We start from the raw sequence: 72,089 nt of genomic DNA, 5'->3' as shown, positions 1-72,089 counted from the left end.
ACCTTTGACATTATATTCCTAGCCGGCGTGAAGAAGAAAGAGGGCGTGCTATGTTGCCCGAAAGTTCGTGATAAAGTTAACCTAAGATTCGAATTTGTAAAGAAGCTCGGGTTCAAATGAATGACAGTCTTAAGTGTTATAGACAGTTCCCTTCGTGAAAATATTTGCTAAAAATTGTTTCAATGTAATTTATTTGCTCATGTTGTACATGGCGAACCCACTCTTAATAGATAGAATCCCAAACTTTGAAGCCGACAAACTGAATACGTAAATAACGTCAGCGTTACGCAAGGTCGAGATTCTAGTAACTTGATTGTTGTGGGACCCCTACCCAGATTAACCAGCACAAAGAGCTTTACTAGTGAAGATTCATTTTGGTTCACGGTCAGCTTACAGTCTTCATTCCTTTTACTGATATGGCTTCCCCGTGTCAACAGGCCGCTGCCATGGGCGAGTATCAACCGAGACTACACTGGGGACTGGACCCAGTACATTGTAGTTCTGTTAAGTTTTACATCAAAGACGTTCTAGAAATGTCTGAATATCCCACGTGTCCTGGAGCATATGCTTATTTAAACCACCCAGTCATAAAAGTGGATATCATGGGATATGTAGTGGAAGTTGATGAAAAAACACGTTTCATTTCGTACAGTATTGACGATGGTACAGGCGCCATCAGATGTGTGTGCTGGAAACCCAAACAAACGTCATCAGCCGACATGCGATTTGACGAAACATTCAAAGTTTACTGTGCGTCAAATGATGTAAGTTTTAACAATTCTATTTCTACTTTAGAATGTCTAAACGAATTAGCAAATTCTGTTAGTGAGAGCAAGAGTGAACATGTTTTAAAGTTGGGCGACTTTGTTCATATTCGAGGAAAAGTCAAGGAATACAAGAAAGTGCGAGATATTAGTGTGTCTTACTCTAAGAAGATCGATGACCCAACTGGCAGTATCGAGATGGCAAGAATGCTTGAACTACCAACTCTGTATGAAAATGTTTACGACAAGCCGTTTTTGCTGCCACGCGAACTGGCAGAAGAAATAGAGTCACTGAAAGAAGAAAGACAAACCGGTCTTAAAACTGAAGAGAGAATTGTCCGGGAATTGCAAGAGAAAGTGATAAACTTTCTGAAAATAAATAACATTAATAGTTTTGAAATAACTGACTTACAGACGGTATCTGATTTAATTGATATAGCCCAACAGCCTTGTAAGGAATACACCCAAATCACAGAAACGTCTATGAGAAAAAAAGCCACTGCAACACAAATACACACAATCTTCAAAAAAGTGGTTCATGTTTTGGAAGAGTTGGGTATTGCATACAAAGAGTCCTATAAATATAAAGTTGTTCAAGATGGAGATCATTTAGAGAAGACTATTGTGAATATTATTCAACAAGATTCTCAAAAACCCAAATATAAAGAGAAAGGATGCCATTATATGCATGTGGTGGATTGTTTACACCAATATCAACAATACAAGAAAGTAACCATGACAACTGTACTCCAAATTCTAGATAAGTTGGAGAGTCAGAGTGACGTAATCAGTACCTCACACAGACACTATATTGCATTCTCTAACAGTTCTTAAGTTTGTTACATTTAACACTACAGTCCACCGACTTAGAATAAAATACGTTAGTTAAAATAAAATTAGTTTTAGTCACAGTGGCTGCCAGAAATAGTTTTTTTTCTTAGCTAAGACACATGATGCCATATTAACTAACACTCATTGCGACCACATGCGTTAAAATGTTGTGTAAATATACAAAACATTTGACCCACATATATACAAGTATTTACATGTTGCTACACACTGTATGCAATCAATATGGGTAGATTAGATGTTTTTAAAAGATAAATCTTCTCAGAATTATTAGTTTGTAATTACATACAGTAATTTGTCATAGCCAATTTGTTATTGGCAACTAGCAACTAGAGTTAGTGAAACCCAGAATGATGTTCATTATACCATCTTTTTTAACTTATTTAGTAATGACCGTTAGAAACCATCTGATGTATCAGAGAATTTTGTTAGATCAGGACCCTGAACATCTAGGTAAACTATTAAAAGTTGATTGGACTAATGATTAGAATAATTAACTGCAAACCAAGCGAGAGACTGAAATTTTTAAAAAATGTTTGAAAATTGTGACATTTGTAGCAGTGAACAACCGGTAGTCACCTATTCTGCATCTTGAATTTTCAAGGTGAATGTTCTGGCGAAGCACTCCACTATTGGTTGTAGAGAGAGGAATGTCCGAACGGAACAACACCGTGCAGGCGAATGATGCCTATTCTGATGTATGGCATTTTTACTTAAACTTGGCTTGCAGGTGTAATGTTTATTAAACAAGTTTTTTTGCCTACTGAACCAGTAGTACTGATCATTGTTGAACTTCAGATGAAAGTAAGTAGACTTAATCAGTGCGCTTACTTTTTTTTATTTTCTATAATCATTCCTAAATACGAGTAGCACAAAATGATTAGATTGACCCAATCCCAGAATTCAAGTTTTGAAAACTATTGCATGTCCACCTGGCAAGCACAAGTGCAATGTGCACACTCAAAATATAAAACACTTTCAAAAACTTGTATTTGAAAAAAGAACATTTATTTATATGTACCATTATTAAAACTAAATGAAAAGTGGCTCTATAATCTAGAACCTGTGAAAACACCTCAAATATTTGTAAATTTGAGAGGGTACCTGCCTGCCTGGGAAATATGAGAGCAATTCAGCTGTATAAAGGTTGAATAAAAAGTGAAATTGCTGATGACAAACTATCTAAGTATTAACCTAAATAACTGCACTGTCAAATTTATCAGCATAAATGTATTGTCTTGTACAGTGTTCTGGCGATCATGTGCGAGTTATCAAACATTAGTATTTTATTGCAAATAGAGTGGAACCAAGCATAGATTGTTGTTCAGTGTATGACTCAGATGTCTGCAAACATGTGCATATAATACAAAATGGTAAGCTGAGTTGTGATTCCCCAAAACATTTTTTCTCACTGAACAAATCACTTGTAAACAGATGTTTACAGTAATATACCGTATACATGTTTAACACTGTCTGTTAATATACATGTTCAATCAATCACATAACATGATGTTTTAGTATCATTTTTTTTAATCAACTTTTTAAACTCTGAATTTTTCAGTGATCCCACGAAAATTTAGTTTCTGCACAAAGCCACTGCAAACAGATTTCAACACCATGGCAGTTATAAGTATGTCTGTCGCTACATGTATTCTAAATTGTTTTCACTTTTTTGTCTAAATCGAACAAATCCTGAATCATAATACATAAAGGTTGAGTGACAACATTGGTGTACAGACCTAATGAAATGAACACTGAGATATATAAACCTGCATATTAGTAATTCCTTGATTTAGCTTTGTTTTTGTAATCACATTGATACAACAGACTAATTTATTTTTCAACCAAAAACGTTCTGTATAGTTCTTCATCTTCTTTCAGTTGAAACTGTGGAACAAAGTTAACTTGCACAATCTCATTAAAACCTTCATCCAGGGTTGGTTCTTTGAATTTATTTCGATAACTGTATAAAACCATGTCATTGATTACATGGTCTTTACCAACACCAGAGAGTTCTCGAAACTGAAAAATATGAAAAGGCACTTTAATCTCTAAATATTTACGGTAAATACAGTATATACGTAAGGCAAAGACAAAAAAACACATGTTTTTGGTTTTTATACACATCAGTTAAAATGTGTGCATCTTACCTTTTTTAGTTTTCTCAGAATTTTAGAAAGAACAAGAAAAATTTTGCTGCAAAAGCAATCAAAGAAAGCTTAGAAAGAACTCCCGTGTTGGAGTATTGGAGACACATTAAAAATTAATTCAAAATTACTTGAACTTGAGATATTGATGGAAATGCAGAAAACTAATTATGCAAATAAGGTAACTAATATGAACACATTTAAGCGTAAAACTAATAAGGTCTGCGCAATGTAAAAGTAATAAGATCTGCGTAATGTAATATCTATGTACCAAGTTTCATTGAAATGTGATTAGAACCAAAAAATTATTAATTATTGTGCTAATTAAGAGAATTAATATGAACAGATTTTAACCCAAAATTAATCAGGCTGTCTATTGTCCTAGAGCATTTATGTACCAAGTTTTATTCAAATGTGATGATCAATACTTGAGATATCAGTATTAATTAATTTATTAATTATGTTAATTAGGTGATTAAGAAGCATAAATATTTACCAAAACTAATATGGTGTATAGTCCTACACATGTAGGTTCATTGAAATGTGATGAGCACTCTTTAAAAGTTTCATTAAAATTCAATGAGTGGTTCTTAGGACAAATTAACTAATTAAGCAAATTTAGTAGTTAATATGCACAATAATTTATCCTAAAATTAATCAAGTCTCTGCATAGTCCTAGAAGATCTATGTCGCAAGTCTCATTGAAATGTGATGATTAGTACTTGAGATATCAGGTGAAGGGCTGAAAATTAACTAATTATGCTAATAAGGTGATTAATATGCACAAATATTTCTCCAAAAACTAATTAGGTCTCTGCACAGTCCTCAAGTAACTATGTACCATGTTTTATTGAAATGTGTTCATTACTACTTGAAATATCAATAGCTGAAAATTAATTAATTATGCAAATTAGGTAATTAATATGTACTGATATTACCCTAAAAACTATCTGTGCAGTCTCATATGACATCTATGTACCAAGTTTTATTGAAATGTTATGATTAGTACTTGAGATATCAGTGGAAAAGCCGAAAATGGATTAATCATTATGCAAATTAGGTAATTAATATAAACAGATTTTTACCCAAAACTAATGAAATCTGCGCATTAGATCAGAGCATCCATGTGCCAAGTTTCATCAAAATCCAATGAGTGGTTCTTCAAATATCAGTGGAACAGTCATGGAACAGCTTAAAATCAGTTAATTATCATGCAAATTAGGTATTTAATATTCATAGATTTTTACCAAAAACAAATCAAATCTGCGCATTAGTTCAGAGCATCCATGTGCCAAGTTTCATCAAAATCCAATGAGTGGTTCTTCATATATCAGTGGAAAAGTCATGGAACAGCTAAAAATCAGCTAATTATCATGCAAATTAGGTAATTAATATTCATAGATTTTTACCAAAACCTAATCAACTCTGCGCATTATCCCAGAGCATCTATGTACCAAGTTTCACCAAAATTTGATTAGTGGTTCTTGAGATAACGGTGGAACAAAAAAAGTGACATACATACATACATACATACAGACATACGGACATACAGACATACAGACATACAGACAGGGTAACTGCAAAGACTCCCTTTTGTGCTTCGCACACGGGAGTCAAAAAGTGTATTATTTATTTATTTATTTATTTATTAATAGCTCTTACCTGTGTAATAAATGAATAAATAATACTCTGTGCTTGCAACGTACGAGATTTTAGTATGAATAAAATAAATGATTTAATTATAAATATATAGAATTGCAAGGATTCAATCAATAAGATATAAATATCGCAAAAACACATCTAAAATTTAAGAACTTCACTGCACATGTGTAATGACCTCACCCGGAAGGTTTTGCGAACTGAAGATTAACCCGGGCTTCAAAAAAGCAATTGCTAGTTGGAAATGGCGTACAAATTACGATATTTAATGTGGGAAATGCCTTGTACGCTTACAAAAAATAAGATCAAGATAAGATGTTTTGCCTGCTCTAGAGCGGCTGTAAATACAAAACACCTGCATTGAACACTGACCTTCTCATTATGTTTTGCATGCTCTAGAGTGACTGTGAATACAAAACACCTGCATTGAACACTGACCTTCTCATTATGTTTTGCCTGCTCTAGAGTGACTGTGAATACAAAACACTTGCATTGAACACTGACCTCATTATGTTTTGCCTGCTCTAGAGTGACTGTGAATACAAAAACACTTGCATTGAACACTCACCTTCTCATTATGTTTTGCCTGCTCTAGAGTGACTGTGAATACAAAACACCTGCATTGAACACTGACCTTCTCATTATGTTTTGCCTGCTCTAGAGTGACTGTGAATACAAAACACCTGCATTGAACACTGACCTTCTCATTATGTTTTGCCTGCTCTAGTGTGACTGTGAATACAAAACACCTGCATTGAACACTGACCTTCTCATTATGTTTTGCCTATTCTAGAGTGACTGTGAATACAAAACACCTGCATTGAACACTGACCTTCTCATTATGTTTCGCCTGCTCTAGAGTGACTGTGAATACAAAAAACTTGCATTGAACACTGACCTTCTCATTATGTTTTGCATGCTCTAGAGCGGCTGTGAATACAAAACACCTGCATTGAACACTGACCTTCTCATTATGTTTTGCCTGCTCTAGAGTGACTGTGAATACAAAACACTTGCATTGAACACTGACCTCATTATGTTTTGCCTGCTCTAGAGTGACTGTGAATACAAAACACTTGCATTGAACACTGACCTTGTCATTATGTTTTGCCTGCTCTAGAGTGACTGTGAATACAAAACACCTGCATTGAACACTGACCTTCTCATTATGTTTTGCCTGCTCTAGAGTGACTGTGAATACAAAACACCTGCATTGAACACTGACCTTCTCATTATGTTTTGCCTGCTCTAGTGTGACTGTGAATACAAAACACCTGCATTGAACACTGACCTTCTCATTATGTTTTGCCTGTTCTAGAGTGACTGTGAATACAAAACACCTGCATTGAACACTGACCTTCTCATTATGTTTTGCCTGCTCTAGAGTGACTGTGAATACAAAACACCTGCTTTGAACACTGACCTTCTCATTATGTTTTGCATGCTCTAGAGTGACTGTGAATACAAAACACCTGCATTGAACACTGACCTTCTCATTATGTTTTGCCTGCTCTAGAGTGACTGTGAATACAAAACACTTGCATTGAACACTGACTTTCTCATTATGTTTTGCCTGTTCTAGAGTGACTGTGAATACAAAACACCTGCATTGAACACTGACCTTCTCATTATGTTTCGCCTGCTCTAGAGTGACTGTGAATACAAAAAACTTGCATTGAACACTGACCTTCTCATTATGTTTTGCCTGCTCTAGAGTGACTGTGAATACAAAACACTTGCATTGAACACTGACCTCATTATGTTTTGCCTGCTCTAGAGTGACTGTGAATACAAAACACTTGCATTGAACACTGACCTTCTCATTATGTTTTGCCTGCTCTAGAGTGACTGTGAATACAAAACACCTGCATTGAACACTGACCTTCTCATTATGTTTTGCCTGCTCTAGAGTGACTGTGAATACAAAACACCTGCATTGAACACTGACCTTCTCATTATGTTTTGCCTGCTCTAGTGTGACTGTGAATACAAAACACCTGCATTGAACACTGACCTTCTCATTATGTTTTGCCTGTTCTAGAGTGACTGTGAATACAAAACACCTGCATTGAACACTGACCTTCTCATTATGTTTTGCCTGCTCTAGAGTGACTGTGAATACAAAACACCTGCTTTGAACACTGACCTTCTCATTATGTTTTGCATGCTCTAGAGTGACTGTGAATACAAAACACCTGCATTGAACACTGACCTCATTATGTTTTGCCTGCTCTAGAGTGACTGTGAATACAAAACACTTGCATTGAACACTGACTTTCTCATTATGTTTTGCCTGTTCTAGAGTGACTGTGAATACAAAACACTTGCATTGAACACTGACCTTCTCATTATGTTTTGCCTGCTCTAGAGTGACTGTGAATACAAAACACCTGCATTGAACACTGACCTTCTCATTATGTTTTGCCTGCTCTAGAGTGACTGTGAATACAAAACACCTGCATTGAACACTGACCTTCTCATTATGTTTTGCCTGCTCTAGTGTGACTGTGAATACAAAACACCTGCATTGAACACTGACCTTCTCATTATGTTTTGCCTGTTCTAGAGTGACTGTGAATACAAAACACCTGCATTGAACACTGACCTTCTCATTATGTTTTGCCTGCTCTAGAGTGACTGTGAATACAAAAAACTTGCATTGAACACTGACCTTCTCATTATGTTTTGCCTGCTCTAGAGCGGCTGTGAATACAAAACACCTGCATTGAACACTGACCTTCTCATTATGTTTTGCCTGCTCTAGAGTGACTGTGAATACAAAACACTTGCATTGAACACTGACCTTCTCATTATGTTTTGCCTGCTCTAGAGTGACTGTGAATACAAAACACTTGCATTGAACACTGACCTTCTCATTATGTTTTGCCTGCTCTAGAGTGACTGTGAATACAAAACACCTGCATTGAACACTGACCTTCTCATTATGTTTTGCCTGCTCTAGAGTGACTGTGAATACAAAACACTTGCATTGAACACTGACCTTCTCATTATGTTTTGCCTGCTCTAGAGTGACTGAATACAAAACACCTGCATTGAACACTGACCTTCTCATTATGTTTTGCCTGCTCTAGAGTGACTGTGAATACAAAACACTTGCATTAAACACTGACCTTCTCATTATGTTTTGCCTGCTCTAGAGTGACTGTGAATACAAAACACTTGCATTGAACACTGACCTTCTCATTATGTTTTGCCTGCTCTAGAGTGGCTGTGAATACAAAACACTTGCATTGAACACTGACCTTCTCATTATGTTTTGCCTGCTCTAGAGTGACTGTGAATACAAAACACCTGCATTGAACACTGACCTTCTCATTATGTTTTGCCTGCTCTAGAGTGACTGTGAATACAAAACACTTGCATTGAACACTAACCTTCTCATTATGTTTTGCCTGCTCTAGAGTGACTGTGAATACAAAACACCTGCATTGAACACTGACCTTCTCATTATGTTTTGCCTGCTCTAGAGTGACTGTGAATACAAAACACTTGCATTGAACACTGACCTTCTCATTATGTTTTGCCTGCTCTAGAGTGACTGTGAATACAAAACACTTGCATTGAACACTGACCTTCTCATTATGTTTTGCCTGCTCTAGAGTGACTGTGAATACAAAACACTTGCATTGAACACTGACCTTCTCATTATGTTTTGCCTGCTCTAGAGTGGCTGTGAATACAAAACACTTGCATTGAACACTGACCTTCTCATTATGTTTTGTCTGCTCTAGAGTGACTGTGAATACAAAACACTTGCATTGAACACTGACCTTCTCATTATGTTTCGCCTGCTCTAGAGTGGCTGTGAATACAAAACACTTGCATTGAACACTGACCTTCTCATTATGTTTTGCCTGCTCTAGAGTGACTGTGAATACAAAACACTTGCATTGAACACTGACCTTCTCATTATGTTTTGCCTGCTCTAGAGTGACTGTGAATACAAAACACCTGCTTTGAACACTGACCTTCTCATTATGTTTTGCCTGCTCTAGAGTGGCTGTGAATACAAAACACCTGCATTGAACACCTGCTTTCTCTGCACAAACTGTATATCTGAAAAATAAAGCACAATGAAACAACTATTCTACAAACACTTTGTGAACAAGTGAACTATAGATGGCGCTATAGAGTGGTCATTGTCTCAATGTTTTCGAACTCTTCCTATCTGGTTCAAAGGCATCAGATGCAAAAATGCCCGTTGCAAATTTCACAAACAATATTTTAAAATTAAAGCAGGTAAAACATGTTTTATTATATCATTTCATTATTTATTTTTTGTAACTGTAAATGAGTGAAATCATTGTACATGTCTACCTTTTTCTGGACTCAATATCTGGACTTGTATTATCTATTACAACACTCTTTCCTTGTTTTAGTGCACTTTCACAGGCTGCCACACATTTCTGCCATGAACCAATAGTATCCTTGATAAACAAAACATACACTGAATAATGATGTTGTTTTACATACTGAAAGGGCAAACATTGCATTGAACTAAATTCAGTACTACCGGGGGGTTTATACAGTACTAACACACACACTGAACACCTTACTTTGTGCACATACTGCACACATTACCCTACGCACACACTGAACACCTTACTCTATGCACACACTGAACACCTTACTCTATGCACACACTGAACACCTTACTCTCTGCACACACTGAACACCTTACTCTATGCATACTAGTACACTGGACACCTTACTCTATGCACACACTGAACACCTTACTCTATGCATACACTGGACACCTTACTCTATGCATACACTGGACACCTTACTCTATGCATACACTGAACACCTTACTCCCTGCACACCAAACTCTCTACACACACTGAACACCTTACTCTCTGTACACACTGAACATCTTATTCTCTGCAAACACTGAACATCTCACTCTCTCCAAACACTGAACACCTTACTCTCTCTGCAAACACAGAACACCTTACTCTCTGCAAACACTGAACACCTTACTTTCTGTACACACTGAACACCTTACTCTCTGCATACACTGGACACCTTACTCTATGCATACACTGAACACCTTACTCCCTGCACACACTGAACACCTTACTCTATGCACACACTGAACACCTTACTCTATGCATACACTGAACACCTTACTCTATGCATACACTGAACACCTTACTCTATGCACACACTGAACACCTTACTCCCTGCACACACTGAACACCAATTACTCTATGCATACACTGAACACCTTACTCTATGTACACACTGAACACCTTACTCCCTACACACCAAACTCTCTGCACACGCTGAACATCTTACTCTCTGCAAACACTGAACATCTTACTCTCTGCAAACACTGAACACCTTACTCTATGCACACACTGAACACCTTACTCTATGCATACACTGGACACCTTACTCTATGCATACACTGAACACCAATTACTCTATGCATACACTGAACACCTTACTATATGTACAAACTGAACACCCTACTCTCTGCAAACACTGAACACCTTACTCTCTGTACACACTGAACATCTTACTCTCTGCACACACTGAACACATTACTCTATGCACACATTGGACACCTTACTCTATGCACACACTGAACACCTTACTCTATGCACACCAAACTATCTGCACACACTGAACATCTTACTCTCTGCAAACACTAAACATCTTACTCTCTGCAAACACTGAACACCTTACTCTATGCACACACTGAACACCTTACTCTATGCACACACTGAACACCTTGTGCTTTGCACACACTGGACATCTTACTCCCTGCACACTGAACACCAATTACTCTCTGCAAACACTGAACACCTTACTCTCTGCAAACACTGAACACCTTACTCTCTGCAAACACTGAACACCTTACTCTCTGTACACACTGAACACCTTACTCTCTGCACACACTGAACATCTTACTCTCTGCACACACTGAACATCTTACTCTCTGCACACACTGAACACATTACTCTATGCACACACTGAACACCTTGTTCTTTGCACACACTGGACATCTTACTCCCTGCACACTGAACACCTTGTTCTTTGCACACACTGGACATCTTAATCCCTGCACACTGAACACCTTACTCTATGCACACATTGGACACCTTACTCCATGCACACACTGAACACCTTACTCTATGCACACACTGAACACCTTACTCTCTGCAAACACTGAACACCTTACTCTCTGCAAACACTGAACACCTTACTCTCTGTACACACTGAACACCTTACTCTCTGCACACACTGAACATCTTACTCTCTGCACACACTGAACATCTTACTCTCTGCACACACTGAACACATTACTCTATGCACACACTGAACACCTTGTTCTTTGCACACACTGGACATCTTACTCCCTGCACACTGAACACCTTGTTCTTTGCACACACTGGACATCTTACTCCCTGCACACTGAACACCTTACTCTATGCACACACTGAACACCTTACTCTATGCACACACTGAACACCTTACTCTATGCACACACTGAACACCTTACTCTATGCACACACTGGACACCTTACTCTATGCACACACTGAACACCTTACTCTATGCATACACTGAACACCAATTACTCTATGCATACACTGAACACCTTACTCCCTGCACACACTGAATACCTTACTCTATGCACACACTGAACACCTTACTCTATGCATACACTGAACACCTTACTCTATGCATACACTGAACACCAATTACTCTATGCATACACTGAACACCTTACTCTATGTACACACTGAACACCTTACTCCCTGCACACCAAACTCTCTGCACACACTGAACATCTTAATCTCTGCAAACACTAAACATCTTACTCTCTGCAAACACTGAACACCTTACTCTATGCACACACTGAACACCTTACTCTATGCACACACTTAACACCTTACTCTATGCACACACTGAACACCTTACTCTATGCACACACTGAACACCTTACTCTATGCATACACTGGACACCTTACTCGATGCATACACTGAACACCAATTACTCTATGCATACACTGAACACCTTACTATATGTACACACTGAACACCCTACTCTCTGCAAACACTGAACACCTTACTCTCTGCAAACACTGAACACCTTACTCTCTGCAAACACTGAACACCTTACTCTATGCACACACTGAACACCTTACTCTATGCACACACTGAACACCTTACTCTCTGCACACACTGGACACCTTACTCTATGCACACACTGAACACCTTACTCTATGCACACACTGAACACCTTACTCTATGCACACACTGAACACCTTACTCTATGCACACACTGAACACCTTACTCTATGCACACACTGAACACCTTGTTCTTTGCACACACTGGACATCTTACTCCCTGCACACTGAACACCAATTACTCTATGCATACACCGAACACCTTACTATATGTACACACTGAACACCCTACTCTCTGCAAACACTGAACACCTTACTCTCTGCAAACACTGAACACCTTACTCTCTGCAAACACTGAACATCTTACTCTCTGTACACACTGAACATCTTACTCTCTGCACACACTGAACACATTACTCTATGCACACACTGAACACCTTGTTCTTTGCACACACTGGACATCTTACTCCCTGCACACTGAACACCTTACTCTATGCACACACTGAACACCTTACTCTATGCACACACTGAACACCTTGTTCTTTGCACACACTGAACACCTTGTTCTTTGCACACACTGGACATCTTACTCCCTGCACACTGAACACCTTACTCTATGCACACACTGAACACCTTACTCTCTGCACACACTGAACACCTTACTCTCTGCACACACTGAACACCTTACTCTCTGCACACACTGAACACCTTACTCTATGCACACACTGAACACCTTACTCTATGCACACACTGAACACCTTACTCTATGCACACACTGAACACCTTACTCTATGCACACACTGAACACCTTACTCTATGCACACACTGAACACCTTACTCTATGCACACACTGAACACCTTACTCTATGCACACACTGAACACCTTACTCTATGCATACACTGAACATCTTACTCTATGCACACACTAAACACCTTACTCTATGCACACACTGAACACCTTACTCTATGCACACACTGAACACATTACTCTATGCACACACTGAACACCTTACTCTATGCACACACTGAACACCTTACTCTATGCACACACTGAACACCTTACTCTATGCACACACTGAACACCTTACTCTATGCACACACTGAACACCTTACTCTATGCACATACTGAACACCTTACTCTATGCACACACTGAACACACTGAGAGGCATAAGAGCAGGAAAATTAGTTCCTAGGCATATATGCCCATATTCAGCCTGTTTGTAATATACTTGCACTTGAACTTACTCTGTTTATATGAACATAATCTTTTGGTATAAGATGCAATTTAGTGAACGTTGACTTCCCACCTGTACAAGAAAATGTAGATTAGAGTAAACAAGTATAAGACAAAGATATTAAACTGTATGGTGATATGTGTGTTCTATGTCAATGTTTCGACCAATAGCATCATAGCATTCAAATGAGGCATGGAAAGATTTGACTGTGGAAATAGAATTGAGCCAGTTTACAAAGTCACAAGTAGGCAACACATAATACACCTTCACCAATATGTAAGAACACTCTTCGGCAAATACAAACAAATTCTTTCACTTCTCTGCATTAATATTTCTAGAAATGTATGTTTGTCTTGCAATTTTATCAATAATCTCACAATTCATGTGACTTCAAATCTTACAAGTCAATAAACCACTAGTTATGGAATAACTACTAAACATAATAAATGATGCACACTATGGAGGATCTGTTTATACCTCCATGTGCACACTAACTACTACAATAGATTTATTACAAACATTCCAGATTACAGTTATATTTACTTGTTATTTAAATCAATAAGCACCACAATTAAGGCTGACATAAAAACAAAAGACTACACACACACATCATCCTGGGCAATCAACTTAGGGGATTAAAATCAAGTTAAACATTTTAACCACATGTCTGTACATTAAATACAGCCACTAAATTGTATTCTTTTCATTACCAGATGTATACAAATCATGACAGCAGCATTTTATAAGTATATAGAATACTGACTTACATGCAGGGTACCCCACCAACACTATAACCTGTAATTAAAAAAAATTATATCAACAAATAATTTCATAATAGTCAAAGATAAATATGAACTGTAAGCCTCCCTAATTTTCATAAGTCAGGAAAAATGATGAATAATCACTGAATAGTTCACTAGAATCTTTACATGTAACATTTCATTCCCACTTTACAGATCTGTGAGGTACCATTCACTAACCAACATTTTGTGTCTGCAATTCAACATTAGATCAAGCATAGAATTCTGTGTTACCAATGATTTCATAAGTAGATGAATGTTGATACCTCTTGTGTTGTCGATGAAACATTTGCATCAAGTGGGATTAACAATGGTGTAGTCTTGTCAACCTTGCGCTGAAACAATGTATAGAATACGTTAATATGCTGGCCATACCCATGGAAATAAAACTTTTATTTAAATTAACTAGTAGCTTCGCGGTGAGTGGATTTCGTAGCAGTAGCTTTAGAGAGGAGTAGGGCTTTGTCGCAGTAACTGGTCTTTTCATCGTTTTTGAGAATTAAAGTTTGATGTGTCTTTAACAACTGGTGCTATTCTTGGAATACCATCCTTAGAAGCTGCTAATTTGCCCCTATGACTTGTGCAGTTGCTCTGGCAGGAGTTCCTATATGCTCTAATAATGCCCCCTAGTTTCTAACTTCGACCAAGAAACATTTAATCATTTACAGTATGGAATTTGCATCATGTATTCTTGCTGTACTGCTTAGTGACATACTGTAATTAATGATCTTATTGGTGTTGCAGAAGAATAGTTGAATATTGTTTATTGAAATTAATAATCCTCAGAACAATTTTTCCAATATAGATAAGAAATTACGAAACGTACGAAACAAATGTATATCTCATTCTCAGCAATAAAATAAAGAACTGTATAGATATTTTAATTATTACTAATGTATCGCAATACAACTAATCAAAGTTTAAAAAAATTGCAATATAAAATATTCCATCAGTGACACAATTTTATAAACTGGTTTGGCAATTCCCACCACCAATTAGATATCATTTGTGTATTTTAATAGATACAGGTACACCAACAAAAATGAAATATTAATTTCACAGGGTCACATGACTTTGTACTTTACAGGGTCACATGACTTTGTACTTTTCAGGATCACGTGACTTTGTACTTACTGGGTCACGTGACTTTGTACTTACTGGGTCACGCGACTCTGTACTTACTGGTTCATGCGACTCTGTACTTACTGGTTCACCTGAATTTGTACTTCACAGCGTACTTAACATGGTCACATGACTACTTTTCATGGTCACATGACTTTGTACTTTTCAGGGTCACATGACTTTGTACTTTTCAGGGTCACATGACTTTGTACTTCACAGGGTCACAACTTTGTACTTACTGGGTCACATGACTTTGTACTTACTGGTTCACATGACTTTGTACTTTACAGGGTTACATGACTTTGTACTTACTGGTTCACATGACTTTGTACTTTACAGGGTTACATGACTTTGTACTTTACAGGGTTACATGACTTTGTACTTTACAGGGTCACATGACTTTGTACTTTACAGGGTCACATGACTTTGTACTTTACAGGGTTACATGACTTTGTACTTACTGGATCACATGACTTTGTACTTCACAGGGTCACGACTTTGTACTTCACAGGGTTACATGACTTTATACTTTACAGGGTCACATGACTTTGTACTTTACAGGGTCACATGATTTTGTACTTTACAGGGTTACATGACTTTGTACTTGCTGGGTCACATGACTTTGTACTTACTGGATCACATGACTTTGTACTTCACAGGGTCACATGACTTTGTACTTTACAGGGTCACATGACTTTATACTTTTCAGGGCCACATGACTGTACTTTTCAGGATCACATGACTTTGTACTTTTCAGGGCCACATGACTTTGTACTTTTTAGGGCCACATGACTTTGTACTTTTCAGGGTCACATGACTTTGTACTTCACATGGTCACATGACTTTGTACTTACTGATTGAGTTACATGACGTTGTACTTACCAATCGAGTCACATGACATTGTACTTACAAATCGAGTCACATGACGTTGTACTTACCAATCGAGTCACATGACATTGTACTTACAAATCGTGTTACATGACATTGTACTTACCAATCGAGTCACATGATGTACTTACCAATCGAGTCACATGACGTTGTACTTACCGATCGAGTCACATGATGTTGTACTTACCGATCGAGTCACATAACGTTGTACTTACCGATCGAGTTACATGACATACTTACCAATCGAGTCACATGACTTTGTACTTCATAGGGTCACATGACGTTGTACTTACCGGGTCAAATTTAGGAAGATCAAACTGTGCTGTTTTGTAACTAAGAAAAAATTCTTCTGGTGTCTTAAACTGTAAACCAGCATTCAAAGCAAACTGTGAAACCAGAACAGAACAGAACAGATTATTTCTAAGTAACTCAAGTATTACTTACTGCACAACTGCAGAACTAAAACATTTTGTGCTATCCAGTCGTGCTACTCAGACAGTACACCGTCGCATCGATCTCTGCTGTGTGTCAGCCAATACTTCCACTGTACTGTCTTCGTACATACTTTGCAGTATCCTTGTAATAACCTCATATTCTATGTAAAGTAGCATGCAAGCAAGAACTCCAGTACATCTAAAATACAAATAACTCACCAATCTATCACTACAACTGAAATCTTTCTTCTTTCCAGGAGCCCAATTTACTGGTCTTCCAGCTGCATCTATTTTGTAAAATCATAAAAACCTAATAAAATATTCTTTTCAATGCACATTGACGCTATTTGTATGTATTATTCATTTGATTGTTTAACAGTTACAATGATAGATTCACAACTATTTAGGTTTTAATTAAACAAGTTTAAGAAGAATCAAAGATTATACTTTTTCATTATCATATATCAATGCCATTAGGATACCGAAAATGAAAAAAAAATCTTGTTTAATAATGGTCACTTTTTTGAGAAAATATGCGTCACGAAAAATCTCTCTAGCGCAAATTGCAAGTTAATGGTACAACTAAGGTATCTCACCTCCAATGTAAATGCTATTTTTTGTATCAATTGAGATACCATCATTTGCATAATCTTTCAGGTAACTCCACATTCCCAAAGCAGGTTTTCTGAACATTCCTTTACCTGTGGCAACGAAGACCTAATAAAAACAAGCGTACAGTACGAATATAATCACTGCCACTAGAGGGCAGCCTATACAAAAAAACATGCTTTAAATAAATAGAAGCAGACACTGTTTTCATGAAGCAAATTAACATGGATCAACAGTTAAAGAAAAGAAACATGATATGACATTTTATTTTTTATTTTATTGAAAGACCAATAATTAGACTTCATTAGGAAAGATATAATTCAAGTTTTTTGTAGAGATCAGCTAATTGCGACATTTGAATATCTGAGTGATATGTACAACCAAGGACAATATAGTGTGTTAGATGCATGTACACTGCAAGTTATGAGATGTAAGCAATACAGTCATTGTGTTTTGATATTTACCACCATCAGTGGTAGCACTTTTTTAACTTCAGATGCTTCATAGAAAATATTTCTTGAGACACTAATGATATTGACACAAAACAAGCAATTATGTGCATGAATTCCTATAGTCAGTACAATATCATTTTGTCCTCCATTGTACAATGATATAGGAACAGCAAATATGGGAGTTTTATCTCTATTCATCAGGATATTTTTAAGGATTGCCAGGGGCGGGAAGTAGACTGCCGTTATATGAAAGTTATAAAAGTCACCTATGTATGATACATCAGACCTACCATAGTTTTAATAAATCGTACATTACCTGTATTGGTATTCCTAGTTTCGCCAAGATATTTATTACTTTAGATTTAAATGAGTCCACACTGAGTCGACCTCTCTCGATACCAAGCTAAGTGAACAGACACATTGTTACATGTTATATAGATCATCATCCATGTGTGCACCATAGAACAGATACACAACATTCATAACTACACATCAGGCAGTTCAAGTCAAAAGTGCAATTTCAAATTTTGTGTACTGAATTTACATGCGTTATATACAGCGTGTGGGACCCATGATACAACTGTGACTCTTTATATATCTTGTATAATGTACACTCTAGATCAAAGTTTGTATTTTTCATAGTAGATGAAATTTTTATCTATGTCAAAAAACATACATTTCAGGAGAAGCACATACATATTTTTTTAACCATTAACCATTAACCAGACAGTATCTCTGACAGTCAAACGAACTTGTTAATTAGTGTTGTAGTTAAGAGGATTACATCTTTTCGGTTATATATTTTGTTAAACTATTGTGTGGAAAATACACCAGTGTTTAGCTTTCTGTGAAGCTTAAAGCGCGGTGGTCGTAGCGCAGCGCGTGTTCGAATTTCATGTAAATAAACAATGTATTTTACACGCGTTGTACACGTCTCTATGAGTCCCATATCGAACAGAACGCGGCACGACAAAAGGTCTGGTTACTGTAACACCATTTTTTTTGCTAGTATTTAATTTCACTATTTGGATGTTTTGAGTAATTTACTAGGTTGTAACGGGAAAACAATGAGTTCCATTGTTATTTCACATGTTCATATTGATTTAAATTATCGGATTTCATCAATCAGTGAAAATAGTGAAATTAAAAATCATTGAATAATAATGCACTTATCGTAACTGCTGAAAACTTAGTTCTGTTTTTAGAAGCATTTTTACAATCCCTTTATATGCCTTGAATTTTAAGATAATTTCCCAATAACTAGATACATACACAAATCTCTTACCAGACCAGAAACCCCCAACGTTATCACGAACATAGTATGCATACTTCCACAGTGTGACATAATACAGGACTGATCAAAAATGCATGTCACATGGATTGATGACATATACTGCAAACATCTTTCATTGTACATGCTACCTGAAAAATTTATATATGATACGACAACTACGGACTGTGGTAAAAATGTTTCTTCTGGCCACAGTCCCTCCACAAAGAGGCAAGTTCTGGCAAGTTAATTTTTGTATTTACAAAACTATTATTAAATCGCAGGGAATTGGAGCAAATATCAGGAATGAGCAGAATCGTTGTACATACCATAAAATAAAACACCTTGACATCAACAAAATTAGCATACAATGTGTGTACACTGGTCTATTTCAGAAATAGTTCATCTGTCAACACTCCGCTGTTTCACTTTTTTTTGGAATGTGAAAATATGCACGTGATAAATATATAATTCCACAATATTTTCCCAAAATTTAATGTCAGCAGATATGAGTGACCATTGCCGGAGTTTTGTATCCATCCAAGCCGCAGGTAGTTACAAGTTTATTTGAAGATTATATATTTTTGAATTTTTAGTTTTGGTCTCTATAAGTACATCGTCTTACAATCCCAGATTATATTATGAGGTTATTACAAGCATACTGCAAATTATGCATGAAGACAGAACAGCTGGAGTATCGACCGACGCGCAGCAGCGAAGGCATACTGTCTGAGTATAATAACCTTATTATTATACATCTTTTCCTTCCAAGGATACATCATGGGAATGCCGAAATCAAAAACGGATTTAGCAAACTTCTTTGTTTGGTGTCCAGTCAAACCCTGGTGGCAGCCATGTTATTTTTTATTACGGACATTCCATATTTGGAATTCGCATTTCCTTATATGGTAGGATGAAAATACCCCGTAAAATACCGCAAAATTATGACACGCTGTAACTTATGGCATTACGGTGACAGATAATACTAGTTATTATGAAACACAAGAAATAATTTTCCACATACCGTACCTGATTAGTAAAAAACACAATCTGCAAAAGACAAGAATAAATAAGATTACAGTTGAGTCATGCACAGCAGTGAAATATGCACATGTAGTGCATTAGTGGATTCAAATTGTTATCATATACGTAGACTCATTATCATCTAGGTGTGACATCACAATGTGGTGTGATACGGTATCGGACTACTTTCACAGTGTAAACAGTCAGGTGTCACTACTGTAAAAACTGTGATAAATTTCAAACATTCGCTTGAAGTGTAACAATACTTTGTAAATAAATGCATTTCGTTGCGTTATGTAAAATAACTCTCCGTCAATATGCTAAATCCTGACCTACTAAACGTGAAGACTCAGTGGTACATGACTGTGTGTTCAAATACCCTGTGTCATATACTACGTTCACGTTACGGGATCTCTTCATGTGCCGAAATTTTTAATCCGTTGTGTTTGCAGAGGGATTACAGCAGTTGCGTTCACATTATTCGGGACCCACTTAGGACCGCAAATCTCGGCAAGTGCCAAGTTTCAGTCCCAAGAATCTATCGGGACCGAGATTGAGTTCTTTTCGGCACGTGCCGACTCGGTCCCGATCATACACACACAAGTTTCGGCATGTGCCGACTCGGTCCCGAGCCTCGGCACGTGTCGAGATCTCTAACATGAACGCCACTATACACACCCAGGTTTGGATCTCATAACATTTTGGACTAAAGTTAGTCAAATAGCCACATCAATTAAAACAAAAAGCTTGTCATATATAATACCTCGGTATACCCCACTCAAGTGACATTATTCTGAAATCAAGACTTCCTACATAGCTGTATCACTTTGAGTATGCGACTTGGAGGCATATAGTCACTCACCCATGATGACGACATACTCATTCGAAATACTAAGTGATTATATATAATTATATATGGCGCCAGTCTTTACTGTAATTTCAATTATAAAATGAAACTTTATGTCAGCGTACCTTGTAACCATCAGATTTTAGCTTCCTAAGTCTACCAGGTACTTCCGCATAAATTATTCTGAAAAATGAAAAGTACATGTATTAAATAAAAGAAGGAGCATAATAACTTTCATTGTATATCACATTTTTTTAACTAAATTTATTAGTCTAGCTTATTTTATTAGATTTGCATTTTATTTTGAGCATTTTCACTCACAATAAATAAGTACATGTATAATTACTTACTTCCAATCATTGGTGTCCTTGGCAAATACTTTTCCTGACTTTGTAGTGACAATAGTACCATCTATATCAAAGCCGGCAATCTAAATGAGAAGTAGATTAATGTAAATTACTTGTATTCAAGATAAATTTCATAAGTGAGTGAAAATTGTGTTATTTTTGTAGCAATGAAAACTACACAGGGTCCTGAAGTCAAATCATGGATTCTCACAAATAACATCAAATCATAACAATTCCCAGAAGCAAAAATGATACCATCCACTGTAAATATTTATATTTCAAAATTAGTCTCTCACAAAATTAAGCTGTTTATAATACATTACTCTACACGGTTACACCACGGATGGTTAGGAATGCATTGTGGGGTTAATTTGAAATACAAGTAATACCTTGCTACTAGCCTGTACTCCACATGCAGTATACATCAGGAGTTTTCCATGATTCAACCACTTGGATTCAGTTTCCACTTTTCCTCTACAAACATCTTCTTTCTCATCAACAGGATCATCCTCATGTGATTTTAACTTTTTTGAGTTGTCATGACTGTCATTATCATCAGATGCTCTTCGTTTCTTGCTTTCTTTACCTGACCCAAAAAAGTCACGAATATTTCTCTTAGAAAATGTTTTTTCTTTTTCATCCAGTCTCCTAGCAACTGCATCACTCAGGACATCATCTTTATCAGTTTCTTCTTTAGGAACAATTGTAGAAGTCTTAGAATGTATATAACCTTGACTTTTTGCAACGCAGCTGAAGTATATTTCATTTTTATACTGTCCAGTTATTATTTCAAAAGAGTCGCCGTGTTTCAAAAGTAATGCATCGTTCTTTTCTATTTCCTTTCCTCCAACGCAACAAGAGTTGGCACCAAGCTGAAACAACAAATTATTTGATGATTAATTTTAGATATTAATAGCTTACCATCAGTTTTCCCTCTAATAAAGAAAATTTGTCACTTAGAAAAGTCTCAAAACTATCACGAATCAGGTCTATATACAGAAATAATGAAATTGAAAAATAAAGTTCCACAATGATTTGAACTGGCATTGTGTATGTAAGTTACTGGTATCATGAATCTGGTATCATAAAATTTTTAGTAAGACAATAAATAAAATTATCTCATAAATTGACACTTAATTTATATTTCATGCTAGAAATAGGCATTGCTGAGAGTTCTGGGAACTACTGAGCTTCGCTATCCTCATGGGACCAAGATGGAAGCCATTGGGACACTACTTTGGAACCAAAACTAATAGAATTTTCAAAAATTCATATTCACACTGGTTGCTCAGTTCTGTCAAGAAGATGTACACATACAAATACTGAATGAAAACGTTTTCTAAATAAATGACCATCAGCATTGGGTATAATGCTATAGTGAAATTAAAGGGTGGCAGTCGTCGTGCCGCGTCCCGTTCGATATGGGACTCATAGCGACGTATACAAGGCATGTAAAATACATTGTTTATTTACATGAAACGCGCTGCGCGACGACCACTGCGCTTTAAAATTGTCACAACTTAGCCATGTTCATTTACTTACTTGTTTAAGTTTAACTGTTTTCTTGGTATGATTTGCAATCAACAGTACTGTAATGTAATGATTTATGAATAAAATCTTATGTTAATATCATATGTAGGGCTTGAACACCACAATGGAAATTGTCTTGGTTCACTTTATTGTAAAATACTCAAACTCTCCAAACACAATAATAATTTCATCTTCATAGTGTTCATGTCTAATCAGGAAATACAATATTTTCATTATTACTTTGAAAGGTATTTTAGGGTTCAGTTACGTACTATACAACAAGGAACAAAAAATTTACTAGAGATTTGACATTTTTCGGCACAATTATTGTTGTTCCCATTTTGTTTCATTATAACACCCCCCCCCCCCCACCACCCACTATATATAGGAAAAGTTGTACACCCATCCACATCCGGCTCCCAGGCACAACACATTACAGTGTTGAAAAATAACTCGACTCTACCTCAACGACAATGGGATATGATATGACTTATAACAGTTTACTGGAACGTTGGTGTGTACTTATAGTGCGTGTGTTGACCACGGCGTTCAATGACCCACCTTGCTGTCGTGAACACCTTTTGTCTGCTATTTTTGTCTGCGGCCCACGGCCAACGATAACACGTTCCAAGTGTGGCAATGGAATTGGATCATGAGATTCTTCACAACACACAAGATAACATCCACCATCAAGGGAAACTAATTGTGCGTTGCTGACTGAACTCATCTTCAGATCAATGTTTGGTAGTTTAACCTCAAGTCATAAACAAACTGGCTGCTGACACTAGATCAGCTGGCCTTGTTTTTTAGATTTCTGCCACAAGCGGGCGCACTCGCAGTTCATGTCACATTACATAGCAATCAGGGCTAATCTGCACTGGCTCGGAAGGTTGTAAATGATTAGCTAGTTTGAATTTGCATAACAATACTGACAATGAACGTGCATTCAACGCCACAAGTTTTTAGCTCCGCTGTCGACTTTGTCGAGCGGAGCTTATCATATGAGTGATTGTCCGTCGTCGTCGTCGTCCGTCGTCGTCGTCCGTCGTCGTCCGTCGTCCGTGTCAATGTTTTACTTTTTCGACTTCTTCTTGAAAACTACAAGCCTGAATGCTTTGATACTTGGTGTATATGTACCTTGGGTAGACCTCTCTTAGGTTTGTTCATTTCATGATGATATCTTCAATTCTCTAATTTTGGTGAATATTTTTGTCATTTTTGGTAAAAAGTGATATTTTCGACTTCTTGTTAAAAACCGCAAGTGCAAATGCTTTGATAATACATATATAGGTACTACATGTGGACCTCTCTCAGATTTGTTCATTTTGTAATGATATCTTTAATTCTCTAATTTTGGTGAATATTTTTGTAATTTTTGGTAAAAAGTGATATTTTCGACTTCTTGTTAAAAACCGCAAGTCCAATTGCTTTGATACTACATATATAGGTACTACATGTGGACCTCTCTCAGATCTGTTCATTTCGTGATGATATCTTCAATTCTCTAATTTTGGTGAATATTTTTGTCATTTTTGGTAAAAAGTGATATTTTCGACTTCTTGTTAAAAACCGCAAGTCCGATTGCTTTGATATTACATATATAGGTACTACATGTGGACCTCTCTCAGATTTGTTTATTTTGTGATGATATCTTCAATTCTCTAATTTTGGTGAATATTTTTGTAATTTTTGGTAAAAAGTGATATTTTCGACTTCTTGTTAAAAACCAATAGTTCAATTGCTTTGATATTACATATATAGATACTACATGTTTGTTCATTTTGTGATGATATCTTCAGTTCTCTAATTTTGGTGAATATTTTTGTCATTTTTGGTAAAAAGTGATATTTTCGACTTCTTGTTGAAAACTGTAAGTCCGATTGCTTTGATATTACATATATAGGTACTACATGTGGACCTCTCTCAGATTTGTTCGTTTTGTGATGATATCTTCAATTCTCTAATTAATTTATTTTGGTGAATATTTTTGTAATTTTTTGGTAAAAAGTGATATTTTCGACTTCTTGTTAAAAACTGTAAGTCTGATTGCTTTGATACTATTCATATTGTTCATTTTCTAATCATGTCTTCAGTTCTTTAATTGAAAATGTGCATTGCTAACAGCGGAGCTATCTCAGCCGATAGGCTGCTTGTTTGTTTTTTAGCCAATCAGAATTCATCTTCCGAGCCAATGCAGATCAGCCGAGCAATCACGATGGCTTGATGTAATTATCAGGGGTAAATTCTTCTCCACGGGGTTCTCCACACGTGTCAGGGGGGAATCTCGTCTCGTCTCTATATCTCGTCCCCTCGAGGTACGGGATCAGGGAAGTCACTTTAACTTTACAGTCAAATAAGACACACACAACGAAATACGTTTCAACTCTCGTCTTAGTCGGTCAATCGAGCACTCTATAAGACACAGCGCCCTGGGGAAAAATCCCCAAGACTATCGCAAGGCTGACCCAAGACTCTTTTAGACTGCGTCAACACTCGCCCCAAGGCTCTCCAGGACTGCTCTAGACTGCGTCTCTCGTGGTGTACTCCCCAAGACCTACTCAAACTCTCTTTATTCATTTTCAAAACTCTAACCAATTACAAAACAGTAAAAAAACTCTAGGGCGTAGCCTTCAATCATAAAGCCAATCACACTAAGTACTGAATACGTCATATCTTTTGATTAATCGTTCACTACATTAATAACTACGGATACCAACTGTCAAAATCAATAGTCAGAATAGCGACGGTTATCTGTAATTAGTTCCAAATCACTGAGCCAAGTTCCGTCCAAAACTTCAAATAGGCCTAAACGATGACAGACATAACACAGCAATTCGCTAATAATCAGCTAATTAAGTCGGTCAACAGATACGCAAAAACAAATTCATGACATAATAATAACAAGAGAACTGGTGATGGTTGTAGAGCCATAACTGCCTCAGCTCAAAGACTTATGTAATACAAGGGAATGTAAAGGGAAATGTATTGTAGTGTTACCTCTGTGTAATTTACAATATATCCGCATTAACCTTCACTATTAAGGACAATATGGGAGTAGAAGCAAGGTTACGCAAATTTGCGAAAAAGTAGTTAGTTAGAATTACCAGACATTGTGGAATATAAAGAAGTGGCATATTAACCCAACAAACATACTCGCACATATCCATACATGTCTTATTGTGTGGGGGAAAGCTGTCATGTACACATTCATAATAACTGGAAATGGTTTCACAACAGAAAACAAGTGTTATTGCTGTAAATAATTATGAACAATAAAAACTGAAATTTAGAAAAACTATGAACAAAAAATAATGAAAGTCTGTAATTTTCTGCAACCATAACATTTATAAAAAGCACAGTGCTGAGATTCACTTCGAGTATATCAGAATGTCGTCAAAACGTACAGTTTGGTGACATAATTCAAATTTTGTATAGTTCAATATGCATACAACCACCCATGTACTAGTACATTTTGACAATAAACCCCTCTTTCACATTGTGCAAATACAAACAAGACATTAAACCTTTCTGACAGTAACATGTCAGCGTTGTATTAACCCGAATGAAAAGTCTTGAGTCACGGCGAATACTTCTATCGAGTCGCCCATTTAAAAACCGCTTCAACTAGCCAAGGCCAATCAATAATGTGCGGGGTCATTAATTAAATAATATTAATTTTATTAACACCTACACATTCCCCGGAGGGATTGGCAATGGCTATAAATGTTTAAGAAAGAATAAAAGGTTAAAAAAAATAAAAAAAATAATATAAAATAAAAACATACAAAAAACTAAGCTAATACATTACTGTAACAGAGAACGAAAATATTAAGACTAAATTATTATACAATAAAAAGATAGAAAAAATGCAAAACTTAACTGTGAACGAAAATTGTCACTGGGGTTGCTGTCTTATTTCAAAACACTTCTTTAGGCACCTTGCTACAGGGAGTGTTAGACCACTGTTGTTTAGCAAGGCTATGAACTGTGTCTTTGGTGACAAATTTTAGTTTTTGCCATTTCAAATAAGACATTTCTATCGGGGGTACAACTTTTGCATGACATCATTAGGTGATATTCATCTTCTACTTGATTCTGATCACAAAGGTTACATAATCTATTAGCAAGGGGTATTCCGTTGTGTTTGTCAGTCACAATATTTTGCAGGGTAACAAGGTAGGTTTCAAAAGCAAAATTGTTTTTTTAATTCTCTGTATGTTCTTAATTTATTTATATTTCATTTTGGTTTGATTAATTGTCGTTTTGTAATTCACTTTTCCAAGTTGATATAAATGATATTTGTATATTTTTATTAATTTGTCCTAATTGCCTTGTTATTAGAAATTCATTGTTGTCAACCAGGTTATACTGGTTGACGTTAATCAAAAGGGAGTCGATCATTTACTATTAATTTCTTAATATTGATAATTTACTATTAAACTCAAAAACATCGTAATGTTATTACTTCTACACCAGGCAACACCAATTAAAACCAACATCGATTTAGAATTACTGTGGTCAATGACATTGACATTTTTTGCTTTTCCATAAAGCAGCAGTTTCCTTTTTTTAATAATCAAAACTACCCTTGATACCCTGGTGAATTATGTTCATTGTTTCACAACAACGACTGTCCCAAGAGATTTTCGTCTTCTCAATTTCTCAAGATAAGCGTCCCAGGGTTGTTTTGTTTACTAGAAGGAAATGTCCTTTGACAGCATTACTTGAATTAATTTCCATTGCACAAAAAGCAGCAAATACTCTTACTGAAGCACAGAATTGGCATGATTTTCCCCGGCCATTCACGCAAACTGCAAATCAAGACTTTTACCGCATCCATAGTTGTTGACAACCGATGGATGATGATGGATGTATTGTGACGTATTTTGACCCCCGGATTCTGACCTTGCATTCTTGCCACATTTACTTTCATACCCGTTCAATTTCTTTTCCTTATTTCATCCAGATTCCATGATATTTTATATTTAAAACCAACCTTTATTTCACAGTCACTCAAGTTTTCACTTTTCTAAAATTATCCTACTGATCAAAAGACTTTTCACTCCCATCATGCAATCTCCCATAGTACTTCCACAGACACAGCGGCGATCGCCAACATATCTACAAATAACCTCGCTCTCAGGAGCTGAGGAATAATCTGTATTGCGTTCGCATCCCTATTAGGATTTTGACTAAAATGCAATACAGATGTGAATAAAGACAAACAAACAAATCAAGTGAGAATAAAAATTCACACAGGAAAAAAAATAAGTAAAAAACAACTAGCAAATAAAAGTAGAATTAAATTAAAGTAAATTAGATTGTTTTCCACATTTGTGTTGGTTTTTCCTCTCTTGTTTTGAAACCGTTCTCTATGTATTTTGCTATTTGTAGTATTATTTTCTCATCTTTATTATTTAAAATATATTTTAATTTTTCTTTATTGTTTGCTAAGGGTTGGGGTGATAACAGCTGATAACGTTTTTTTCTTTCTTCCGCGTGGAGATCACATGTTAAAAGAAAATGTTCTTCGTCCTCTATGGCGTTATTTTCACAACATAGACATTTTCTGTCAGATATATCTGTGTTGTTATATCTCCCAGTCTCTATTTGTAGTATGTGGGCACTAATCCTCAATTTTGTCATTGATGACCTATGATGAGTATTTTTGACTACGTGTAAGTAGTTTTCAAAGCCAAAGTCTGTTCAATTCTCTGTTAGTGCGCAATTTATTTTTGTCATTTTTCCCTTTGTTATCATTGTCTAAAATCTGTTAAAAATTGTTTTCAAACTTTGTTTTTAGTTTTTCTGATATTATTTTATCTATATTTACATTGTTCGCATTTTGTTTTTGTTTTTCCTGCCACAAATGGTCTATATCTAAATCTTTAAGTATAAGTTTTAACCCGGAAAATCCAGTTGTAGGTGCCAGAGTTGTCTAGTTCTAAGCCGAGACTGTATGCTTCATATACCAGAGAATTTTCAGGCATTTTTTTTTATTCGAGACCAGTATTTGATCATCTGTTTTATCCCTGTTGTAATTAATGGATACCTTCCGAATTCTATAGACATGCCACATTGGTCGCTTTGCTGTTAACTTTGAGTAGGTATTTGCAGTATTTCATGTGCAATTGTTCCATTGGTGACATGATATTCATATAAATCTTTTGGTGTTTAATTATACTATCTGACCAGATTTCTGCACAGTATAAAAGTATTGGTTTTATCATGGTATCAAACATTTTAAGATATGTTTTTATTGCTATATATATATATATCTGAGAATAATAACTGTTTCATTTTGAAGCATGCTTTCATAGCTCTATTTTTAATATCTTCTTGAGCCAAGTCAAATTTACCATTTGTTTTCAATTTAATTCCAAGATAAGTGTATGTTGACACTCTTTCTAGTTCTACACCATCTATGTGAAATTTTTGGTTTTTAATGTGTTTGCCACTTTTGTTGAATATCATGGTTTTTGATTTATTAATATTAATGCTTAATTTCCATTTTTTGCAGTAAATTTGAAGACCGTTTAGTGCATTCTGCAAACCTGAGCTGCTTTCTGATAGTAGAATTTAGTCATCTGCGTATAGTAAACATGGCAGTGTATTATTTCGCAAAGATGGCGGGTTGTTCTCCCCATGTTTATATGTTCTTTAATGTCATTAACGTATATATTAAATAAGAGTGGGCTTAGGCCATCCCCCTGCCTGATGCCTCTTTCTACTGGAAATGTTTTTGTTAAGCCATTTTTTTGTTTTTACGCATGCAAGTGAATTTTGGTAAATACTATTAATTATTTGGTAAAATTTTCCTGTGATACCATTTTTTCTTAATTTGTACATTAGTCCAGGGTGCCACACTGAGTCAAATGCTTTTTTGAAGTCAATAAAACATGCAAAAATGTATTTCTTGTTGTTAAGATATTTTGTGACCAGTTGTGTGTGTGTGTGTGTGTGTGTGTGTGTGTGTGTGTGTGTGTGTGTGCGTGTGTGTGTGGGGGTGCGTGTGTGTGTGTGTGTGTGTGTGTGTGTGTGTGTGTGTGTGTGTGTGTGTGTGTGTGTGTGTGTGTGTGTGTGTGTGTGTGTATGTGTGTCCGTCTGTTCCACTGATATCTCAAGAACCATACATTGATTTTTGATGAAACTTGGTGCATAGATGCTCTGGGCCAATGCGCAGATTTGATTAGGTTTTGGTAAAAATCCATGCATATTAATTACCTAATTTGCATGATAATTAGCTGATTTTAGCTGTTCTATGAGTGTTCCACTGATATCTAAAGAACCACTTATTGGATTTTGATGAAACTTGGTACATAGATGCTCCAAACTAATGCACAGATTTGATTAGTTTTGGGTAAAAATCTGAGCAACATTAATTACCTAATTTGCATAATGATTAGTCAATTTTCGGCTTTTCCACTGATATAAGTACTAATCATCACATTTTAATGAAACTTGGTACATAGATGTCATAGGACACTGCACAGACCTGATAGTTTTTAGGGTAATATGAGTACATATTAATTACCTAATTTGCATAATTGATTAATTTTCAGCTTTTGATATTTCAAGTAGTAATCATCACATTTCAATGAAACTTGGTACATAGATGTCATAGGACACTGCACAAACCTGATAGTTTTTAGGGTAATATGAGTACATATTAATTACCTAATTTGCATAATTAATTAATTTTCAGCTTTTGATATTTCACGTAGTAATCATCACATTTCAATGACATTTGGTACATAGTTACTTAAGGACTGTGCAGACCCCTGATTAGTTTTTGGGTATATATTTGTGCATATTAATTACCTTATTAGCATATTTAGTTAATTTTCAGCTTTTTGCCTGATATCCCAAGTACTAATCATCATATTTCAATGAGACTTGCTACATAGATCTTCTAGCACTATGCAGAGACCTGATTAGTTTTAGGGTAAATAATTGTGGATATTAATTACCTAATTTGCATAATTAGTTAATTTGTTCCATGAATGTTCCACTGATATATGAAGAACCACGAATTGGATTTTAATGACATTTTTAAAGAGAACTATGCAGTGACCCAATTAGTTTTTGGTAAATATTTATGCTTATTAATCACCTAATTAACATAATTAATTAACACTGATATCTCAATTACTGATCATCACATTTGAATAAAATTTGGTACATAAATGCTCTAGGACAATAGACAGGCCTGATTAATTTTGGGTTAAAATTTGTTCATATTAATTCTCTAATTAACTTAATAATTCATAATTTTTTTTGTTTTGTTCTGTATATATTAGTTACCTGATTTACATAATTAGTTTTCAGCTTTTCCATCAATATCTCATGTACAAGTAATTTTGAATTAATTTTTAATGCGTCTTCGATACTCTCAGCACACGGGAGTTCTTTCTAAGCTTTCTTTGATTTATAGATGGGTTTAATGATACCTGTATTCCAGCTGCTTGGATACTTGCCACTAGATAAAATAAGATTGAATATTTTTTGTAAAGGCTTTATTAAAATATGTCTGCCTGTTTTCAGCATTTCGTTTTTAATTTTATCCAGACCTGGACTTTTTCCAGCTTTCTGCTTATTTATTTCGTTTTGTATCTCTAGTTCTGAAATATTTAAATATTTTTGTCAAGCATATCTACTGTCTGAGAGCTCCATTCTAATAGGCCAATGCCTGCATCTTGGTTATAGTCTCTCATCTGTTCGGAAGAATTCAGTTCTTTAAAGTGTTCAAACCACTTTTCATCTTCAATGTTTTCAACATAGTTTTCATTTTGTTGGTTATTTTTAAGTTCTTTTATTAAGTCCCAGTACCTGTGTGGATTAGAGTTTCTCATGTTGTCTAGTCTATTAAGTATCTCATTTTTAAATTCTCTCTTTCTTTTTTTGATTAGACGTTTATAGTCTCTTTTAAGATTGTAACATTGTATTCTTAAATGTTTGTTCCCAGGATTTCTACTTAGATTAGAAGACAATTTAAATACTTCTCTTTTCATATTAGCTAGCTCATTTGTAAACCATTTGACTTGTTTAGTTATGTTTTTTGATTTAACATGTGAAATGTTTCGTTGAATTATTTTTTTCTTCAGTCTTTTGTCAGCTGTAGTAACAAGTAACAAAGAAATGGGATTTTATAAACTGTTTTCAAGGCTTTGAAGACAAATATAATAGGCTGATAACATTGATCTGGAAATGTAACAGATTGGATGTCCTATACTGACAAACATCAAGATTTAAATAAAGAGTAACTGTTTTATAAAAGGGTGGTGGTAAATAAAGAAGTTTCGCGGTAACCCGGCTTTCACCAGTCATACACTCACTCATGATATTATTTTATTGAAATAACACAAAAACTGTATTTTCGTTTGTTTCACCGTATAATAGCATTATTATAACATTTTGTTTACGAATTATTCATAATCTTTCATATGAATTTATTTATTAGTTTATATTTTTCATTAACTAATAGATCTTCCAAAAAAATGTTTTCATGCATCCGTCGATAACTTTAGTTGGAGGCTGACTGTTTACGCCATCACTCGATCATTTTGTGTTTTCTTTCGTGCCATCCGTACGAGGCGCGGAATGTAAATTTATTATTTTTTGTATACTAGAAGAAAACGTACTAATAATTCAAAATTACGTACGTATTGGAGGCCGTAGCGTGTGTGTTTTAAAATGATGTGTGCATTTAAAAAAACCCGGCGTGACTGTGCGTTTTAATGGCGTGGGTGTTTTAAAAAAATCATGTGTGTATATTAAATGGCGTGGATGTTTTAAAAAACGTGTGTTTTAAAAATGACGTGTGTGTTTTTAAAAATGGCGTGTGTTAAAAATGACGTGTGTGTTTAAAAATGACGTGTGTGTTTAAAAACGACGTGTGTGTTTTTAAAAATGGCGTGTGTTTAAAAACGACGTGTGTGTTTTTAAAAAGGCGTGTGTTTAAAAACGACGTGCGTGTTAAAAAATGACGTGTGTGTTTTTAAAAATGGCGTGTGTGTTTTTAAAAACGACGTGTGTGTTTTTAAAAATGGCGTGTGTTTAAAAACGACGTGTGTGTTTTTAAAAAGACGTGTGTTTAAAAACGACGTGCGTGTTAAAAAATGACGTGTGTGTTTTTAAAAATGGCGTGTGTTTAAAAATGACGTGTGTGTTTTTAAAAATGACGTGTGTGTTAAAAACGACGTGTGTGTTAAAAAATGACGTGTGTGTTTTTAAAAATGGCGTGTGTGAGGTCGAATGAAAATTTCGTGTGTGTAAAAAAAAAAAACGCGTGCATTAACTTATTTACGCCTGTGGGGGCGCTGTTTTGAATGATTTTTTTTCGTGTGTGTGCAAAAAACGCGTGCGTTAACCTTTTTACGCCTGTGGGGGCGCTATTTGAGAGATTTATTTCATGTGTGTGTTAAAAAAATCGCGTGCATTAACCTATTCACGCCTGTGGAGACGTCGTCTCAAGTGGTAGCCATTTTCGTTTGTGGATTTCTATAACGTCAATAAGATACGTAAAAAGGAACTTGTCCAGCACGAACGTTTTATTCATTTTGCCCTATAAATTTACCGACACCTCAGAGACCTGGTGATTTATTCGTGTGGTTGGTTGCTGAAGACAATGCGTGGACGTCTGGTACAATGGGACAATCGTTGTGTGAAGGCATGTCATAATATCGAACAATGTACATGGAAGCAAGAAGTGATATTTAACGTGTACGCTATTCATGTCATAAAATGAAATGTGAGTGAAGGTATCTGGGATAACTAATATCTGTCACTGTCAGACTTAGAGGGCAGTAGACGTCGCGCCGCGCCGTGTTCGGTATGAGTCCCATGCAACGTATACAATGTGGGTAAACTATATTGTTTGTTTACTAGTACATGAATTATGTGTCACGTGACGACCGAGGTGTTTCATGACAAATATAGTGCTTTAAAAACCGTACTATTGTATTTTTTATTCAGTATCGCCAGTGGTAACCTGTATACCGTATGACTACTGGTAATACTGCAATACTGGTAATACTGCAATACTGGTAATACTGCAATACTGTAATACTGGCAATACTGCAATACTGCAATACTGGTAATACTGGTAATAGTGCGATACTGGTAATACTGCAATACTTGTAATACTGGTAATACTGCAATACTGGTAATACTGGTAATACTGCAATACTGTAATACTGGTAATACTGCAATACTGATAATACTGCAATACTGGTAATACTGCAATACTTTACCACTGCAGGCTGAGGGTGCCAGAAATTACTTGTATTACTGAAGACGAAGGGTACCAGAAGCAATACTGATACCACAGAAGGCTAAGTGTGCCTGCTTTTTTGACAGAACTTTAGTGTGGGTTTTGGTACTAATTTTGATGAAGCCTAATAAATTATACCTTTACTATAAAAAAATACTTTTGTTATTTGTACAATACTCACACTGCTGCCTGCTATACCATATCTATTGTCTCTGGTCTATCTGATCAATACCGATATTAAACCGGTATATAAATGGGCCAATGAAGTTAACCTTATTCCCGGTAACACGTATAATTCTGAATGTAACCCACTCAATTGAAGAATTATGTATATGTACATTTTGTACACTAGTAAAGTAAAATATTGCATTAACGGGCATGGTTATGAAATTACCGGAGGCATATCTCAAATAAAAGACGGGTATAAGGAGGTTTGTCAAATGTTAACATGTGGGTGTGACGAGGTTTGCCAAGAAATTAACAAAAGAGTATGACTAGTTTTACCCAAAGTAAAAAGATGGATATGAGGAGGTTTATATATTTAACGCGTGGCTATGAACAGGTGTACCAAGAAATAATCGGATGGGTTAATAGATAGGTATATGATGGTTTACTAAGAGTCAACGGTCGGGTATAGCCAGGTTTACCAAGAAATAATTGATGGATATGATGAGGTTTATAGAATCCAAATACAGGTATAAAAAGGTTCACCATAAAAGAACTGGTGGCTTTGACGTGGTTTATATTGGATGGGTTTGTCAAGAGTTAACAGACAGGTATGAAGAGGATTACAAATAGTTAACAAACGAGCATGAGGAGGTTTACCAAGATTTAATGAATAGGTATGATGAGGTTTACTAAGAGTTAATGTGTGGGTACGTATATGTTTAATGGACTGGTAAGACGAGTTTTATAAAGGATGAGTATGATGAGGTTTACTAAGAGTTAATGTGTGGGTACGTATATGTTTAATGGACTGGTAAGACGAGTTTTATAAAGGATGAGTATGATGAGGTTTACTAAGAGTTAATGTGTGGGTACGTATATGTTTAATGGACTGGTAAGACGAGTTTTATAAAGGATGAGTATGATGAGGTTTACTAAGAGTTAATGTGTGGGTACGTATATGTTTAATGGACTGGTAAGACGAGTTTTATAAAGGATGGGTATGATGAGGTTTACTAAGAGTTAATGTGTGGGTACGTATATGTTTAATGGACTGGTAAGACGAGTTTTATAAAGGATGATTATGATGAGGTTTACTAAGAGTTAATGTGTGGGTACGTATATGTTTAATGGACTGGTAAGACGAGTTTTATAAAGGATGAGTATGATGAGGTTTACTAAGAGTTAATGTGTAGGTACGTATATGTTTAATGGACTGGTAAGACGAGTTTTATAAAGGATGAGTATGATGAGGTTTACTAAGAGTTAATGTGTGGGTACGTATATGTTTAATGGACTGGTAAGACGAGTTTTATAAAGGATGAGTATGATGAGGTTTACTAAGAGTTAATGTGTGGGTACGTATATGTTTAATGGACTGGTAAGACGAGTTTTATAAAGGATGGGTATGATGAGGTTTACTAAGAGTTAATGTGTGGGTACGTATATGTTTAATGGACTGGTAAGACGAGTTTTATAAAGGATGAGTATGATGAGGTTTACTAAGAGTTAATGTGTGGGTACGTATATGTTTAATGGACTGGTAAGACGAGTTTTATAAAGGATGAGTATGATGAGGTTTACTAAGAGTTAATGTGTGGGTACGTATATGTTTAATGGACTGGTAAGACGAGTTTTATAAAGGATGAGTATGATGAGGTTTACTAAGAGTTAATGTGTGGGTACGTATATGTTTAATGGACTGGTAAGACGAGTTTTATAAAGGATGAGTATGATGAGGTTTACTAAGAGTTAATGTGTGGGTACGTATATGTTTAATGGACTGGTAAGACGAGTTTTATAAAGGATGAGTATGATGAGGTTTACTAAGAGTTAATGTGTGGGTACGTATATGTTTAATGGACTGGTAAGACGAGTTTTATAAAGGATGGGTATGATGAGGTTTACTAAGAGTTAATGTGTGGGTACGTATATGTTTAATGGACTGGTAAGACGAGTTTTATAAAGGATGGGTATGATGAGGTTTACTAAGAGTTAATGTGTGGGTACGTATATGTTTAATGGACTGGTAAGACGAGTTTTATAAAGGATGGATATGATGAGGTTTACGAGTTAACAAATAGATAAGAGGTGGTTTACCAAGAGTTAACGATTCGGTATGGGGGGGGTTCACCAAGGATTAACAAAAAGGTTAGAGGTGGTTTACCAAGAGTTTATGGATGGGTATGTGGAGATTTACTAGGAGCTAACGAATAGGGGGGTAGGGATGGTAACCAAGAGTAAACGAAAGGGAAAGAGGGGTTTACAAGAGTTAACGGATGGATAAGAGGAGGTTTACCAAGAGTTAACGAATGGGTATGAGGTAGTTAACGAATTTTTAAGAGGGGTTTATTAATGGCTTACAAACGGGTAAGAGGTGGTTTACCAAGAGTTAACGATTTGGTATGGGGGGTTCACCAAGGATTAACAAATAGGTAAAAAGAGGTTTAACAACAGTTAATGGATGGGCCCTGGGGGAGATTTACTAGAAGCTAACGAATAGGGGGGTAGGGATGGTAATCAAGAGTAAACGAAAGGGAAAGAGGGGTTTACAAGAGTTAACGGATGGATTAGAGGAGGTTTACCAAGAGTTAACGAATGGGTATGAGGTAGTTAACGAATTTGTAAGAGGGGTTTATTAAGGGCTTACAAATGTGTAAGAGGAGGTTTACCAAGAGTTAACGAATGGGTATGAGGTAGTTAACGAATTTGTAAGAGGGGTTTATTAAGGGCTTACAAATGTGTAAGAGGAGGTTTACCAAGAGTTAATCGACAGATATGTGAAGGTTGTTAACGGATGGGCTAAACAATACGTTACACGACCATGTGTTGTTATAAACCAAATCAGCTGGTTTCTGAGATTAGGCAAAATAACAGGATCACCATAGATTATGGAAGCGGTACTGTAACAATACGGGTGGTCGTGATTACAAGACATCACCCAGTTTGTGTTATCATTGATGTCTTATATGATACAATACGAGGAGATCACACTAGAAATAACAACGTCGCGTAAAACCCTCCTAAACACAATGTGTCCATTTTATGCGAACACATTTTTTTTAGTGCACATGATTCCAGATTGGGCGACGGATCGAGAAATAATCTGTCTAAGATATGTGGCAACCTATGTTCGATGAATCAGAGAAACTGAGTTACTTTGAATTTTTCATATGATCGTCCCACCCGCCCTCCCAGTAGATAAATGCTGAATGTTCCCTTTCACACAAATGGAAAGTTTGATGAATAAACGGTAATGGATGAATAGAGAGGATTTAAACAAAACACCCGCCTTGAAAATTGCTACCGTAATTTGGTTTAATTAAATATTTACGTGCACTACTTGGCGTGTTTTAAAACAAGTTCACGTCACCCCGTTTAGCTCCACGTACTCAGTGCCAGCATAAACACACTTTTACTCGAATTTAAGGTCGTGTTGTTAATGTTGTGTCTTACTCTTTGACATTTTATAAAACTAAAAAAAGTTAAGTTAATTGTGCTTCAAGCAGACAGTTATTATATAAGTAGTCGTTATGAAACATACACTCCCCATAAGATGGGTAATCGTATTTCACAGGCATGAGTGTGATACCATAAAACACTAGTGGTTTTAAATGCGTGCAATTTTTCACTAGCGAATTCCTTTCACTTGATCATAATTCTTTCCCTGGCCTTGTTGGAATGCGTGGGATTAAAGAGAGCCGAATAAGCGTGAAAAGGAGTGTTTCCTTGCCTCACTTGATGTGCACATACCGACAGACATGCTGTAAATCGGGTGAGAAACATTCCTTCGACGCCGTCCTGACTGTTGCCACAATTTCCGATCAGCCCAACGTTTCTGCGTGTTGCCAAACACTCACAGACAGTGTATGGACATTCTCATGTCACTGATTACAAGCATTTCAAGTGGTGTATTTATACTGGAAAGAACATCGTAAATTCCCTAGACCTTGTAAGTTTGAAAGCGAGGCTGTTCAAAGGATGGTACAGGCCACGACCATATTCAGTGGCGCTATAATAATTGTGCTCGCCGAGAATGATGCTCCATGTTTAAAGCTTTCAAATCTATGGACCTCCCAATCCGATTAACCGGCGATTATTCTAAACATTAAAAGGATAACTGAGAAAGAGCAGGAGATATTATTGAAATGTGGCAAACAGGATGAAATGGCATTGACCCACGCGTCCTCGGTTGGATACGTGTTCAAGTCAAAGTTGATGCCAGACACATTTATTATTATGTTGAACGGCCTAATGGTCCACACAATAAGTTTGATGAGAACGCTTTAGAAAGGCAGGGGATAGACATACAGACAAACAGACATTCGTATGGCACTGCTCTAAGTCCCGGATAATAACGAGTATTAAAGATATGGGGTTCGCAATATATACAAACATTATGAAAACATGCACATGCATATTCATTTTATAGATTCCTAATAACCACTTTTATACTGAACAATAATAACAGCATTGTGACCGGGCTTAGAAACAATGTATTAAATCACGTGTGCTACCGCTACATATTGGGGCTTTAGTGACGAGTTTCCGGGGTTTGGGGATGTTATTGTACAAGCCTTCAACATGATAATGATTTGTAATAAAACGATACAAGAACGTAAACAATCCAACACATAACAAAACACAAATATAATAATTAGTACTGGAAACAAAATACGGCCGATAAAAAGATGGCAGCGAAAAATGCTTCTGTACGTACGCTTTGTAGTTGTAGATATGCGCGTTAACTACCAGCGCGTTCCGGGCGTGTACCAAGTACTGAGGCAGCTATTTTGAGACATTTTTGCCGTTCTAATCTACTGGGGCAATGGGTACTTAAGATCAGTGAGGACAATATTAGTTGGGTGGTTTCACCACTTTTATACCAATCGGAGTCCTCAACACCTCACAGCAATCACTGACTTTAATAGAGGCGCAGTGTACTTGTAACCGTTAGAGCTATGATTTATAACACAGACATATTTCATTGCCCCTATGTCTATAACAGTGGTAGTAGAAAGACGAGTCGCCTGTCATGTTTCCATTAGCACTGCAATAATATTCGATCCATCAGCAAACATTTAATAGTACGGAATAAAGGTATTACTCAGCCGTTTTCGTTTTTTTTATTTTATTTTTCAGCGAAAACAGAAAAACCTTGCCAATCAAAAAGTTATACTCCTAAGCCGTTTACGCTAATGTGTGCCGGCTAATCGCTTTATTGGATACATGCAATCTGGCAAATTAACCAACTACGGCCTTCTGTGTGACGGCTTGCAACGACAATGACGCGCCAACTCCCAGATAACTGCCTCATTGTACTCGGTAACCACTCAGCCGCTGCCCACCCGAGTATTAAAACCTCGCCGTCGGTGTAAATCTCTCGTCCTCTTTACCGTCTCGTTGGTGTATAATTTAAGGCTTTCCCAGGCCTACCAACGATGGGAAACGCAGTTTCTCAATGATTCACTTTATTTTTTCTTCAAGATATCTATAGAAATTGAACCGGACAAGAAGGTTACTCAAAGTTGTTACAATGACGTCACGTTACTTAGCAACGGGTCGCATCGCAGCCGCGGGGTGGCCCCGGACAAGATATGTTCGTAAACACTTTGCTAAGCTGCGTAATTTCACAATTCGCGACTCGTTTCGGTGGCGTCTTTATACTTCGAGATGAGTTTCAAGGGCGGTGATTTCTAGAGCATTTAGCGGGAATATTCCACCGTCAGGGAATCTTCAATTAATGAATGCTCTCAATTTGAGCAAGAGAAGGGAGAAAGACACCTATATAAAAGTAAACTGATGTAATTCAACACAAAATTATATAATTATATGAAAGCAACCATTATTTGATATTTTTTGAAATTATCTATAGCGTGATCTAATCATTTTAAAATCAATTGTCAGGTTCATCTCAATCCAAAAACATCACCAATACATATGAGGGAGGGTGGTCAGGCATGGACATTTGAACCTGCTCGCAGCCTGATCACAAAAAGTATAACTTCTCAAATAATTTTAAGTCTCATTCCGCTGCAGTAATAAAAACTAACCCACGCTGAATTTATGGATTATTTTTTGCATCGCTCATTGCAAGAACAGACATATCAACGATTAGAATAAAGTGGTTCTCCATTAGATTCTTGGTCTGTTTTATTTATTTCACTATCCGACGATAACTTTTTCATTACCCGTTTTTTTTTGAATTTATGATTAACGAGGCGACTAAGTTAGTGGAATACCAAGGCGTGCTGGCAAGGAGTCCATATACCATTCTGTTAACTATCATTACGTCCATAGTAGCTTAATGTCGGCGCCTGAAATCTCCGTGGCTGGCTCTCTAAATGCTCGGTGCCTGTGCAACGCTTCGCGATTCGCCGCGTCACTCGTTAAATCAACACCCTATATCTCTTTGTTTTCAGTGTGGCCGTTCGTTAAAACAACTTTCACAAACTTGGCGGTTTTGCTGAAAGCTATCCGCGGTGTAAGGTGGCCTATACATCCGACTATACCGGATATACTGTGGTGTACAGGGTGGATAATGTCATCGGCTAGATGGCGCATCGCTGCCCCTCTGTCTTTTAGCACCGTGAATTCATTGCGTTCTTTTATCGCCCGCTTTCAAAAAAGGCACTGACATTGATGCTCAAACGACTAAACCCCCGGTTCGAATACATCAATTACTAGTATACTTTTCATTTTACTTGTTTTAACAGACACTACTAAAATCTAAAGCAGCCTGAAGCGACCAATCGGAGATGCGATACTGAGAATTAAAACGAAATGGTTGAAGTTCAATAACACCAAAATAGTGTACTAAAAACCCTCTTTAGCACGGCTGTCAGAATCATTTTTCAGGTTCACGAAGAGCTTATTACTTGGCAGTGAGGGTGTGTCAATCAAGTTCGGGATTACTCTGTTAAATTGACAGTTTTACCTACTGCAGAGACACAAATCGTGGGGGGCTAAGTCGAAAGATAAGTTAATACCCGGATGTTGCCAATGGCATGATCTCATGAGAGGGCGGAGGATCGGGACGACTTAAAGGCCGGTCACTGAGACGTTATATACGAGTCGCGCGTCAAAGGTTACACAAACTCAGAGTATTAAGGGATGCTTAAACAACCATTAAATCGGATAGTGAATCAAGACTGCGCTACCATGTTTATGAGTGTTGTAGTTATAGAGTGTTACTATATTCGTAGCTAGTCTCCACCACCATGTATACAGACAGCATGGTCCCATATTGATTTTTATAACGTAAACATCTTGCGGGGACTTCTTGTCAACAGCTTGGCGGTTGTAACGTGACGAGCCGTGAAATCAGCCGAACTTTTCTCAAATACATATTATAGAATGTACTGCTATGAACATTTAGTGATTGAAGATTGGAACGCTGTACGGAAACACTTATACATACTTATCATATACAATTTTTTTACCAATAAATGTACAGCGTACATGTATTTATAATACCTATATATCTGCTATAGACATTATATGATCGCTATGTGGGCTTGTTTTAACTGTAGGCTGTAGAATCTTCCAAAGTAACTTATTATACTATAGAAAACACAACTAAATCAGGAAGAAATCTGTTCGAGTAAAGTCACTGAGGTATTAAATTATTTATAAGAATCGAAAATATCCATTGAATTTCCATTGATACATGTATTACCTCGACGAAAACATCTGTGAATCGTTGCTGATAAAAATTTCATTTTTTTTCTATTTTTTGTTTTGTTTTTGTTTCCTATACTTTTCAGTCAATTGGAGGAAGCAAAGTACGGTTAAATTGTCAACTATACGATGTACAATAGTCTCAGGTGTAATAAATGCCTTCTTCCCAATGTAAAGGAATTCTTGCCAAACAAATGCGCTAATAATATAGATTACAAGAATTTTGAATAAAGTTTGATGGCTCTTTATGCGTACCGGTACCAAACAGTCGAACATGATTTCATCTTTGGAGCCACATATGCCGAATCACACGGAACATGGGAGTGCCCGGGGCTTCGACTTGAATGAAACAACGCCGTCAGTGAATACTTCTAAAGTTAAAAATTGCCACAGAATGTACGTAACGTTTTACGGACGGCATTGTGTTTCAGACCTCAAATAATGGCATGCATTTGACGAAGCATAATCTTTCTGTTGAAGGGATCACTTGTCTGTCGCAGTTTCACCCCAGATAAACAACAATAAAGAGAAAACTTCCAATTTGCCATGGTTGATAGCATAATGTTGCCCCAAGGTGCGGAGAAGTAATTTTTCGATTAATGGGGAAATTCTGTAACCATGCATAGAACATAGTTGGAATACAAGGCAAACGGACTCACTCTGGTAGCACCTCATTAACCTCACAAATGTCGACCCGGTTAGCAAATTGGCTTGCTTTTTTTGGCGGGCGGGGCATGGTACTCAAGGTGATATTTCAGGAAGGAAACTTGAGGCTTCACAATATTCTTCTCTCTCTTTTTTTCACTTCAATTCGTAAAATTACGTGAATGCGTAATATTCGGTGCCAATACTTGCTATCGGCGAACATTCAGTATTACTCAAGATGTTCGTGGGAAACACTGCCATGAGTACTTCCCGTGCTGATCACTTGAATAGTACAGACTTTGTAAACATTTTTTTTAAAGACCGGAGTCGTTGATGTACAGACCAATTTGCCTGTGATGCGTTTATATAGGGTTGAATGAATTACCTGCAAATGAACTGTCCTTAATGACATTGACTTTGAAATGAATATAAATTCATGTAATAATAGAGCATGAGTTTTGAGGTGCAAAATGTACAAATAAATGATGATATGTCATGTCGTGGAATCATTAATAAATATTCTGCGCGAATTGATGTTATTTCCGATAAACCACTCAACAACAAATAGTATTATTATTTCATTTGATTTTTTTTAGAATTTACCAATAATTATGTCTCTCAAAATTTTCCATGGGTGAAAATGTGACAATACTTAAAGTGTGTCCATGGCAACAAATCAAATATATAAATAGCGGGGATCATATTTAAAATGGTGGTTTGTGGGAAATAACAAAAAACACCCAGAATGTAGATTTTGAATTATGTATGTAGTCGACCACTTTGTCACTTTATATCAACACAAACCCCCTGGCCGCTGTATGACGTCACTCCCTCACGAGGCTCCAATATTGGAGACACGTGACCTGACTAAATATGGTAGCACACTAATTGCAGACTGTACTCGAGCTGATGCGTGGTAATCTCTTTATTCACAATAAATAGTAAGTATTAATTTACAAAGTGGGCAGTACACAGTATGAAGGGTAACTCAACCCAACAACTCCTGAATAAATACATAAAAATATCATTGTAATACGACGAAGCAAGGTCAAGTTATGAGTTGACGTCGTGTCGGGCTTATAAACTGATGGAATACATCGACAACGAGGGTTTCCATGGAAGTAAAGTAATTGATAAATTAATTACATTGGTGATTGTTAATTAATATTGTGTCGCGAGACATGGAGTTGTCAGCTGTTTTTAAGAGTAGTCGTTAAAATTGCCCAGTTTGCAATCATTTATATGAAGACGATGCGGTATGCTGTAAATCAAACAGTTATTAAATACCTCAAGGATAATCATTTTTAAAACCCTAGACAAGAACAATTACTTTAGCAAATATGCATAACTGGGTTGAATAACATTTATCGCAAATGACTCTCACTGCAACTATAACTGGATCGGGCTTATATTTTAACAAATGTTACCAGTAAATAAAATAATAAAACAAGCGACAGTCATTATGCAACGTCATGGTCGATATTGTCCCCATGCTACATATACAACCCGGTATGTAAAATATATTGTTTAAAAAAATCATTGTGGAAATTCAGGTCCTTCTACAGTTTAATGACGTAATAAGATGTTGTCCAATCAGAAATCAAGTACTAGTATTAAACATTGTTCAGTGGAGAAAGGTGATTATTACTTCAGTGGGAGATGACAATTCACAACAAGCTGACGTACTAGTCACACACTATGTTCACGTGAGACAATCTCATCATGGGTGTTAAAAATACAAACTGAATAATTAGCAAAAGTGTTCAATGTTAAGTATTTCAATTATACAAAGTGGCCGTGTAAGGATTTACCATACAACGCATTTGAGACGCCATTAACAATACACGCAGTGGATTAACTATATGACAGTTCACTGATACCCCGCACTCGTTACCCCTAAAGCAGACCATTTTGTACGAATCGACGTCAAAAATATGTCCAAACGTGTATTTTCACAATAAAATAAAGGTAATAAATCCAATAATCTATTCGACCAAGAAATAACGGGTGCGTGAACATCAACCCTCATTACACAAAGCATGGGCAGGTAGTACAAATACGTAAACAACGCGTTCGTTCGTTCATTTAATTCATTCTAAAGGCCCGTATGTACACGTCATAATTGTCCGACAACAAAACAGCCAGACTTCCATGTCCGGCAAGACATCAACATATCAATAAGTTCATTTTAATTTAAACAAAGGGTGTCATAACCGAAGACGGCCTGAGTGCTTGTAGCGAAGCGTAAGGCCCCTGTGAGAAGTAGCGATGATATCGTTGCAACTGTAGCGACTGGTATGCATGCGACGGAATCAACCGATTATAACGTAATGGCCCAATTGATGGATGTGGTATAGGTGTTGTCAGCGCTGTACTGCTTGTAGTTGACGTCATCACAGGGTACCCGGATGAAGAAACTAGCGGCTGAAACATCGAAAGTCCCGATATAGGAGACAATGCTAACCGTGATGGTACTGGTACTCTTATTGTGCCCTGTGACATGGAATGACCACCTGTAATGAACGACAATTAACACTGTTAATTAAGTCATCAAATATCAATGTCAAGTAATATTCCAGTCTTAATTTAGGTTGGAGTCAGTGTGTACAGTATATAAGCTCGTCAGTATCACGTTTTCTTGTTCAGCATGATACATCCAAGCTATCACTGGTTACCGTGTAGCAAACATAATCACATAAAAGTCATTAGATACCAAACATTAGAACATACACAGTTATCAGTAGTAATGGTAATCGATTAGTAAACAATAAAACATACAAATCATTGCGTAGCTAACATTAGAGAGTAAAAGTCACTTTGTAGCGAACATTGGAAAGTAAAAGTCATTGGCAGCAAATACTATAACAAACGTCATTGAGTAGCAAACTTTAGAACATAAAAATTACTGTGTACCAAACATTAGAAAGTAAAAGTTATTGAGTAGAAAACATTAGAACATAAAAATTACTGTGTACCAAACATTAGAAAGCAAAAGTCATTGAGTAGCAAACATTGGAACATAAAACTCACTTTGTAGCAAACATTGGAAAGTAAAAGTCATTGACAAATATAACATCGAGTAGGCATCACCAAACGGTTGGCAAGAGTACTTATTTGTCACTGGGTAACAAGCATTATCGCACATTATTCACCAAGACACAAACATAAACAAATATTAGTCAGCTTTTAGTAGTGAAGTAAAAATTACTGTCAAATAATAATCAAAACATTGGTACATATCAGTAAATGTAGCACCGACTTCAGCCATGGAAAATCAAAAATGCAATACGCTAAAATATATCCACACATCATTTGAGGAAATGGTTATTACCTGTTTCGTTTTTCGACGAATCGAATCCTTGACATGATTCGTATTCTTGTTCTTCATAGGCTCGTATGGGAGAACGGGCATATGTGTGTTCATGGATAAGGTTTTCCATACTGTCCATAGGAAAGAAACTGGAATTAAAAACAGATTTTTTTTTACAACTTAACGTATATTTCATGTTCCACGGCTTGTATAGCTATGTCCACGACAGATACTGAACTATTATATAAACAGAACATTCATGTTGTGTTCCTAGTACTGATAAAACCAAAATAGTAACGATGGACACTGCAGAACATTCATGTTGTGTTCCTAGTACTGATAAAACCAAAACCGTAACGATGGACACTGCAGAACATTCATGTTGTGTTCCTAGTACTGATAAAACCAAAACCGTAACGATGGAGCCTGCAGAACATTCATGTTGTGTTCCTAGTACTGATAAAACCAAAACAGTAACGATGAACACTGCAGAACATTCATGTTGTGTTCCTAGTACTGATAAAACCAAAACAGTAACGATGGAGCCTGCAGAACATTCATGTTGTGTTCCTAGTACTGATAAAACCAAAACAGTAACGATGAACACTGCAGAACATTCATGTTGTGTTCCTAGTACTGATAAAACCAAAACCGTAACGATGGAGCCTGCAGAACATTCATGTTGTGTTCCTAGTACTGATACAACCAAAACAGTAACGATGGACACTGCAGAACATTCATGTTGTGTTCCTAGTACTGATAAAACCAAAACAGTAACGATGGACCCTGTAGAACATTCATGTTGTGTTCCTAGTACTGATAAAACCAAAACCATAACGATGGACCCTGTAAAACATTCATGTTGTGTTCCTAGTACTGATAAAACCAAAACAGTAACGATGGACCCTGTAGAACATTCATGTTGTGTTCCTAGTACTGATAAAACCAAAACAGTAACGATGGACCCTGTAGAACATTCATGTTGTGTTTCTACTACTGATAAAACCAAAACAGTAACAATGGACACTGCAGAACATTCATGTTGTGTTCCTAGTACTGATAAAACCAAAACAGTAACGATGGACACTGTAGAACATTCATGTTGTGTTCCTAGTACTGATAAAACCAAAACCGTAACGATGGACCCTGTAGAACATTCATGTTGTGTTTCTACTACTGATAAAACCAAAACAGTAACGATGGACACTGCAGAAAGAACATTCATGTTGTGTTCCTAGTACTGATAAAACCAAAACAGTAACGATGGACACTGCAGAACATTCATGTTGTGTTCCTAGTACTGATAAAACCAAAACAGTAACGATGGACCCTGTAGAACATTCATGTTGTGTTCCTAATACTGATAAAACCAAAACAGTAACGATGGACCCTGCAGAACATTCATGCTATGTTCCTAGTACTGATAAAACCAAAACAGTAACGATGGACAGTGCAGAACATTCATGTTGTGTTCCTAGTACTGATAAAACCAAAACAGTAACGATGGACCCTGTAGAACATTCATGTTGTGTTCCTAGTACTGATAAAACCAAAACAGTAACGATGGACACTGCAGAACATTCATGTTATGTTCCTAGTACTGATAAAACCAAAACAGTAACGATGGACCCTGCGGAACATTTATGTTGTGTTCCTAGTACTGATAAAACCAAAACAGTAACGATGGACCCTGCAGAACATTCATGTTGTGTTCCTAGTACTGATAAAACCAAAACAGTAACGATGGACACTGCAGAACATTCATGTTGTGTTCCTAGTACTGATAAAACGAAAACAGTAACGATGGACACTGCAGAACATTCATGTTGTGTTCCTTGTACTGATAAAACCAAAACAGTAACGATGAACACTGCAGAACATTCATGTTGTGTTTCTACTACTGATAAAACCAAAACAGTAACGATGGACACTTCAGAACATTCATGTTGTGTTCCTAATACTGATAAAACCAAAACAGTAACGATGAACACTGCAGAACATTCATGTTGTGTTCCTAATACTGATAAAACCAAAACAGTAACGATGGAGCCTGCAGAACATTCATGTTGTGTTCCTAGTACTGATAAAACCAAAACAGTAACGATGGACACTTCAGAACATTTATGTTGTGTTCCTAATACTGATAAAACCAAAACAGTAACGATGGACACTGCATAACATTCATGTTATGTTCCTAGTACTGATAAAACCAAAACAGTAACGATGGACCCTGTAGAACATTCATGTTGTGTTCCTAGTACTGATAAAACCAAAACAGTAACGATGGACACTGCAGAACATTCATGTTGTGTTCCTACTACTGATAAAACCAAAACAGTAACGATGGACACTGCAGAACAATCATGTTGTGTTCCTAGTACTGATAAAACCAAAACAGTAACGATGGACACTGCAGAACAATCATGTTGTGTTCCTAGTACTGATAAAACCAAAACAGTAACGATGGACACTGCAGAACATTCACGCCAATACGCCTGTCTGACGGTATTTTCTAATGTGTCCCAATGTTCTCTTACATGCGGAAGTCATAATAAACTTTGGGGACACAAATTGTGGATATGTTACTTGTAAGTACAGTAGATATCCCATGGTGCTTTGTTTTCTATTTATGTGAACTCGTTAGTGTCGACAGTGAACACATCAACTAATACCACACGGAGAAATTACACCATCAAAGAAATGAGCGAACAATAATCGAAGGCGGTGATTTAAATCAATGATAAGATATTAATGATACTGTTGAACTATTCAAACGGTCTTTCGAGTTGAGTTAAAAACAAAATACTCCCAAGAAACTCCTTTGAATCAGAAAATGTTAAAAGTTTGCCAAAATGATGGAAGTTGAATGAGAGATGAACTGGGTTGGTAATGTAAAAGGAGCGGGTAGAAATAGATATAGATGGGAGGGAGGAGATAGAATTAGATATTATGGGGAATGATTTGAGACGAATCAGATTACACGTAGAAAGTTAAATATCCCTCAATTTGAGAGTACTATAGGGAGCTCTAAAAGAGACAATGTGAGATTGATAAATCAACAAAACGTACAAATTCAGTATTGAACATAGATTGGAATCAACAAGACGCATTTCACAGACGACAGGAGTTATCTTTAAGAAAAAAGAAAAATTGAAAAGGGAGTATCACGTACGTGGGGAACTTTGCGAGGGGGTTGTGTCTCCCAAGATAATGGAGGTATGAAATGGAAGTAACACAATGCCTTAACAAAAGTGATACGGGTATTGTTTTTTAGCAAATTTGTAGTGTTAAATTACTAAAAGCAATTGAAATATTGAGCGTGGATCGAATGACGTACAACGTCACGTAAGTGAAAAAAAGCACATTTATAGCTTGTTGACAGACGGAAAAGATATGCGTAAATCTGTAATGAAAATAGAAAGTCACGTTTTCTTAAACGATGCTACCAGAGTAACAGTCACCAATATATTGCTTCATAGCACAGAGATCGGTATTATAACTGATATTCATATTTCCAATATAATACCCGAAGTATAATAATGTGACAGTCCATGTTACAAGGATAACGCAAATTAAATACAAATATGGAGTCACATAAATTTCTAATCATACGGGTGTAAAAATAATAATACATAAAAAACGGTCAACATGATAAAAAACAGACATCTATAACATGAGCGTTATAGATGGTAATGAAAAACGTTGATCGCTGGTCTGTATAGTATAGGACATGAGATTATATGCAATTGGGTAGAGGTATCGGCTAGCAGACACACAACAGATTGCATATACGATATTAGTAGTGACAGTCTGGACTCGGCGACAGTGTTCTAACTATTTTCCCATTTAATTTACAGTCCAAGTGCTTTCAATTTGAGCATAAACACTGTAGTAATCAGTGGCCATGAAAGATGCATAAAGGACCGACACAGCAGTAACTTTCATCGCCAATCTCCGTATTCGCCGGTAAATTGCAAACATTTGTGATTTGTTTTATTCTATCTTCTTAATTAGTGCGGTGTGCTGTTATTTGGAATATTTATTTATTTACTTATTATAGTAGATTTTAATTAAATAAATTATGCCAGTGTGTTAATTGTGGATGTTGGATTATGGTTTCACTCATGTATACGTACATTTCTATTAATATTCCACCCAGGTTTGCATCGCAATACTGCGTACAGTTCCCCTGGTTTCAAACATTGGCGCTTCTTTTGTACACTGGTAAAAACTCATCGTATCACTTTGACATGCGGCGATCCTGTCCGTGAAAAATCACACTACAAACTTTGGCTATGACAAAAGACGCAATTCAAAGGTAAAAGTTTGGTCGAGTCACAGCTCTGGGCCTTGGGAAGAGATTAAGAGTTGTATAGCTGACGGCAAATTAAACAATCAGGAAGTAAAGGAAGTGCTAAACTCTATGTGTATGAGATGAACAGGGATGAGTAGCCTTCTATTGTATTAAGTACTTCATTTTTGTGAAATCACGTAAAAGCTTTCCCATTTTTTTTGGAGGAGATACAGAGTTTATATCTGCCCTGCGGCCGTCCCGCCAGCCTACTAGCGCTAACTACTGTACATGACGCTGTGTAATACCAGTAGAAAATACGGAAATTAATATGTTTAGTTTTTGCTATCGGATATTTTAATACTCTGTGAAGGCTTATTACTAGCACTGCGATGTCGGATGGACGAGGTTATTGTATCTTATATTCGCATGTAAGACAACTTATACCTTGGGCACAGTGATGAGTCTATAATTAATTACTGTGTTCAGCTTTCTGACTTCTTTCATATACTTCCATTGACTACACCCCCGGCCCGGGAAACTCGCATGCATTACGACGTTCAACGGGAATTGGCGTTACATCAAAATATACATTTACGTGGGAGCTGTTTGCTTACGTTTCAGAGACACAACCATGTTTGGGAATATATTATATAATACTAATATTTTCATGTTCAAACTCATGTCGAACATATTTGAATTGTATATGATTTAGAAGGAGATATATCTTGAAACTTCATTTAGAACTTGAGTGAAATCCGACAACTTGCCACTGAGATCAATTATAGTCCATTTTCTGGGCGACGCAAAAAAGAATTAAGATTTACGATAATTTGCATAATCCGCTGATGACTGTCTTAATCACACCAGTTAATCTTAAAATGGCCATAAAATGAAATAATTGAAGTGTTGTATTTTAACGCGGATAACTGTTTACAGATGAACTGTGAATCAAGTATGTAGGCTGACAACTATATGCAAATTATATGCAAACGACGAAGATGTCGCGATAGCTTTTATGAGATAATTGGTACGTATATCATGTGTTAAAAAAAATAACTTGTGTTGTGCAGCACTGTTAATGAACTGATATACACAATAGGTAACGATTTGCAACATACGACGAAATAATGAATTACTGTTCAAAAGTTAAGAGTTCGTATTAATTAACAGTTTTATATTAATTATGCGGGATGAAAACAACCTTTATAAGTTCATGGCAAATCATAATATTGTATGTTTTATAAGCAGTATTGTCTCTTCGACTACCATATTTTGTTGTAATATCGTAAGCTCAGATCGACACGCGGACAGTAAATGCACGTTGTATTACTATTTGACAGATCATGGGACACTGACATGCATGGTTCCGACAATACACCTGGTGTTTCACCACAGGTTGTCTAAAACGATGTGTTTCCAGATATTACACGGCGTTTCACACATAACCAGTATTATATACGTATATACAATATAGAAGGGATTTAATCATTAATTTTATATTAATAGCATACCCTACGTAGTTTAATTGCTGTTAAAAGGACCCTGTGTTAGAAAATCACGAAATAACAACACGGTATGTAAATTGAGAGAGTGGGATCTAAGTAGCCCTTTGGGCCAAACAGCAATATAGCAAATTGAACACTGAGTTTTGAAAATTGTACACGTCACATTTCTATATGTCTCACTCATATAGCAACTCCCTATGGACTATATAGACTGGTAAAAAGTGAAATTCTACAATTGACGGTTACTTGGGAGCTTTGAAGAGGACAACTGATGAAATCAAGAGATAAGGAATAGAAATTCTTTCTGATAAAACTCACGGCGGTGGAAATTGTTTTAATTCCCCTTTCGCCTTGACGACTGACTCTTATCGATGTGATCTCTCAGTTTTCCATATTTCATGTTTGGCTCGTCTGCAGGTTACCTTGAGTAAATATCATTTTATATCGCCATCTTCCATTTACGGTGTGTGTGTGTTTGACATGTGCATTTACCTAGACTGTTAATAGCCTGGGCATTCCACTATAGTAATGTGAAATGATTGTAAACTCATAATAGCTGCTGACATAGAAAGTAAAGCAAGTAAATAACACCGAATATACGGCAAGGGAAATAATTTGTAAAATATTAAAGTATTAAGCATGTACTGCGTATGTGATTCGAGCCGACGCTCGCGTCGCCTAGCTAGCGACGGCGCGTCTTTCTCTCGACTAAGTGGATCGGCGTTAATGAGTTACAGGGTCTCTGCGCGCAATAAGCTCGGCTATCAGGCATCCTTTTTGGGGGATGCACGTTTTTTTTCTACATCATGTCTATGTGATTCGCTATCCCGTCACATAATCACTTGACATACTGTGACAGTTCAAGTTCATGGATGTTTTCCCCGAGTTGTCTCCTTCATCGAAATGTCTCGAGGAGGTAAGATAGGCTCATTGGCGAGCAGTTATGTCTGAATGTCATTGTCTGTTGGTAGGAATGGGTAGTACTACAATATGACGATGTTATGAGGAGACTTTAAAAAAAATGGCAAACATCTAGTAGGATACTAAAGTGATACACTGAGGACTGGTGTTATTAAGAGGTACTTAGGGAGACCAGATGCTGGCGATTCTATGCTTATTTACGTTACCCAGGGGAGTCCAGCAGTGTGCGCACTGGTCGCATGTCGTTAACACGACACACTCGTAACATGGAAATTCTCTAGTGTTCTGGGAACAAGAAGTAAATTTCTCACCTTTCTAAATCAGTTAACCTAGACGAGTCCCTGAATCCCTTAGCGAACGGGTTACTGTCGATCTTCAACCGTGTAATCTGTATTAACAAAAAAAAAAGAGAAAACGTTTGAATATTCTCAACTACTTTCACTTTGATATGCAGTTTGTAATATTAACGTATTTTACTTTAGACCAGATTACACTCAATCCTCCGTTAAATGGTAAAAGTGCATATACCATTTATAAAATATACGGCACCCCCCTCTGATAATATTCACATATGCCATCTCAACAAAAACAATTCTTGCTTACCCGCTATGCTATTTAATTTCGGGAATACACTCTCACTTATTCATAATACAGACATATGTCATCCCAGGGAAATAGTTCTTGCATGCCATAATTATGACACATGTCAACTCATAATAATACTTATTATTTTCCGCAATTAATTTCTACCATCACACAGACATTCTTACTATAAATGATCAATTGAAATTAAATTCAAACACGTATCACGTTCAAGTTTATATTCTTGAAACGCATGACGCTCTGTGACGGCGGAAAACCCAATAAAGAAACTGGACAGTCGAATATAAGTTAGGAAGTAGTGAATGAGAGCGTGAAAAGGTTATGTTTATCTACTAAAGTCATGCTTAGATTCACCGAAGTCTTAGTTTTCAAACAAAACTGGAAACCTACAAGCAAGCCAGCTGGACGAATAAAAAATTAACAGTTTGGTAATTATATATGGGTTCATATTATCTTCTGACGTCACCCGTTGAAGACAAAATGAATTAATTTCTCGTTTAATTATCGTCATTTAGATTTACATAAAGTCATTATGAGAGGGCGTGTTAATTTCTACCCCAGTGCCCTTGACCTAAGACAAATTTTTCATAGAAAAAAGTTGTCAGTTGTGATAAACATCTGCTCCCGAATTAGAAAGACAATCGTACATCATCACTTGGTTTCCATGGAAAGAGGGAACAAGAGATGCTTATCTGTAAAATTGGGTGAGATAATTTGTAATATTCCAATCTGGAGTGGCGTTATACTGAGTCCGATATCACTTTTTAGACGTCATCAATGGTCACATGGTCCGGAATGGGACGCTTGTAAAGACGATCGCAAATATTAATATATCATATTATATATATTAATATATTTATGATCTGTTTAATTTTATGAAATATTTCGCGGTGTGTGGTGTTTTATTCTTGGTGATTTCTAAACTGATATAATCAATGCAGAAAGAAAGTGTGTCCCTCAACAACTGACGGTATGATGAATGAACTGCGGGGTTTAACCTGGCAGACATGGAGGCAATCTGTCTTGTGGAGACACCAAGTGACAGAGAGGCAAGATAACAGTAATTAATACCACGTAGAGACAAAGTGCAACTGGGGTTTTACGACAACATGCTCTCTCCTGTCGCGTTTCTCTTTACTGGCTCTTTCATTCTGCAACTGGCCCGTGTATAAAGTGACAGGCAAGCGTAAGGGTGACGCTTTTCGGAGACCGCACAAGTGACCTGATTTGTGATTGCGTATTACCATTTCGAACGATGTGTGTAACACGCGTCGCATTTGTGTCGCTGATATGGAAGATGACTCATTAAACATTGTCACATTAGCACTGAGTCCATTGAATCCATCAGCGAATTACGAAATCTTCAACTCACAAAGACTGCATTCGATGTCTTTTAAGCAAAAGCAAGCTCACGCTTACACTTAATAGTAGTGTGTTTGACAGATATTGTTCTAATTCCGCAGTTTAAGAGTAGAAATTGTCACTTTAACGGGATGCTTCATTTCAAAACAAACACAAGCCTGAAAGCCAATCGTCTGTGAGTATAAGTCGGATTATGTTTTACAATAAACTAGCAAAGGTAATGCAGTAATTATTTATGAGTTTATGTGTTATTTCGATTTAAAATGTCTATCATTCATTCAATCATTCGTTATTTCATTCATTCATTCGTTCAATTATTAAATCCTTCATTCACTGTTACTTTTACAGAATTTCACGCATAAACTCCATGATAAATGAGCACCTGTGAACACTTTGACACAACGACTTATTTTTTACGGGCTGTGTCACGGCGGGGATTTGTCTAAACTGCAAAGTCACCCTTCCTGAGATTCATTACCCCAAGTTCAAACTATGCACTTGGGCTTCGGATGTCACTGACAAGATTAACACAAAAAACGCGTGGGCCATTGTGTTTGGCTTTAACGAGACACATGAATTACGATATCACGGTTTGAGAGATAGTAAAACGAAATATTGGTGTACTTTGACGGATTGTGCCCGTATTACCTAAAGATGGTAGATAATGCGTACTAGGTTATAGGTATTGATAAGAACAGCAATAGGTATCTGTCTATTGGGGTTAGAAGTGGCTACCCAGCGCTGATTAATTGTCACGTGACAAAGAGTTGTGGCAAACCTGTAATTTCGATAATCTGTAAAGATGTCGTCAATGAGAATGAGTCCTTGCCAACCTACTCCTTATCTCAGTTGATTGCTCAGATCCAATGCACACAACAATCATACCAATTATTATTTCCTCAAACGATTTCGTGTTTTTTTTGTCAATGTAATGCGATAAACACGATTATCCGTGGGTCCTATCAACTTGATCCAAACCGATTACATCAAACAGCAGAATATAACAATATATCATCGTAATGCGGGCCATGCCAATATTGTATTTACCAATAATATTTTTCAAAAAAATACATTGCTGACCAGGAAGTTGTCGGTTAGGTGACGTCATGCGATACTCGGTTCAATTTGCAAATTCTCATTTTTGTTAAATATCATAACATTTGAAGTTTTTTATATTAATGCCATACATGTCTTATAAAGGAAGACCCTGTGTATACCGCAATTATGGAAATAATTGTTTTTATAACACCATTTCCTGCGCTGTTTTTTTTCATCACTACATATCGTTGACTTTTCTTTAATGAAATTAATATGATGGCAAAGTTCTGAAACACAACATATAATTCAAGTGACATACCAACTGGTTCTGATAGGCAGTGACCGCTGTAAACATCGTCTCTGGAAAAATAAAGGTACGACATTCTTCATTCTGCAAGCTAACAATCGGCGAAGAATTGTCTCGCTTCTTGATGATATGCACCCGGGGTTGATATCTGTGCATTGAATTTAAAATAATCTGTGCATAGGAGAAGACAAAAATATACGAGGTTTTCTGATTAGAAAATACGATATAAGTTTTTATGTAAACATTACTTGGCGATAGAAATCAAGCAATTGGATAACATGGATTTATGGGGAGGCGAATGACAGATGAAAACGAGAAAAGCTTGATAGATTAGAGATTGACCGTTGTTTACGTTGGAGGAGTTTTTGTGAGAAAAAAATGCAGCAATTCAAAGTAATGCACGATTCAATCAATGCATTGGACCACCAATATGATGTCTCGACACAGATTTTCAAGGATGAAATGCTAAATGTATTGACTCACTTAAATATACAGAATCGAATACGTTGACAACACACACGTGGTGAATAATAACTGTTTTTTCTAACGTTTGCAAATGTATTTCAGCACGGTTACTAACCGTGATTTCAGTAATCAATACTTTGTATTTAAAAATGAAGAGAATTTGCAATACAAAGATCAAACAAATTTAATGCGGGAAAGAAAATGGATTCAACTGAAACACAGCTTATACATGACGCATTGAGTTAATAAATAGATGCGATAACTAACGTTTTTGAATTCATTTACACAATCTACTTTTAAAAAACTTTATCAACATCAAAGTAGTTTTGTATATTTAACGAATCCACACATTGAATCAACAACCTCATAGTCATAAATGGAAGTTGAATGGGCCTTTATGTCAGATGCTAATTCAACTGTTCATTCCAGTTTTCAAAATACCTCGCAACATGTTACAAGCATGACGTATTTAATAATTTAAATTTAGGCGTTACGTCACAACATACTCAGAACTCTAATTACGTCATAGTTTTCAATATGACTGGTCTCGCTGACAGGTTTATCTATGGCTTCATCCACAACCTTTAGCTCGGGTTCAGGGAGTATTTACTATGGTTTAGTACTTGCAGCCTAAACGACAATCCCGATTTTGGATCTAAGTCGGCATGAAATCAAACATGGGCTGTGAAACATACATCGTCGTCCACATGGGAGCGCTCAGAGTAAGTAAGGTACCTACATAAATTAAGCAATCTTGGCATAGCAATAGGATTCCGTCAATGAGTGACGGTAAATTTGTGTACAGGTATTCCCTGATCAACACTAAAACAAGGCTGTCAAAAATCGCAAACAATTTCTCACAACCGCAAAACAAATCCGACAAAACCCCCAGTCACAAAATTCCGTAAGCCCCATCTCTACTTTAATCGCTCTGCGCATGCGCTTGTGTTGAAATGTTCAGGTGTAAGACAAGCACACAAATCTCGAGATTTCGTCAAGAGAAAGCTCTTCACGCTGCAAACTACAGCACTTGAATACAACATTTTGTTTCCTTTATAGCCGTGATAATATATCCTTGCATAAACGTGGCGGCGAACGAGAATTAGTATGATAAACCAGATTGTCTCAACACACTGATGACGCGCAGTCCCCGAATTCAATGTTTCATTATCAAATTTAAAAACACCTAGGATTACCTAGTGTATGTTATATATATATAAAGAGCATTTAAAAAGAAGCGTTCAACTTTGTATACCATGCTATTTTGACAGTGCCATGCACTCTAGATCCGATCCGACAATAGAACCATTTTCGTTCGTGAAAACGATTTGTTCTTTCAATTATCTGCTAGGTGAGTGTACTACTATTTCAACTATGCTGCAACAAAACATTTAAATGGTTTTATTTGAACATTTCGTCACCCAGAAGCGAAAACGATTAAATAGGAGAGAGTTCTTGTTTGTAATTCTGCCTTCTGACGCCGTACATCGCTCTGTCTTGTTCATTACAAACACGTAGTGCGCGGTGATTGATAGTACTTTGTTAATTAAGTTGACACAATAACACCAATATTATACAAACAATTCACTACATTGGCTTTTCTTTACCGACAATCTAATTTGGTAAATTATTCTGCCAATTTACATGGGGAGGAAAGAAAACAATAAAAGAAGTCAGCGTAGGCTTAGACTCATCAACCGGGTAAGCAAAGGCAGACCACAGAAGTGTCATCCAGAAGGTCGGTCTAACAAAACTAGTTAAATGAAAATTCACTCACTGTATATGTAGTGACAAGGTAAATGCCCACGATTCGTATTAATTTAGACGAATTATTACTTTTATGGGCTTAATCTCTAAATCCCGTGAATGATGGCACCATGTATTATGATGAAATGACTAATTAGACTCGATGACAATATCTTCTCGTTTGCAAAGATCCGCACTTCAAATCAAACCCACTCGATAAACCGATTCCCTTTATAACAACCGTCAATGAAAAGGAACAATATAACAAATTCGAATCAATTTGTTGTGGGTGATATTTCAATTTCACCGTAGAGGATTGTGGTATTAGGCAGAACGAAATAGAACCTAGCGACCTTTCACCCTCTTCTTACATGCCTACCATTGATTGATTTGGACAAAGTGACAAGCGTTAAACGAAATTAAATGTAACTTCATAATATTTTATTTTGTCGAGTCCGCGACTTAATATGCCTTTGTTCACTTGTTCTAGTCTCTAATAATTTTAACTCCTTTCAATTCCTCTAATTCAGTCATCGTAAATGAACGGAATGCTTGTTTTCGCGGGAAGGCATCACTAGCATCCTAGTACCCTCGAATTAAATCGCTCAAACTAAATGCAGTAGTGTAAATATTGATAAAATGAAATTTAAGAATTGTCTAATTCTTATGACGTTAACAATGTACACGTCCATTTTGTCAATACAACGAAATAGTTGAATGTCATCAAGTTTGGTTCCCACTCGACAAATCCTCATCACTTGCACCTATGTCATTTATTGCAATATATGTAAATGACACGTCTTAAGACAAATTGCGTGAAAAGTCTAAACGATTTCTAAAAGAGTTGCCACAATCGGGTATATTTACATCATCGATTCAACAACCATCATCATACACCGTGTTAACAGCAAATGGCTAATAAACACATCCAGAGCGCTGACGTTTTACTACGTTATTGGGAGCGCTGCAGTGCCAGTTCAAATTGTCTAGAAAGCGTTAAACTCAATCAAATACAAACAAGAAAAGAACAAACATGTCATTTTATCAAAATCACATGGGAACACAGAATACCTAGAGGAGCCATCAGCAAAGCAGCGTTAGTAGCCAGGCCCCAAACAAATACTCTGGCCATATCTCACCACTTTACAAAGTGTCTGATATTGAACAGCGATAGTGTTGTAATTGAAGGTAGATGTTGCTTGATAGATGAGCCGAAGTGTGCGTTTAAGATAGCCATTGGATGAGCCAATATGCTGCCGTCAATGTGTTAAGGTGTCAACACGTATATGTCTTAGTTGCTCGGTCAAATCATGGGGTGCACGGGGAAGCTAGCAGGCAGATTGGCGATGCGCCACATGAAGGTCGTGGAGCCGGTAGCGATTAAAATAATGACGCGCCTAAAACATGGCCGTTAAATATTTATTTTGAAAAAAATTCCGATATATAAAATATAACTTACATGTCCACTTTGGTCCAATTCATTGTTGGTAAGTTTTAGTTTTTCAAACGACACCATTTGTTTGTGTAGCTGTTCTCCGGTGAATGGTGAATCTGGGTGAACGTAAAGCCGTGCTGGTAACGGAGGATCGGCTTTACCGGCCACCAGCCACGATGACCGATGGTAGGCGTAGCGATACCGTTTGTTATCAACGGGTACGATATCAATGAGCACCACGTAGCGGGACTCTGGATTCACGTGACTGAACGAAACTCTCTGGGTAGGAAACATCCGTCTACAAAAGAAGAGGAGCATAATTTTAGTGAAGTTGCAAATTAACGGATAAATATATATCACTGGAAAAACACTAGAAACTTAGAAGACACATTTCTCAAATTATGGAAAATTTCTGATCAATAAAACGCACCGGGGTGGAGTAGGCAATTACAAAAACACGCACACTTCTACTTAGAACCATATATATAAAATCACAAATTAAATTGTACCCAGGATTATAGAATATACGCCAGATTGAAACTATAGCTTTGTACACCAAGGAGAAATAATGACGTCATATCGTTAGTGTGACACGCAAGGTTAACTCAATTGGAACCACTGTTAGTATATTGACCTTATGACCTCAGGATGAAGTTATGATTTTTATTACTGAAACTAGGGTGACTAAACAAGAACCGAACAACGATATATGTTCCTCGTCATCTCGAATTGCATAAATGCTATTCAGGAAGAACAAAATAGGTTTTAATAATAATGCCATTAAAGATGAAAAAAGCACATCCTAAAATGTTACTGAAGTCGACAATTGATATAATGTGTATTGCTTTAGGACCCCTATTAGTATCCCGTACCGTTTTCTATGTCAACATGTTATTATTAATAGCTGCCGCTGGGAAAGAGTAAACGTTATTGTCCGATTCCTTATTATACTTTTAAATATTAATAAACAACGGCGAAATGACAAACCACTTCTTATAAGTGATCATTTAAACAAGCGACCTTCAATAATTTAATTAAATAAAGTTTCAATTTCTGTACATTTTGTTTAATACCATTAATTTTCACGCGACTGTCTGTCGTGTTCTTCTCCCTCTCAGAAAATACCGGTTACACGTACCGGGCTATTACGCGTAACTATCCATATACATGGAGCTAATTTTGTTCGCTTTCCCCTTCTTCAGTTTTAGAATTGTTTGGTGCGTGTGTTTGAAACGACATGGGCGTTGAAAATGCGACTCCTGGGAGCGTTCATCAGATACTATTGAACTGTAAGGTTTCATGCTTCAACACACAGACATCTGTGTTCACATTTCATCTCTATTTTGCGTGTAAATTACGTAAATGTAACGTTCCGTGTCCAGGGTTGGCCGTACACTAAAGTGCACTACAGTAACTGTTATCGCAAACTCGTAAAACCCGACTCCAGAGTACAATAAAACAGAAAACATTGATAAACAATTTTGAAGATGAATTAACACGAAAAATAGGACGCGAAATGTTTTTAAAAAATATGAATTACTAGCTCCAGAAGACCGGTCGTTGATTCCAGTGTAGAGATGCACCACAAATTGGATAGATTGAGTAGTTGCAGAATAAAAACAGCTATCTCTCCGATCGACTGATTTAATTCTTGTATGTGAGATCACTTGTGAATAGCTGTGATCACATCAATTCTTGCATGCATGCACACACTTAGATTTGTTGTAAATACAAATTTCAGATACAAATAAAGGTGACAGCAAGTTTGGTACTGACAATAATGTTATCATGTCTACGCGACCAAATTTTAATCTTTTTGGCACATGGCTATTGTGGTAAGCCTAACTCACTTCTCACTGATTAGCGTGCTGGATTTAACGTGGATTACGAACACACAACGCAGTCAGGCGGGATTAAGAAACAAATTTTATAAAATTTGAATTATTCTGCTGTGTAGTTGTAAATCAATTTCTAGGACAGAATTGAACAGATTCGCGTGGCAATTGGAAAGTCATATGCAATGCGACGCGGAAAGTATTTTCATTTCACACGGAAATCGTGTCATGACTAATCTCGACGTGAAAGGATGTGAAAATACAAAACACGAATTATGCCAGGAAATCCGAACATTGGCAATGAACTCCTTTATTGTCTTGAAGGCTACGTTTTATTAGGTTTATTTGACATTTATGAAAATTATACATTTAAATTGAGATTAAAACAAACCGTTTTGAGTGATCGAATCTGACGGCAACAATATCGGAGACTATAAAAAAAATGGGAAGTCAAAAGCCGGGGTTTATGGATAGACAATAGTGTGTAGCTAACGCTCGGCACCCCAATTACATCCAATGTTGCAGTGTCGACGTGACTTCCTTTCATTCATCAGTAATACACAGAAAATGCTTTAAAGACAAGAAATGTTTTGTGAATCAGGCAAATGAAAAACGGAAAAGACACATCAAAGTTTAGGATGAAATGAATGCCCATTGAATTCAGGCACCTCGCTAACACTGTACATACAAAGCTGATGGCTTAGAAAGAAATCCCCGCGCGTAACGGGCAAACTAACGCTAGAACAAAAGTGTCAACAGTCGCGCTGTTAACAATTAGAATAGTCATTTCAAAGGCTTTGCACTTCATATCTCCAACGAGATTCGCGAGTCAAGAAAGGATAAATATGAAATAAATTTCAGGTCGAAATGAGATGAGTCTTGCGATGAACTAGAATTTAATAGCGCTGACGGATATAACGTTTCACTAAAATAAATTGAATGTCACTTGGCGTATATGGGAGCCAATTCTCGAGTCCGTCTTTGTCATGCATATAGGAATATGGAACATAACAAAATTGGTAGTAGTTATGAATCATTTTGTTAGCCCGTATTGATTTAGTAGAAATCAAACTTTCGTAATCACAACATTTACAGTAAACACTTCATTCAAGTTTCGGTTTTTCAATGTGCTTCTAATCTGTGTATATATTCATTGCTGGGAATGTGGATGTCAGAGACGGTGAATCATTCTGTGTTCAACGCTAGTTCAACGACTAGCACGTAATGCTTCGCGTTAAGCAACACAGTTTTACTATTTGTGCCGCCTTTTAGCAGATACAGTCACGAGTTATTGAAACTAAATGTTGAGTTTGAAAACCATGCCACCTAGAAGGGGAGATTTAACGAAATCTTCGCCACTGATAAGAATTTGTCCCACGTACTCAGCGCAGCAAGAGTACTAACGCATACAGCAACACTAGTGAAATAAATGGGCCATATTACGGTTAGGCGGTGGCGGACCAGCATTAAATGCCAATCATGTTGGTAAATTCGAACAATGAAATCAACGAGTGCAGTTGAATTATCTCAGGGTACTATCTCTAATTAATGCATAGAAATCTGACAAAAACTATTCAGTTTATAGTTGAAAGTTAAGCTCCACTGATCATTCATCATATGCGGGATTGTCTCGTGCGATACTACCGTAACACTCACACGTGGACAGCTCCGATCACACGTGAACAGTTAGAAAACAAAAAGCGTTATCACGTCAATTCCGGCGATTTACGGATACCACAACTGTTTCGGATATTTATAAGTAGTATTTGAACCCCGAAACTCAATTTTTGTATTTATTGATCACGCTGTGTTTAAACTTACTGACTAAACCGACTGATGTACGCTGATACCACGGTGTCCTGCAAGCAGAGAACAATATAAAAAAAAAACAGGCGTGCAGAGATATCTACGAAGTGCGACGGGTCGCGTTAAAGGAGGAGACACTCGTATCTCCGGCGTTGTCTAAAGTCCCGTTGCTGGCAAATGTCAAAGCAGAAGGCGTGGTTCCAAGGGCGTGTTTTCATTAAGATACCAATTATTTATTGTTGAAAAAAGAAAGGCGACGAGTCGTTTCCGGATGGCGAGTGAATGAAGTCCGACTTTTTATAGACAGAAAGATAGGTAGAGAATGAATTAGTCATTTTACTTAAGGTTTATACATTTTTTTCAACCCAAAGCTACGTAGCTAACTTTTTTTTCAAAATTGGTGTTGGAAGGGCCAACGTTGTTGGTAAAACATTGTGAATTAAAATGCAACGAGAAGGTAATACCGCGACCAGAAATATGACAGCCGACACTATTGACAAACATCCTTCGACAGAAAGTAACCACACTTTCAAGACGAGTGGTTTTCATCAACATCTAAAAATTTAAATGATTGAATTTCAACATAAAATATAACCGCAGCTAAGAAATATACACTTTTGAAACCAGATTTATAGAAATCTTTTTAGAAGGAAAAAGTGATATAATATATTTAGCGACCTCCCAAAATTTAGTTATATATTTCCTGATTTGGGTTTTATGATTTGAGGAGTTTTATTTCAATTGTTAGGCGTTTAAATAAAAATCCGCCAAACGGAGTTTTCCAATCCAATGAGACTTCAAGCGCAGCGTCCCGGTAGTGCGTGTACGTTGACATATACGTAGCAGTACTGAATTATCAGACAGAATGTTGTAGAGAAATGCCAGAGACGTAGACGGATTGTTTAATGTACCACTGGAGCCAATGTGCTGTTTGAGAAAGATTCGCCCATCTGTTCGCGTACTGCGCTTAAACCGCAACCCACATATCTTGTCGAATGAATTATCACTATTGAAACTCATACCGGCTTTCAAATATAATATTCAAAATCTGTGATATTTTCTTTTCATGTATGGTTTTAGCTTTCAATGTGTTAACATTTACAGGCTTGTACTACAATCTATAACACGATGGCAAATATGTATAGTTTACGTTAAATAATTTAATTTCAAGCCATCGCTGTAATAAAACCTTATTTTTTATCGGGAAAACTAGTTAAAAAGCAAAACATTCAACCATGGCCACTTGAGTTCTGGTAACTATAGGTCGACATGGCTGATATACTTTCATACGAGAAATATACTTCTTTTTACGACTACAAACATACTTAGTATCCGGGATTGCTCGCATTGCAACCATGTATATCGCTCGTTGTAGTGGTTGGGTGCGTTGAAGCGTGCTTGTCTAGCTCTTGTTATTGGTATTAAGCACAATTATGGGCGGACTAACATTACAGTAAGTGATCGCTGGGTTCTTCAGTCGAAGTCCTGGACAATCTTTTATCGTTACACGCATCATGCGCGCAACCATGCATGCAAAACCCTCTATTTTATTAGCAAAACACCCGAACCGTTGCTCTTTTTTTACCCCATTTCTCATGATTAATTGACTTGGATTTCTGAAACTCCTTTAAATTCACATAAACCAATGTTTTTTGTTTTGTTTTTTTTATTTATTTTGTGGATCCTTTTGCCTGTCTCCTCCCATTTTCAATATTGTTATAAAATACATTAGTGTTTTGTTAGAAGTATTTGATTGTGTTCAATGGCACTGCTCTCAAGCCCTATCATCCCGCTATTCTTTTCGCATCCCACAGGACATTAGCAGTGTCTCAATTTGTTTCGTGTTTTCATCAAGCCAACATAGGAACAAATAATGACAATTAATTACATTTAGTCCGTAATGAAGAGTTAGAAGCCGTTACTCATATAATTTCTATATCGTCAGTTGCTGAGTTTCCCATGTGGTGATCGTACTGGCACGCTCGGCCTTCGTACACAATGTGTGCAGAGTTAGTTCTGAATTTCAAAGAGTACTGTATCGGTATGACACGACGACGGGTTTACTCACCTTCCTGATTTCGTAATGATCATTTCCGTCCCCAATTCGTGAAATTTTCCCCACAATTCTTTCGTCTCTAACTTACACGTAATTTTCGACATTTCTTCACTTAACTCTCCCTGGTGAATTACAGGAGCTGTGACATTTGTGCCCAGGGCTGCTACCCCGCCTAGCTGCAAAGACGACGAACTCGTCGGTGATTTAGTGCCACTGACTTCGCCATTTCTTGGCTGGACGCAACTTGACTTTTCCACAAAATCCTCTGTAAAACAAATACACTGTATAAGAAAATTGGTATGGGACTATGCTTTGGAGGCAATAAGTTTAAGATTATCTTTATTGCTAAACTTTGGAAATCTCACCCGTTCTCGCGCTTGATACTATAGCATTTGGTCATATATGCATTATTTTTAAATAAAAAAAATAAGTTTTTTTTTTTGAAGGGCACTTTCACGCCACAGTGTCAGCTCCTCCCATTTGTCTTGCATGGTGTGTTTCCAAAGTGTAGCTTACCTCGACCTTAAATAAACCACAATGCATCATATAAGTGCCCACTCTAGTTGCGTAAATTGGACTCCCTTCATCGTCTAGTATACCATTTTGCCAGTAATTACAAGCGCAAAGTTAAATATTTGGTTAACTTCTACTTACCAAGAGGTCGGAGAGAGTGGTCCACGCCTGGGCTACAATTCCTGATGTTTCCGTTGTTGTTGTTATTGCTGCTGTTGTTGGTGTTAATAGTGGGTACAATTATTGCATTGCTTGTTTTGTCGTTGTCTTGTTGCTGGTTTTCGCTTGGATTAGTGTTTGAGTTTGAAATAAGGGCTTCAATCGAGAACGCGTTAGCCCGGGATGACATCTGTGGTTTGGTAGTAACACTGGTCGATTCCATGTTGAATATGGTTGTCGGTAGATCTGGATGTATTCTTGTTACGCCAGAGGTAGTACTTCTTCACAAAACATAAACAGCTCATAAAAAATATCAGTGAAAAGATATTCCTGAAATGTTCTGAACAACTATATAGCAGTAAGCAGTTATGAGGTATACAGATGAAGCAAAAAGATGTGTTACGACTTGTATACGTTGTTGATGTTGCACTAGACACCACGCGGCTCGGTAGTGCCAGAGACTTTGAAGTGATCAGTTTTCTAGCTTGTGCGTATATTTGTATGTACTCAGCAGGGCAGGCAGTGTAAATCTGCTGTAATTGGAGTACAATTAATTTGACGTCCGCTCCTAATCTCTATCAACACATATTCGGTCGACCAATGGTGACGGAGAACGTCATAGTTCTCTTGCCGAATGGCATTAATATTAAATATCCTATGGGAGAGCTCTAATTTTCAACACTCCACAGACATTTCCTACTCATTTCCCCCCCTTTTGCATTTTCTAGCTGCCCGTCTTCGTTAGTTGAAATGTAGGAGGGAGCAGCCTCAATTCGGTAGTGCCGCGGCGAATACAAATAGGATTTTCAAGAACTGGAAAAGTAACTGTCGACCGCTATTCGCAACGGGAAATGACGTTAGGTTGGTTCCATAGAAATGCTTTGTTCAGTCCTAATTGGGCTTACATTGCCTAGCATCAAGGAAGACCCTTCATCAAACCCCTCTGGCTAGCTAGCTGTTTATAATATTTAATTGGTTTGTTTAACTTGTCTATTTAGCGACCACACATGGGCGATTGCTGCGGGTCTGGTCTAGCAAGGGGGGGAACTGGTGTGATTTATTTAAGAAATCTTAGCAGAACGTCAACACCTACGACAAAGCGTAATTGTCGCCCAGAAAGCTAGCGTGTCTAGACAGTAAATGAACAACGGAGACAGTTGCTTTCCCTTAATAAAGTTGCTGTGTTTAACCCGTTAGTACGCAGGGTACAGGGATCATCTCTGTCATCTCCGACTCTATCTGCGTAACTTAACAATAACCTCATGTGATATCGCATTGGTGCCGCTGCGAATAAGTTTGGTGCGAGGCGTGTCAGAGTGAACTCCCTCCGACCAGGGATGTATGACGACTAGCGCAGAAGTGGTTAATGCAATACGTTATTTAACAGGACATCGAGATTTACACACGCAGTCAATGCCTCTTATACTTAATTGAAATTATTCCAGCAACATGTGTAGGAGCCAAGGATATGTATATGGATGGGTGCACACACTGTGTACTTTTTAAATAACAAAAGGAGAAACATTGTCCGTATTGCTCGGCCAAGAATGTCTACAAAAAAATATTTATTTCTATTTCGAAAGCAATGAATTGATTTTCTCGATATATTTCTCTTTCGAAATTAATCGTTGCATACACAACATTGTTTATAAAAAAAATATTTAAATAAACAGTTTGAAATGAATGTTTTATCCAAATATATCGTGAAATACAGTACTCATAGATCGCAATACAATCCAGCCAGCCAAGTTCTAATCCATTACGAGTACTATGCTAATACAATCGGGTTAAAATGTTTGAACAAAGACTGATTAATTTTCATGGCTAATCTGTATGTATACTGCTGGTGCCTTGCTTTTTATAATGAAAAAGATCAAGCTATTTTCTGCGTGTAATCTCTGAATATGCGTCCAAGCTGCAGGCCACTAGAGACGAATACGGGATTGGAACCCATTTTTTTAACGGGCTCTGCGCAATACGATAGAAATCCTTGTATTTACGATCAAATAAAAAAAATATTAAGAAGTCGCTTGTGAATGGCGTATTTTTATCAATTCAACGCGAAACTCGAACATTTCATATTTTCGCCAAATATTATAACTAAATCGCATTCGAATCAACGCCATTTTAGTCAAACCTAGTTGTCAAAGATAAAGATATGAGACAAATAGAATCTATTTTAATGTTATACAGGCAATTATACACGTGCTCGCCTGGGTTACACCTAATACAGTCTCTGCTGCCACCGAGGTGACATCATTTGGAAAATTAAAGTTTTCAACACAAATTACTTCTAATAAATATGATTTGATGGCACAGAACGGAGAGAATTGCAAGACCGACAGAAGTATTTAATTTCTAATTTGCCTGCTTGGCTGCCAAGTTTTCTTTGATTTGATTTAGAGAGAACCCTGACTTAATCGTGACAGCAGAAAAAAATGACGCCTGTATAACATAAATAGCACATTAGATTCTGTTACAGCTCGTGTAAGTGATTTCGCCTCATTTAATTCAACAAAACACTGATAGATTTAGCAAACAATTGCTCACTCTTCCTCTAGTTTAATACGGCTTGTCTGTCGGTGTGTCGTTCACAGCACCTTGGATTTAAACATTACAAATATATAACATTTTTCAATTATTTTCCAGCCGCACACCTACATTTGTCTTGCCTTCTCTCCTAAGACTTCGTTGAATAAATTGCATTTTTTTAATTATTAAAATCGATTACTTAATTGGCAACTTTCTGAATTATTACACCAGGTCGTTACTTACTAGACAATTGCTTGTATTATTATACCAGTCAGTTATTAAGTACACAATTACTTGTGTTATTACACTAGTCGATTACTTACTATGCAATTATTTGTATTATTACACCAGTCGATTACTTACCAGACAATTACTTGTATTAGTACACCAGTCGATTACTTACTATGCAATTATTTGTATTATTACACCAGTCGATTACTTACCAGACAATTACTTGTATTAATACACCAGTCGATTACTTACTATGCAATTACGTGTATTAGCACACCAGTCGATTACTTACTAGGCAATTACGTGTATTAGTACACCAGTCGATTACTTACTATGCAATTACTTGTGTTATTACACCAGTCGATTACTTACCCAGTCAATTACTTACTATGCAATTACTTGTATTAGTACACCCAGTCAATTACTTACTAGGCAATTACGTGTATCAGTACACCAGTCGATTACTTACCAGGCAATTACTTGTATGAGTAAACCAGAAGGTTACTCTTATGTAATCCTTTAATTATTATGCCAATAGGTTACTTACTATGAATGTATCTAAATGATTTCACTAACCAGTCAGTTACAATGCAACTCTTTGAATTCTAACACCGGGCGGTACCCACAGGCTTTATTGACATTTTTCGAGGCTAAATTGAACATAGTAAACTAATTCTGGTATGAAGAAACTGAAATACTCATAGTCATTTTATCGGGAGTAATATGAAATAATTTTAAAAATTTAATCATAATTATTAAACTTCGCAAATTGTATTAACGATGGTCGTTGTGTTTTAAACGCGTATACATAAATATTAATAACTGTCACGATACGTTCGCTAAACACAAAAAATTCACACTGAAAAAAAATAATGTTAATAATTAGACCGTATATTGACATGGTTTTGTAGAATATTAGAACAAATTAGTGACTTGTAATGACGAATAGGGAGTAGTTATGTATATTGGAAACGAGTGAGCAGTTGTGTACAATTAATGACATCATTTAGCGGAATTTACGTCCGCGGGAAATCTAATAATTTGACAAAATTTAACCCAGTTGATGGGAGCATAAATAAAGCGATAACAAAATGTTTCAGCATATTCCAGCCAATTAGTGCTAATTGGTGCCAAATGTGTTTGAAGAATACCATATTAAGGTGCTCTCTGTGTAAGGTGTGACGAATTTGGCGCATTGGCAGTAGCAGACGACACTTGCTTGAGAAAGTGAGACAGTAAATGTGACGTGATGACGACGAGAAGAAGGAAACACCTCTTGTTTCAATTGCCGACACATTTACTACGTTTAGTCAGGGGGTAATAATTGCTTTTACCACAGGGAACAATACTTCAGGGAAATTTGGAGGCAATATTTTGCGATCGTTTCCGCCACCATTGCTCTTAATTAAGTGATTTGTGAATAGACATTTGAATTGTCTTGGGTCATGTAAATTCTGCATTGACAAGACTTGTATATATTTGTAACCTCATGCAACACGAATGCCTAGTTAATTTTGTGAAATATGTGCCGATCGTTTAATATGTTCGACAGTCCCCTGTGAGTTGGCATGCAGACAGGCGGTATTTATCTCTGGTCTCTGCAGTTGAGCGCTTGACAATATTCCACGGTCATGTATATTGTAGACAAATCCGGAACTAGATAAAAAAAGGCGAATTGCCATGTTAAAAATGATTATTTTATGTTTTTAATGATCATGTCAGAGTACGTACCATATATAGGACACGAAGGTATTCAAACCGCCATCTTTTCACAGGAAGATTTTTATATAATGGAGAGAAAAAACAAAAACAAAATTGCAAACATCTGAATTTACTGTACCCGGAATGAAATGATTTAGCGCCATGTAAGCCCTTGTCTCCTGTCACATCTTAGCTGACAGCTGGAATTAGCACATCTACCACAAATGCAATTATAGTTCGGGGATGGCATCTAACTTGTACCGCCCTTTATTGACAGGCACACTCAGTGTCTTCCTAATATTGATAAGACAAATCAACCGATAGGTCGAGGTAGTTTTTTTTTATAAAATTTACTCTGATTCAATTTTTATAATAGTATATTTCCACTATATCAAGTTATGTTACCATGGTTTCCTTTGTATGTGCTATTATATAGTTTGAGTCGTGAATCTAAACGTAGCAGCGGGGTATTTCAACTATTTGTACAAAATTTGATTACATCTCTCAACATCGTATATTTTTCTTTACGGGCAAAAATATATGGTTCTTGCGGAAACGTTTCTTCAGATTAACTCATTCAATGCAATACAGACGCGCTATAGCTGTGGTGCTGTTGGTGGGTTTTAAAGCCCGCGCAAAAAATACAGACGATCGTTTTCATTAGGTCTATACTCTAATTTCTCGGTTGGGTCGTAAATTATAGAACTATAACGTTTATGTTTACCCATTTATAATACGAAGTCTTTTGTGTTGGAAATTCTACACACTGGGTATAGTACCCGCTACATAAACATTACAACATAAACGACCCATGCAGATAAGTCAAACAAACCGACGGTAGCAATGGACGTGTTGAGTGTATGGTGGGCAGGGTTTCTGATCAGAAATGTCCACTCCTTTCGTTATTCATTTTACTTTGTTTTTTTGAAAAAGAGAACGACTCTGCAAAATGGCTACATATGCCCCGGCTGCTTGCAGTCTATGGCTCGGGGGACTGTTAATTACCCGGTGTCTAGCACGAATCATTTGGACGGGCGACCGTTCCCTGCGGCAAAGCATAGAGGCGGGGGAAGAGGCGGTCACATGGGCGTTTCACAAAATGAAAATGCAATTTTCTATTATAGCTTGCTGAGCAATTATAGGCCTGACAAACTGAGTTGGTTGAGATCGCGGTGTCTTTACGATAGCAGTGGCCCGCAATGCGCACAATTTGTTTTCATGCGTCCTTTTGTGACGATGGCTAATATATTTTTCACACCAGCGCCTTTTACCTTCATGGTGCATGAAGTGGCGTTTCTTTCACATTTGTGGTTTGTGTTGCCACCCGATATAAGCATAATCGCATTGTTTTCCACATGCTTGGACTCCGAAA

At 36.7% G+C, this 72,089-nt stretch overlaps 3 protein-coding genes across 4 annotated transcripts; 1 reads left to right on the top strand and 2 right to left on the bottom strand.

The window, feature by feature from the left end:
- Positions 1-298: 298 nt before the first annotated feature.
- On the top strand, positions 299-2,791 carry LOC100378398 (CST complex subunit STN1-like). Its single transcript, XM_002741076.4, has one exon. The coding sequence runs from the start codon at positions 417-419 to the stop codon at positions 1,596-1,598; it is 1,182 nt and encodes a 393-aa protein (XP_002741122.1). The 5' UTR covers positions 299-416; the 3' UTR covers positions 1,599-2,791.
- LOC100378246 (bifunctional polynucleotide phosphatase/kinase-like) lies at positions 2,600-23,997 on the bottom strand. Its single transcript, XM_085500512.1, has 16 exons — positions 23,698-23,997; positions 23,149-23,195; positions 21,996-22,478; positions 21,610-21,689; positions 21,385-21,442; positions 20,419-20,439; positions 18,436-18,522; positions 17,655-17,775; positions 17,278-17,345; positions 16,918-17,010; positions 14,881-14,949; positions 14,582-14,609; positions 13,825-13,886; positions 9,758-9,867; positions 9,409-9,496; positions 2,600-3,635 (listed from the first exon to the last, which is right to left on the bottom strand). Exons 1-16 carry the CDS (start codon positions 23,861-23,863, stop codon positions 3,447-3,449), a joined length of 1,770 nt encoding a protein of 589 aa, XP_085356638.1. The 5' UTR covers positions 23,864-23,997; the 3' UTR covers positions 2,600-3,446.
- Positions 23,998-43,805: 19,808 nt separating this feature from the next.
- tbx20 (Tbx20-like homeobox protein) lies at positions 43,806-66,703 on the bottom strand. 2 transcript variants are annotated; one of them, NM_001164991.1, is made up of 7 exons: positions 66,236-66,703; positions 65,594-65,846; positions 59,909-60,182; positions 56,251-56,409; positions 53,240-53,316; positions 46,230-46,357; positions 43,806-45,411 (listed from the first exon to the last, which is right to left on the bottom strand). In NM_001164991.1, exons 1-7 carry the CDS (start codon positions 66,474-66,476, stop codon positions 45,092-45,094), a joined length of 1,452 nt encoding a protein of 483 aa, NP_001158463.1. In that variant the 5' UTR covers positions 66,477-66,703; the 3' UTR covers positions 43,806-45,091. The 2 variants fall into 2 exon arrangements, with proteins under 2 accessions (NP_001158463.1, XP_085355997.1); XM_085499871.1 differs by lacking the exons at positions 43,806-45,411; positions 46,230-46,357 and having other exon boundaries at positions 53,236-53,316; positions 66,236-66,476.
- Between the last annotated feature and the right edge of the window lie 5,386 nt (positions 66,704-72,089).

The sequence above is a fragment of the Saccoglossus kowalevskii genome, chromosome 6 (assembly GCF_978046115.1).
Source record: "Saccoglossus kowalevskii chromosome 6, keSacKowa6.1, whole genome shotgun sequence".
NCBI classification, from domain to species: domain Eukaryota; kingdom Metazoa; phylum Hemichordata; class Enteropneusta; family Harrimaniidae; genus Saccoglossus; species Saccoglossus kowalevskii.
The sequence above is the reverse complement of the archived record's forward strand: the minus strand, read 5'-3'. Positions and strand labels throughout refer to the sequence as shown.

Bases quoted from the DNA above. Each gene is read 5' to 3' on its own strand.
- LOC100378398 (XM_002741076.4), top strand. From the start codon at position 417: ATGGCTTCCCCGTGTCAACAGGCCGCTGCCATGGGCGAGTATCAACCG.
- LOC100378246 (XM_085500512.1), bottom strand. From the start codon at position 23,863: ATGAGTTCAGTCAGCAACGCACAATTAGTTTCCCTTGATGGTGGATGT. The intron at 21,443-21,609 runs GTAAGTAATTAT...TTCATTTTTCAG, and splicing joins AAGGACACCAATGATTGGAA to AATAATTTATGCGGAAGTAC. The intron at 3,636-9,408 runs GTCAGTGTTCAA...CATATTTTTCAG, and splicing joins AGGCAAAACATAATGAGAAG to TTTCGAGAACTCTCTGGTGT.
- tbx20 (NM_001164991.1), bottom strand. From the start codon at position 66,476: ATGGAATCGACCAGTGTTACTACCAAACCACAGATGTCATCCCGGGCT. The intron at 65,847-66,235 runs GTAAGTAGAAGT...TTTGTTTTACAG, and splicing joins CCACTCTCTCCGACCTCTTG to AGGATTTTGTGGAAAAGTCA. The intron at 56,410-59,908 runs GTAAGTTATATT...TCCTATGCACAG, and splicing joins AATTGGACCAAAGTGGACAT to ATTATTTTAAATTCAATGCA.